The sequence below is a fragment of the Osmerus eperlanus genome, chromosome 10 (assembly GCF_963692335.1).
Source record: "Osmerus eperlanus chromosome 10, fOsmEpe2.1, whole genome shotgun sequence".
Classification (NCBI taxonomy): Eukaryota; Metazoa; Chordata; class Actinopteri; order Osmeriformes; family Osmeridae; genus Osmerus; species Osmerus eperlanus.
In genome coordinates, this window is record NC_085027.1 from 13963155 (window position 1) to 14024499 (window position 61345).

General features: G+C 46.5%; 5 protein-coding genes across 13 annotated transcripts; 2 read left to right on the top strand and 3 right to left on the bottom strand.

Annotated features, from left to right (window-relative positions):
• Positions 1-33165: 33165 nt before the first annotated feature.
• Positions 33166-35520, bottom strand: znf414 (zinc finger protein 414). Its single transcript, XM_062471281.1, has 5 exons — positions 35090-35520; positions 34789-34899; positions 34471-34576; positions 33802-34334; positions 33166-33647 (listed from the first exon to the last, which is right to left on the bottom strand). The coding sequence occupies exons 1-5, from the start codon at positions 35163-35165 to the stop codon at positions 33502-33504; spliced, it is 972 nt and encodes a 323-aa protein (XP_062327265.1). The 5' UTR covers positions 35166-35520; the 3' UTR covers positions 33166-33501.
• tssc4 (tumor suppressing subtransferable candidate 4) lies at positions 35468-37790 on the top strand. 8 transcript variants are annotated; one of them, XM_062471273.1, is made up of 4 exons: positions 35468-35607; positions 35943-36060; positions 36199-36298; positions 36431-37790. In XM_062471273.1, exon 4 carries the CDS (start codon positions 36445-36447, stop codon positions 37432-37434), a length of 990 nt encoding a protein of 329 aa, XP_062327257.1. In that variant the 5' UTR covers positions 35468-35607; positions 35943-36060; positions 36199-36298; positions 36431-36444; the 3' UTR covers positions 37435-37790. The 8 variants fall into 8 exon arrangements, with proteins under 8 accessions (XP_062327257.1, XP_062327260.1, XP_062327261.1 ...); XM_062471276.1 differs by having other exon boundaries at positions 36199-36272; positions 36407-37790; XM_062471277.1 differs by having other exon boundaries at positions 35943-36043.
• A 164-nt stretch (positions 37791-37954) lies between these two features.
• Positions 37955-44939, top strand: ano9b (anoctamin 9b). Of its 2 annotated transcripts, none has more exons than XM_062472157.1 (25): positions 37955-38015; positions 38124-38193; positions 38977-39048; positions 39435-39557; positions 39783-39922; positions 40017-40066; positions 40210-40268; positions 40398-40477; positions 40615-40749; positions 40845-40938; positions 41021-41081; positions 41203-41285; positions 41401-41505; positions 41608-41772; positions 41875-41911; positions 41992-42103; positions 42187-42244; positions 42335-42432; positions 42539-42735; positions 42845-42997; positions 43277-43424; positions 43586-43708; positions 43869-43962; positions 44051-44163; positions 44272-44939. In XM_062472157.1, the coding sequence occupies exons 2-25, from the start codon at positions 38191-38193 to the stop codon at positions 44303-44305; spliced, it is 2337 nt and encodes a 778-aa protein (XP_062328141.1). In that variant the 5' UTR covers positions 37955-38015; positions 38124-38190; the 3' UTR covers positions 44306-44939. The 2 variants fall into 2 exon arrangements, with proteins under 2 accessions (XP_062328141.1, XP_062328140.1); XM_062472156.1 differs by having other exon boundaries at positions 37997-38015; positions 38124-38174.
• pkp3b (plakophilin 3b) lies at positions 44458-55110 on the bottom strand. The gene is made up of 13 exons (XM_062472155.1): positions 54590-55110; positions 52772-52872; positions 51364-51947; positions 51128-51251; positions 50765-50969; positions 49779-49953; positions 49334-49451; positions 48683-48847; positions 48065-48247; positions 47104-47257; positions 46694-46889; positions 46453-46540; positions 44458-46043 (listed from the first exon to the last, which is right to left on the bottom strand). Exons 1-13 carry the CDS (start codon positions 54810-54812, stop codon positions 46002-46004), a joined length of 2358 nt encoding a protein of 785 aa, XP_062328139.1. The 5' UTR covers positions 54813-55110; the 3' UTR covers positions 44458-46001.
• Positions 55111-56743: 1633 nt separating this feature from the next.
• LOC134028543 (CD81 antigen-like) lies at positions 56744-59973 on the bottom strand. Its single transcript, XM_062472165.1, has 6 exons — positions 59876-59973; positions 59464-59538; positions 59180-59299; positions 58951-59058; positions 58755-58838; positions 56744-58485 (listed from the first exon to the last, which is right to left on the bottom strand). Exons 1-6 carry the CDS (start codon positions 59939-59941, stop codon positions 58423-58425), a joined length of 516 nt encoding a protein of 171 aa, XP_062328149.1. The 5' UTR covers positions 59942-59973; the 3' UTR covers positions 56744-58422.
• Between the last annotated feature and the right edge of the window lie 1372 nt (positions 59974-61345).

Sequence of the window (61345 nt, forward strand, 5' to 3'; positions counted from 1 at the left end):
GGCTTATCCTCATGCCACAGTCATTTGAAGCACTTTAGAAGCTCTCTGACTTCTAGTAAAGGTTAAAAAGATTATCAATGACACGGCTGTCTCGTAGACATCAGTCTTATGTCACATGGTATGTGTTTTAAATTACTCTACTGACAAACGTGTTCCCTCTGGCAACACAGTGCAATTTCATTCGGATTCCAAACACGTGTGCGCGCATACATACACGTAGGACACACACAAATGTTTTGTAGGCACACACACACACACAGGCCAGACCTTAAGGGGCCTTATCAGCCCCTTAGAACTAACTAGCTGGGAGATGGAACAGCACACTCCAGCTGTAGCCCAGTGATCAGACCACAGAACCCCAGGGAGAGGGGCCTTAAGCCGGGAACAGACTGACTGAGGGGCCCAGACTTACCAGGGTGAGAACGATGTGGCACACATAGCATAAGCATGTGCACTCAATCACACACACACACACACACACATCCTTATGACCTCTAAATCAAGCATCCCTTCCCTTCCAGCCCAGAATTCCCTTGTTCAATCACAAACTGCCATATAAGGGCATGTCTTCGGATATCCACTCCCCACTTAAGTGTTTCTGAGGTATATGATGTCACCATGCATGCTGAAAATAGGTTTATATCCGGCTTGTGTCTAGAGTGAACTATTTACTTTCTCAAATATAAACTTCCCATCTATGTGGTGAATATGTTTGTCCACAGGAAGTGTAAAGAAATGCTGTTTGGATTGGCTGATTGTGCCTGCAGCTAAGATCAAAGTCTACAGGCAGTTGGAAAGAGGATGGCCATTTTTCACTGTTCAGTCTAGGTCTGAAGTAAAAACTATCGAAGCATCTTCCACTTTTTTGACAAAAAAGTGTACTGTGGACAGCTTCTTTATCAAAACAAATGTGGGAAGCCAATCAACTGAGGAAGAGAGAAACGCATAGTGTGTGTGAGAGGGGGGGGGGGATTGATGGGAGGGGCTGTGTGAGTGTTTTAATGTGAAATTCCATCTATCCCTGATCCTTGTAGTGGCTCATCTATATCAATGAGTCTGTCTCCCATTCGCTCAGCCTGAGAGAATTCTCCATTTCCCCTAGCTCAGTCTGAGCATGCTGTGGGAATCTTGATTGGAGAGTGACCTTCCCCTGATTCATAGTCCTGGGAAATATATATTAAGAAGGCTAAGGACAACATCACTAGTTTTCCCACCCAAAACTTCAATGTGATGAAATAGGAGGGTTTCAAATTGTTGATCTTGGCCATAACCGGAGCAGATTTATAAAGAAAACAGATGAATTTATTCTTGATTTCTCTTGATCTACTAATAAATCCTATCACCTCCAGTCAAACACTTCTAAAAAAGTCCTTGGATTAGAACTAATAAAATGGCAGGATTTTCTGATAAAGTGTGTGCCCCCTGCCCTCTGACCATGTGACCCCAGAAAGCTTACGCCCTGACTGCCCTGGTATGATCGTGACATCACTCCCAGAGCTGAAATCCTTACTCCTTCCAGAGATATCCGTGACTGTCTTCAGTTTCCCCTGACCCCTCCTTCTCCACATTCTGAATCTTGAACAAGACTTTCTCCTCCCACGTCTACGGCACAGACAGAGAGGAGTGAGTCAGACCAGTGAAGTAGTCATAACTCAATCATCAGGAGGATTGCTGTTATCAGCTTCAACCTAACCTTAGCACATTATGAACTGCTCCATGATGATATGTCAAGGTCTCATAAGTAGCTTGGTCAGTATTGTAGGCTTGGGATCTTCCCGAGTCTTAACCTCAATCGTTAGAAGAAAATAGGAAGAACTGATCGGAGGGTTGTCTGGGACAAACGTTTTCCTCCTCCATGTTGTTGAAGACAGATAGAGTACCTCCGTTCCCAGGAATCCTCCGTTCCCAGGAATCCCTCTGCATGAAACAATTGTCAGAATTAGATAAGTGGTAGTAGTAGAACTTCAAAAAGAGAACCAGGTTTGAGTCTCACTACAAATCCACTGAAATGCAGAATAAAAAAACAAAGCTTCAAGTGGTATCAAAATATAGACAATAAATGTCCACAGAAAGAAAAATGGTGCCAAAATATTGGACAATATGATGATATGACGTGTGCTCCTCCTTCTCCAGACTGGGTCCTCATTTTAGCTACCTCTCATCAGTGTTGTCCAACCCCTCCACATCAATCTGAACAGGGTTGAATGGATGACCCTTCTAGCTGTAATGGTGTCTGCCAGCTGGTCTCTATGGAAATTTGAAGCTGCTATACGCCACTGCTGGATGTGTGGGGTCATTTTACCTAGGATGCAGTGTTGTTTCGTCAACAACTCAAATATGGAAATATTATGGTGCAGAACCTCTGTTACTCCGTTACTGACATCTAGCTTCCTCTGACTCTTTCTCTTTCACTGTCCTTCATTTGTGTGTGTCTCTCTCTCTCTGTCTCTCTTTCTCGCTCTCACTCTCCTTCACTTTTTTTCAATTTCTCACTCTCTATTCTATGCTCTGTCTCAATTCTTGGTGAATGTGGTTTAATATAAGCTGTAAAATATATTTTTTTATATAAATAAAAACATATTTTGGAAAATAGATACTTTATTGTGTAAAAATAATTTCATGGTTTGTCCTTTGTGTGGGTATACAATAGTTCAGTTTAATCGTGTGTTCCCTCAAAGTGTTTTAGTTGAAGGCTACAATTAAAGAAATAGGGAAGCCGAAGGATCAGACAGACACATTGTTAATCAGCCCTAACCCACCCCTTCACACCCACACACACACACACACACAGTATTGACACCCAAACACATACAGTTCCCACACAAACAGTCTCCCTCTCAGTCTCATTAGTCGGGGTCAGCTGTGTCTAGCCAGAACACTGGGGACACACCTCCAATCAATACATCTCCAGAGGAGGCCCCGGAACCTCTGGTCCTCCACAACCCCTTCACACACACACACACACACACACATGCAAAATCATGCAAAATTACACAAACACACACAAATATTGAAAATTGCTCAATAATACTGTAGCGTGGGGCAGGCAGCAGGTTTGGGCCTGCGATGGTTGAGTGGACTGCTGTCGAATTTCATCTACTTTGCATGCTGTGATCGTGACAGGGTCATCAACATAGACGTCATATCAATCAAAATTTCCTCCACTTAGCGTGCACTGTCATTCAATGCGGCCTGATGAATATTTAACAGTAATGTTACAATTTACATGTAATAGGAGGAGGAATCCAAGGCATGTCCTCTGTGTTTAAACCACCCCTCATCATCAAAGTCACAGAAAACGCCCTGTGATGCAGAAGCTGCAGAGGAAGGTGCCGAGGTTCCGCCCCCTACAACAGCTGCACACTGGCAGCAGTTTGATTGGGAAGATTTTCTTTTCACTTTTGTGTGAGTCAAAAAGACAACATGACTATGATGCAAATGTGCAGTTGCTTACTACACATTGAATGTCATTATCAGACTATTTACTGTAATAGGCAGGCAGAAATACAGAAATACAGACAGGCAAGTAGGCAGATAGACAGAAAGACAAGCAGATAGACAGCACCTGGCTGCTCAAACAGATGCCAGTGATAATGAGATCTTAGCGTGGGTATTAGTTGCTGGTAATTGCTGTTGACCCTTAATAATATTGAGCCTTGGCTGATCTCCCCCGATGCTGATGTTCAGGTAGTAATCGCTTTCTACAGATCACTGGATTATGATTAGAGAGAAGGGAGAGGGGGGGGGGGGAGAGAGAAGTATATAGAGAGAGGGGAGACAAAGAGGAGAGAGGAAAGATAGAGAACGTGAGAGTGAAGAAAAAGAGAGAGGAGAGAGAGAGTGGATGGAGGTGGAAAAAAGAAATAGAGGATAGGTAGAGAGTGGGGGAGAGAGTGAGAGACAGAGGGGGAGTTGACAAAGAAAGAGATAAAGAGATGTTGGAAATTGAGAAAGAGATAGAGAGTAGAGAGAAAGAGGAAAAGAATGGAGAGAGAGAGAGAGAGAGAGAGAGAGAGAGAGAGAGAGAGAGAGAGAGAGAGAGAGAGAGAGAGAGAGAGAGAGAGGAAGGGAGAGATAGGGAGAGGGAGGGAGAGGAAGGGAGAGATAGGGAGAGGGAGGGAGGTAGAGAGAGAAAACAAGTCTTTGAATTAGCTTACAATAGGTTTTTAATAAAATCAGCACCGAATGTGCAAGATATATTTATTCAGAGATCAAAATCTAACGGTGCCCTTGTAGACAGAGAGAGAGAGAGAGAGAGAGAGAGAGAGAGAGAGAGAGAGAGAGAGAGAGAGAGAGAGAGAGAGAGAGAGAGAGAGAGGGGAGAAAAAGTACAGAGAGAATGGACAGAGTGGACAGAGAGACAGATGATAGGTAGTGAGAGAAGGAGGGTGGAGACAGAGGGAGAAAATCACACAGAGATTGGTCTCCACACAATCGGGATGTGAAGAAGAAAATAACACCTTAGCAGGCAAGAACGTGAAAGAAGCCTGAGGGGACATGTGTTTCATTAGAGTAACACCTTTATGGGAGTTAATGATTGCAGCGTAGGGTATATTTGTCACAACTTTAATACGATTTCTTACAAAAGCATGATTCATTTTTGTCGTTTGATTAATAGTTTCATACATGTGTTGGACACCTACTTTATGAAATACATTTTTTATTTACAGTATTTTACAATCGTTATGACAATTTTTTCAATACTTTTAACAAGTTTCCTGAACTCTTGACACAGTTAGCACAACATCCGCCATCTGTGTTGGCTATACAATTACGTAGCACATTTTTTGTTGCTTTGACACAAAATGCATAGAGTAAACACACATTTAAAATGCTTAAACTTCTTTTACACACAAGCTCAACCAAGACCAAAACAATCGATTTTTGCTGCCTAATTTACCAAAGCTTTCACACTGTATGTCAGAACAGATAACATCATGTTCAAAACCTAACTTATTGGCTAAAGTCAAAGTGAACAGCTGTTCATATTGTGAATTGAAACACAAACATATCCCCTGTATTTTACAGTATTATATTGCTACTGAGAAACAGCTGGTTGAAGTTATGCAAATTCTGTAAATCACAGCTGATTCCCAACTAGGAAACACTAAGGTGTTGAGGTTCTTTCAATCGCATGACCATATGGTATCTATAAAGAGGACCTCTTTTGCCTGATTTTGTGTGGAAAAAGAACAATATAGAGCAACACGAAGAAAGTAAGAATATGTAATGCCTGCACAAGGGAGAGGAAGACAAGTACCAGAACAAGAGGAGTTAGAATGCGTGGTGGCGCTCAGAGAAGGGCCAGAGCTAGGGGTAACTGATGAAATACTGTAAATGGCAGCTATATTGCATATTTCTTGCAGTAATGTCCTGTTGCAAATGAAGCATTTACTGCAGCAATTATGTTACCTTTTTTCCAATACAGTAACCATACATTCTATAAAGCTACTCTGAGATTGGTCATTCATTTTTTGTTCTGAATTTCTGCAGCAAAAAAAAACAAATGCATGCATTTAGTAACCCAACAATACAAAAATGTAAAGAGGCTTCAAAAGAAACTGCATTGCAAAACACAATCTATGATCCATATACTGTGAGACCTTACCCATGTATAAAAGAATGCAGTTTCTGAAATTCCATCTGATGTTAGTGTTCTTTATGACATTGTGCTATGATTGACTTAATGTTCCTCTTGAAAGAGAACGTATGTTAGTGTTTTGGTAGACATGGTGTATTGTTTATTTATTTTTGTGTTATGAAAATTAGTGTTTGAGTTTAGTTTACAATGTGTGATTTTGAGCATGAAATTAACTGTTTCGCCAATTGTGTGTGGTAGGTGTGTTGGTGCGCTAAGAGTTTAGGAAGCTTGTTAGAAGTATTGAAAAAATTGTAATAGCGATTGTAAAAAACTGTATATTTCATATTTTTTACTTACATGCATTTCTTGAAACATTGGTGCCCCTCCTCTGCCATCATCAGCACCATTGGAAAAGTCAAACTGTAATGTGAGAAGGTGATCGACTGCAACCTGCCTACCCTCGAGGACCTGCACACCTCGAGGACCCTGAAGAGAGCGAGGAAGATTGTGGCCGACTCCTCCCACCATGGACACTGTTCCAGCCACTCCCCTCCGGCAGAAGGCTGCGGTCCATCAGGACCAAAACCTCACGCCATAAGAACAGTTTCTTCCCATCCGCTGCTGGCATCTTCAACAAGGCCAAGGATTCACTATGACTTTAACACTTTTATCTATTTATTTATTTATTTAAAAGTCTGTCCACCACCTATTTGCACATCGCACAAGAAACCTATTCATATTGCACTATGTTGCCCTCTTTTCATATTTATATCTATTTTAGATTTTATATCTTACATATCGTTTAGTTCTTTCGTACTAATTCGACTTTTATACATTCTACTTTTCTATTTTCTATTTTACATTCTACTATTTAAGATGCATATGTTTATTGTATGCACCTTCCTGCCACAGTAAATTCCTTGTTTGTGTGAACTTACATGGCGAATAAAACAAAATCTGATTCTGAAAGGTGAAAGGTGATGTAGCACACTGCATTGTCATAGGATCTAACATTGTTCCACCTCAACATTTAGTCATTTAGCAGACGCTCTTATCCAGAGCCAACACAGTTGGTTCAATTATGAAACAGTTCATGTGATGAACATGTGAGAAGTCTGAGAGAAAAACTGCTTAATCTAACCACTAACTAGTGTCTTAACCACTAACTAGTGTCCTAACCACTAACTAGTGTCATAACCGCTAAGTAGTGTCATAACCACTAAACTAGAGTCATAAAGCTCCATATAAATCCAGGTACAGAGTGAATCATGTCAATTAACATTTCTTCTACCTCAGTGAATTGGATTGTCCTCAGTCATTTTGTGCCCAGCACAGAAAGAAATAACTGAAAGGCAGCTGTTAACCTGTTTACGCTCCTGTTTCGCCCGCGAGACAAAAATGCTGCCTCCCCCTTCCTCAGTTACGACGCACTAAATTCTAAAAAATATATTTTTTAGACGCTACACATGTTATACATCGTTGGAAAGCTACGATTCTTGTGCTTCCATTGAAATAAACCAATTCAAGATCAAGTCGCAATAGCAAGCAAAGTCAACGTCTTTTTCCGGTGAACATTCCTTCAACAATGCCAAAGAAAAAAGTTGTACTCACCCTAAGTTGTTCAAATAGGTCCAGGTGTGCAAATCATGCCATCAAAACTTGATCTGCGTAAGTCCCAAGGGTTCAAAGTATCTAACCATGTAAAGTAATTCGTCCAAATACAATGTTTTACGTTCATGAATAGCCATTATCCTTTGTTTCATTATGCAAGTTAGCCGACGGAAGAAACAACTTGTTCACATAAAAGTGTTATTTTCTCCGATTTATCAACGGAGTATTTACAAAATGAAGGTCTCAAAATGTCCGTTGAACCCTCCCCTTTTGATTGACACCTTGTTCGACCCAATAGGAGCTTCCATGCCCCGTTGACAGCCCTCTAAAGCCAACTAGGTCTGTGCGTCCTGCCCCCCCCCGCCCCCCCCCCCCCCCACACTCGTTCTAAACAAATTTCTCGAACTGGCTTCGACTGGCTCTGAAATTAGCTCGTTAGCCTTGTAGCTGACAGCTAGCTGAAAATGCCAATACCTCATTTGTATGCGTCTGTGGAGCCTTCAAAATAACAGTCGATTGCGCAATATGGTTGACAGAATCAGTGTTCTTTGTGCGCCAATCCTTGGAATCAGATAAAGCACTCCAATGTGTTCATGCTTCAGTTTTTGTGTTTCAGTATTACTAATTAGGGATTTAGCTATTATATATGATATTTCTAAGTACCAGAGATGGGCCAGAGATAACAATTATGAAAAATAATACCTTTTTATTTGACCTTGACCTTGGTTACAAAGGGTCATTTTGGAGTCTCCAAAAGACCCTTTTAGAAAATTCCTGGATGTACTCTTATAAAAACATGTGTCAAATATGAATATATTGTGGTATTATGTTTGACTTTTGATTTGAATTGGGTAAGGCTTCAACCTGTGGTCCAATTTAGTCTTCCAGATAATACCTACCACCTCTAGGCCTCTTCAGGCCTCTGTTTTCAAAACAAAATCTAGGCGGAAATAGAAATTTTCACTTTCCTTGTGTTCAAGCTTCTATTACTCAACACTAGAAGGACTGACAGGGGTCCTGACAACAGGGGACATAACTTCAGAGTGTCAGCTTTCAAAAGAGATCATTTACATGCATGTACTCCAAATGGTTCAAGAACAGCTTCCAATTTACTTTGGGTATGCTGTTTAGGCGTTTTCAGGCAAATTTAACAGGAACATGAAAAGGTTAAACAAACCAACCCATGGCTCTCTCCCAGCATGTGTACGTTTGTGCATCGGGATGAGGGCTTAGGTTGGAACAAAATGAATGTCCTGCGTGTCCGCTATTGTTGTGGAAGAAAAGCTGCGTACAGCTTCCTCTGGAGTTAATCAAATGTTTCCCGTTGCGTGCCAGTGGGTTTTGTAGATGTCTTTTGTCTGTTTATGTGTGTGTGCGTGTGTGTGCGTGTGTGCGCGTGTGTGCGTGTGTGTGTGTGGTGTCCGTAAAGCGTTTTCAGTAAACACTTTACGTACAGAGAGCAGAAAAAATTGCATAACTTTTCTTGTTGTGTAATTTATTCTTTGAGCTCTTTTACATCAAGCACAATGGCCGACCAGAGATACTGTAAACACTGCGAACAAAACAATGAGTGAGTGAATGGTGGCCTCACTGGATACTGTACAATCCCATTCAATGCTCCATGCTGTTCTAATTACCATGCACGCAACCTGGAGCGTGTGTGTCACACGTGACAGAGAGCAATTTGTCTTCATTTGTCAGTTAAGATGCAAGTTTATGACATTCTTTTCATGTGTTTGTCCTTGCCAAGGAGGAAAATCTTTCTTCTGTTGGCTCTCAAAATCAGCAGTTAATATGATTACTGTCCAAGCTCCATTTTCTTATAAAAATGATGTCATGTAAACCCTTGTTCTGGAATGGAAATACCAAATAGAACAATACAGACCTCAGAAACAACCATCAACACTACGACACACAAGACCTCCAAAGAGCCCCATGAAGCAGCATCACTTGGTATCTCCAAAAAAGGGATGATAAATTTAGATGGGCTTCAAGTTGCATATCTGGGAAGTGCCGTCCTGTGAAAATGATTCATAATAGGTGTCTGTGCTTTCAGCTTCAATTACAGGCCAGGGACGCTATCTCTGGAGTTGCTAGCAGAAATGACAAATGAAAACACGGGGAATGTGTAAAAAGCTTAATCTCTGTGGACCGCAGCCAGGTCCACAGGCAGGGCAGCAGTGGGTGAATATGGGAGACACGCCATTGAGCCCAACTGTCCAGATAAAGAGTCAACTTTGCAGTGTTTCAGATGGATTAAGTCTTAATGTACTTCATTAATATTTTAACTCTGAACTGAGCCAAACAATTCGCTTTTTTTGTTCTCAGCCTCGGGTCCAACAATTTGCAAAAATAATATTTGAGTTGGTGGATAATGCTACACAGGACACAGAAGATGGCTGCAATGCAGATTTAGGTTTTTGAATGTGTGCAGACTTAAATATTAAAGAGTGGTTAACTGGTCGCTCTCTGTATTTTTAGACAAATTTACTTCCATTGGACAGTGAAGCCTTTCCTTTGCAGTGATCAATGACGTCCACACAACCCAATCTGAAACATGCACAGATATATTTCCTGAACCACCATTACGTCTTGAGTAAATCGCCCTGTTTCATATACTACCACTTACATTGCCACGGTAACAGCTCCTTTATACTCACTTGGAGGTGCTTATCCAGAGCCTTTATGTCAGTGGACTAACAATGACGGATAGCTTGTTTATCACTCTGCAGAAGCACATCTCAGAAGAATGCATTACTCTTGGTTGTGGTCTAGGTTCCAGGATTGGAGGAGGAACTAAGCGACCAAGGTTGTGGTTGCTGCTGGTTTAAGTCTACTCAAGTTGCAATTTTAGTTGACTCAGTGTGTGACATTCTGAACATTAAGGGCCAAAATGTGGCAGTATGACATGAAGTTATTTATTAGCGATCGTTTTGTGTACTTTCTTCAGGCTCACTGTGTTTCATAATGTCTTTCACGGAGGTGTGATATCTCAGCAGCTGCTTTGGGATTCATAATTAATCGGTTATAAAGGCTGAAAGTGTTGCCGGCTGTGCCAAATATTTCTCCCATGGTCAGCCTCGTGGCAGGGGAGAGATGCTGCTCTCCGCCAGCTGCCTCTAGACCCAAATCTCTGGTCGTCTCACTGTGAGAGACCTGGCCCAGGAAACTGCTACTGCCTCGCCCCGCCTCGCCAAGTAGTAGACGAGGGGGACCGTGTTTCTTGTAATCACTGCTCACCGTGTTTCCCTCCCTGCCTTGAGAGCAAACTGACAGCACTCTTGTTTATTTCTGTAGGACACTATTCCCACCTTCCTTCCCGCTCTTACTTTCTGTTACAGTTCGCAGCAGACCTCCACTTGTCATTCTAAATATAGCCGGCGTCTCCCAGGATATATTTGATATTTAATTGGGTCTTTTCGTTGCTGAGATGAAGGCACAAAGCAATTACAGTAAGGTCCCACACAGGAAGACAGGTAGCACAGCAGTCTCCTCTGCTGGAACACTTGTCTTCGCACCGCCACCGTTATGCCTGCCAACGCTCGCCAGCACACGGAAACTTGCCACGTTGCTTTGAAGGCTGCTACACTTTCACCAGACTTGAAGAACACCTTCAACACCTGCAACAACGTTTCAAAACAAAGGCGAGATCTTCTCCAAACCCTTTGGTTTGCTTGTACTTGCGTTCGTCTCATCCGTTTTAGAAGCACCCGCGAGGTGTTGCATCCAATCTGACTGCCTCAAAGTCTCTCTGTCAGTGTGTGCGTGCATGTGAGCGCGTGTGTGTGTCATTTTTGTACCCTTATTCATCCGTGCGTCTGTCTACTCAGAAAAGGTTCTACAGAGACAGGAGCTATTATAGAAGTCTTACTGGGTTTACCCATATTTGACTGACTTTCCTTCAGCTCCAAGCCCTTGTCTCTCTCCTTCGGTCTCTGTTTTGTTTCCTTCCCACCCTCCTCCTCCCCTGCTGTGAAGTTGAGGAGGAGGAGGGATTTTATTCTATTCAGACCGAGCAGTCTTCTCTAGGTGTCGCTCAATCAAGCACTATTGCACAGCAATCCTTTTCCAAATATAAATTGCTTGGCGCTAACAAATACACCCAGGTAAAGACTAGGTTCCTCAGCAGCCAATGAAATTACATACACTCTTTGATTTGCTGAGATCAAAGGCACGGTGTCGATGTTTGAGATGAGATGAGAGGGAGTATTTCAGGACATAGCGCTCTCCGACCTGCATGTATCTTGACATTTAGAGCAAATATTCACCATTAAAAGAAAAGGCACAGGCCGTCAGGGACATTTTCTATCCGTCATGACGGAAAATACGTATATATTTTACAGATCTGTAAAAGCTTGCTTTGTCCTTCTTTTCTTGGGTTTAAAACGGGGGGAAAAAGATGATTCCCATGACACCGTAGCTCCTCTCTTGTAAAACCAATACCATTCTGCTCACTAAACCAGAGAACTTTCACTTTCTTTCGGAAGTGAAGGGAGGGAGGGAGTTCTGACCTCGCTAAGTTAATCTCAGGTCATTACCCATCCATTTGTCACCTCGGTCATGTAGCGGTCTGGGAGCTGTGCTCCTCTGCTGGCCTTGCTGTTTCCTGCCATCTCGGTCTGTCTCTCTCCTTCGTCTGTAGGCCTCAAGGCCCCCAAACACGTTTCATCTCCTCCTTCCTCCCAGAAGTGCTGATGGGCGGCAAATCTACAGGCAGTGCCTGAGGGGCCGCTGAGAGCAGGAGGAAAGAAAGAGAAAAGATAGTGAAAGACAAAGAGAGAGAGGAAAGTAGAGAGATAGAAAGAAAGACAGATAAACAGATAAAAACAGAGACCAACAGAAAGAGAGAGATAGAGACAGAGAAGGAGAGAGAGAGAGAGAGAGAGAGAGAGAGAGAGAGAGAGAGAGAGAGAGAGAGAGAGAGAGAGAGAGAGAGAGAGAGATAAATAGATGAGAAACAGAGAGAGATGTTGCCATAGGGATGACATTGTGTTCTTTGTCAGGCAGGTGAGCATGGAATGTGACCCTGTCCCCTAAGGTAACCGCTAGACACACACACACACAGTCCCTTACACATGCCCATACCCTTCAACTGCAAAGGGTGGATGGGTGTAACAATAGAGAGGAGGGTCAGAAATTCAAATTTGATGACGGTTTGGTTGCAGACAGGATGCTCAATGTCCAGCATATGCTCCCAGATTCACTTAATAAATTATTCAATTAACCTTTTCATGTTCCTGTTAAATTTGCCTGAAAACGCGCTAAACAGCATACCCAAAGTAAATTGGAAGCTGTTCTTGAACCATTTGGAGTACATGCATGTAAATGATCTCTTTTGAAAGCTGACACTCTGAAGTTATGTCCCCTGTTGTCAGGACCCCTGTCAGTCCTTCTAGTGTTGAGTAATAGAAGCTTGAACACAAGGAAAGTGAAAATTTCTATTTCCGCCTAGATTTTGTTTTGAAAACAGAGGCCTGAATAGGCCTAGAGGTGGTAGGTATTATCTGGAAGACTAAATTGGACCACAGGTTGAAGCCTTACCCAATTAAAATCAAAAGTCAAACATAATACCACAATATATTCATATTTGACACATGTTTTTATAAGAGTACATCCAGGAATTTTCTAAAAGGGTCTTTTGGAGACTCCAAAATGACCCTTTGTAACCAAGGTCAAGGTCAAATAAAAAGGTATTATTTTTCATAATTGTTATCTCTAATGAAAGGTGGTACTTAGAACTATCATATATAATAGCTAAATCCCTAATTAGTAATACTGAAACACAAAAACTGAAGCATGAACACATTGGAGTGCTTTATCTGATTCCAAGGATTGGCGCACAAAGAACACTGATTCTGTCAACCATATTGCGCAATCGACTGTTATTTTGAAGGCTCCACAGACGCATACAAATGAGGTATTGGCATTTTCAGCTAGCTGTCAGCTACAAGGCTAACGAGCTAATTTCAGAGCCAGTCGAAGCCAGTTCGAGAAATTTGTTTAGAACGAGTGTGGGGGGGGGGGGCGGGGGGGGGGCAGGACGCACAGACCTAGTTGGCTTTAGAGGGCTGTCAACGGGGCATGGAAGCTCCTATTGGGTCGAACAAGGTGTCAATCAAAAGGGGGAGGGTTCAACGGACATTTTGAGACCTTCATTTTGTAAATACTCTGTTGATAAATCTGAGAAAATAACACTTTTATGTGAACAAGTTGTTTCTTCCGTCGGCTAACTTGCATAATGAAACAAAGGATAATGGCTATTCATGAACGTAAAACATTGTATTTGGACGAATTACTTTACATGGTTAGATACTTTGAACCCTTGGGACTTACGCAGATCAAGTTTTGATGGCATAATTTGCACACCTGGACCTATTTGAACAACTTAGGGTGAGTACAACTTTTTTCTTTGGCATTGTTGAAGGAATGTTCACCGGAAAAAGACGTTGACTTTGCTTGCTATTGCGACTTGATCTTGAATTGGTTTATTTCAATGGAAGCACAAGAATCGTAGCTTTCCAACGATGTATAACATGTGTAGCGTCTAAAAAATATATTTTTTAGAATTTAGTGCGTCGTAACTGAGGAAGGGGGAGGCAGCATTTTTGTCTCGCGAGCGAAACAGGAGCGTAAACAGGTTAAATGGGTCCCATCTGTTCCTGATGCAGGCAGAGCACAGAGGAGACTGAGGAAGAGGAGGGAGCCATCACAAAGCCTGGAGTACAGCTGGGTCTCTCCCCTGCACCATCAGGCTCACTTCCTGCTCACGCCCAACCCACACACACACACACACACACACACACACACACCTACACACGCACGATCAACTGGAACGGAAACCACATTACTACCTCCATGGTGGACCTCGGACCCAGAGACAGAGGACTGACAACTGAAAATTGTATGTCCTCATAACTTATTCATTCATAACCTTTAGGTGGCACAATGAGTTTCTATACGTAAGAGCCTTGTCCATTGATCCATTGCTCTAGATTTTTTTATTTGCTTGGGTCAATTTGCACACTGATGAACATTAATGAACTTGGCACAACAGGAGTTCATTCATATCATCCCTTCTGTTCTTTCCCCCAAAAAAATCAGTGCTACTTCTGACAGAACTAAACTTATCTGTAATTACTGGAACTTTATAGTCTTCCTGCATCACTGAAGGTTAGCAAGGTAGACAGCCAGGTAATTGTTAAAGAATAACGTCTCCAAACAGCCACAGTCTTTTCTACACCCTCATTATTTTGGGTCTGTGGAGAGATGTTGTGATAACTTGTCAGCAAGTAGAATTCAAACTTTTTCACTACTCTGAGATTGTGTTTTGTCTGACGTCTGCCGTGAATAATCAAAACAGCTACATGCCCAGTGAATAGGCTACTGTAGGTTAGATGTCAGTGAAGCGGTAGAATATCGAAAAGTGGGTTTACTCATCTGCTGGAAAGGTCACAACTTCATCTTCCCCGACTTTCCCTATCAACTCCATTGTTACAGGAGAACCATCACAAAGCACTGCGGCTAACACACTCCCAATATTCTACGTCTTCACAAGCCGTTGATTGACTCATCCTTCAAACGGGGTGAAGTCTATGGATGAAGTGCAAACGTCCCCAACCTCCAGTGATTGAATATGTTACTCTTACTGTCACCTTGGCTGCCAGGGAGGCTATGGAGTCTGACAGGCTCCGTGTGAAAACCCTCTCTGATCTATTGAGCTGGCTAGCCTGCCCTGATGTGGCGCGGGAGGGCCATTTTCAGGTGCCGCATTGTCTACCGCCCGCATCCAATCAGAGCCGTTGTTCCAGGTCTGCCGCTCCGCTACGAGGTGGTGTTAACAGATTGGGTCTCTCTGGAAGTGAAGGCTGTATATTAGAGTCCGGCGAGGCCGCCCAGGCTGGTCCGCGGATGGCTGACCTGGAGCTGCTGGGGTCCCCTGGCTGACAGCGGAAGGAGGGAAAACATTTCCCCGTGTGGGATGGTGTGAAATGAGTGGAGCTCACAGATCCCTCATTGGAGGCGTGAGGTGTTGGGATAGGGGCTTGTGTCATCTGATTCCATTCCGCACCTGACTACGGGAAACTCTTCCTGCATGGAGCCTTTCGACCTGGAAACGACACTAGAGACGAGGCACTCTGGATCTGCTCTGACCTACACGCCGCGCCATTACAACCGACAAATGGGACCAAGAAGTTTACCTGAAGACTGTAATGTTTGTTGTGGGCCTCGATTGTTTGTTGTTTGTGTGCAGCTTTTTTATCTGTGGGTCACAATTGAAAACGACTACCAGCTCAGACAGTTAACCAGGCCCAGATGGTAAGACGCGCACCAGATCAACACAAATGAGTCTTGGTGACCTTGGGGAATCACAGCCATGTGTGTGAATGAAGACGTCTCCCTTTACCTCCACCAAGCACATCCAATGGGAGGTGGATCACAAGCCTGCATGCAGCATTGCCATGGAAACTCAATAGACAGGGAAGACTGTTTTGAAATTGATGCTTGAGAAGATAAATCTTGAAAGATTCAAGATTTGTTTGACTTGCAGGTTTACGGTCGAGCCTAGCTGTACGAGAGCTGAGTTGACAATGTAAGAGTGAAGTGAAGAGTGTGCTGAGAACAAATATGTCATCAAGTCTTTATGAAGTCAGACTGATGCAATAACATGAACATCCTCGAACATGCTATCAAGATATTTGAGTGCTGACCCTCTGTTGTTCTCCTATTTCAGTGTGGTATTGCTGCAGAGTCCTATATATGTACTGAACTGTACTGTCTAAAGTACCCTCCTTGATCTGTCTATCTTTCGGCCCCCCTCCCTCCTCCTTTAGCTTTGCCATACCAACCCCCTGAGTCTCTTTCCAGCACATTCCCCTGTCCCTCCCTCTCTCTCCCTCTCTCTCTCTCTCTCTCTCGCTCTCTTTCTCTCTCTCTCTCTCTCTCTCTCTCTCTCTCTATCTCGCTCTCTTTCTCGCTATATTTTCCTTCTCTTACTTTCTCTTTCTTCCCTTCCCTCTCTTTTCTTCACACTGCACGTATTGATTTAAACAGAGGTGACTGACCAGCAGGGCTGCAGTGCCAGCTGAGCTAATGAGAAAAAAAACAAAAAACACGGATCCCATTTCCAGCAGACATCAAGCCCAGAAGGAAGACCACTACCTGTCTGTTCGCTTTCTCACACAAAATAGACCATTTCCATGGACATTCTCTCTATGTCTGTGTTTTGAGGATCCACCTCCTTTCTTGGCGATCCACCTCCTTCTGTTCTGGGCAGGACTTGCACATTGTGTGGGACTGCTAGTGATATGTGTCATGATGTGAAGTGAAGCTTTTGCTGTGTGAGCGGCCATGTGGTCTGGTTTGGTCGGGAGGAAGGAAGGAAGGAAGTCTTGCCCGGCAATGACACTCCAGAGGCCAGTAAAGTACAGTTGCATATTTCCAAGTGCAGGCAGGGAACAGAGGAGAGAGTAGGATACGAAAGCGGACCCTCCTACACCGTTCATCCCCTTTTCCAGTAGAACCCTTTGTTCCTACACCACTCCATCCCCTTTCTCTCCCCTCAATCCCACCTCCTACTCCAACCTTCTTTTATGCCTCATGTCTTCTCCTCCACTTTCTCTCCTCGAACCCCTCCCTCGCCCATTCTCTTCGTCTCCCGTTCTCCCTTCTTCCACCTCCCCCTTCCAGTTCTGTGAGGGACCAGTTGGCATTCTGGCAGACGCCGTCCAGCGCTGGAGGTGAGGAGTTAAAGAAGTCACGCCTGTTGGCATCAATATCGCCTGTGTCCTCTGATTCCTCTCATCATTAGAGTTATCCCAGCACCCCTCATGAATAGCAATCACTCCGGTGACGCCTGTTTGGCATCTTAAACACCCAGGGCAGTGTCGCCAACCCTGGCTAGACATCTGCTGTTACTCAGAGAACAGTGAGGTGAGACGGAAATCACCGAGCACTGTTACCCCTTAGAAGACGAAGTTCTTTTCATAATCAGTGCGAAGCGTCGGGATGCGTCATTTAATGAAAACAAGGAAACCAACCTGCCACTGTGGTGAAAGGTCTCATCAGTGCCATGCAAACCAGTCAGTTGGTGACACAAACTGCAAATGCTAGGTTGGCTGTGCATACATTTGCAAGGTCTGCTTCTCCCAAAGGTCATAAAAACATCAAGACCAAAACCATCGCCTTACGGAATAAGGCACAGAACACAGAACACGATTACCACACATGGTACGAAGTGTCGCCACGGTAACCATGTTGGCCGACGCTAATAAATTCATTTGAAATGTGTGCATTCCTAGTCTATAAGGCCTCTACCTAAGGGCTCTCCTGTCTCATTATATCCCCATGGCGGGCGGACGAGGGGGGGATGGAGGGATGGAGGGATGATAAGGCAGAGGAGATTGGTGCTGGCAGGAACGTAAATGGCTGTTTTCCCACCTGACAGAAGAGGGGAGCGCGACAAGGGGGATAGAGGGAGAAGAGGGCTGGGCTGTGAGAGGCCGGCTGTCAGGGTCTAATGACTGACACCTAAACCCTCCCACCTCCCACACCCCACACACACTCATCTTCGATGTGACAAAGATGGAAGGGCTGGAACACAGGGGGTTGTGACATCAGAGGAGGATCAATGTCAAATGATGGAACCTGTATTCTGACTATAGTTTACATACTGTAATTAATGATTGCTTTTAGAAAGCAAGCTGACAATGAATAACTGAAAATAAATATCTCAAAAGAAAATTTTGGGAGACAAGCATGCCTGTATAACCTTTACATTGTAAAGTGGGTCAGGGGTCAAGGAAGGTCAAGGAAGGTCAAGAGGCCTCAGTAGAAATGCTGAGGCAGTGTGTCATGTCGCAAGCCTTTCTGTCATTTTTACAATACACATTTAAGGCTGTGACCTTTTCTCTTTTCCGAAGTCACTACACGACAATTTCTGTAAATCGTGCAGCTGTGTGGTTGAACTGCACTCCACACCACATCACTCCACTTCTCCATTAAGCAAATGGCTCTTGTGTTTGCAATCATACACAGTGCTTTGTGGAAACATAGCTCAAATAATTTCACTGACAGAGAATCTATACATGGAAGGTGGAAACAGCAGAAAGAGCAATCCATAATACACACACACACACTAACATTTATAGAGTATGAAGCTGAAGTCAGTAGGATGCAGGTGAACTTTCCTCTACCTCGCTCTCCACTTCCGTTTGTTTTTTAGACTCTGACTAAGGAGCCTTCTCCCAGGGGGCTGTGTGGGAGGGCATCGACCCACCAGCCGACCAATCAACGCCTCCTCCCACTCTATGCACGATGGAAGGAGTTCTGCACCTCTCCTCTGTAAAGGGCCTCTCTCTCCCGTTCACTTTTTAGGTCTCTCTGTTTCCGTTTTTCTGTCTTTCACTCTCCGTCTCCCTCTCCTGTCTCTCCATCTCTGTCTCTTTGTAGCCCTCGAATGAAATGACAGCAGTTGCTGTAAACATCTTTTTCACGGCCCACCTAAGACCGCATCTTCCCCCCTCATCTCCTTCCCACCAGGAAGCCGCGGGTATCTTTTTTTTGTTGCTTATTTTCTCTCGACACAATGTTTGTGCAACAGTCTGGTTCTGTCTCATCGGCTCTGCCTCAACCCCCAGCCCTGCGACTCTGACCAAGGTGAATGTTGAAGGAACATTGACGTCTGTCTCCCCACGGGGCCTCCGACTCCCTGTGTCACGGCGCATTACCCATCAGGCCTTGCAAGCGCAGGTGGCAGAGAAGCCGGGGGCGGATGGGGACTAGGTGACCTTAGCCCTCTGACCCTTTCACTCAGAGCAGACATCTAAGTACAAAGTGTACTGCGGGTTGGACGGGGAGGGGGGAGGGGGGGGGGGGGAGATAGATAGTCACGATACAGCGGAAAGTTACAGAAACCGTGAGGGAAAGAGCTCCAGGGTCAAATTGGCGCCTACAGGTAAACACGGTGATGTGGTCTTCCTCCTCAGTGTCAAATACCATCTACAGGCACCAGTGAGTCTTCTCTGCATCTTAACTTGACAATCCTAATGTAACTCCCGCATTTGAACACAAGCACCCTAAAAAAAAAAACAGGACATCAGCCCCAGGCCCCCCACGTCCAAGACCCCAGGCCCTTGAGGTATCAGTCCTGCCCCTTGAGGTATCAGTCCTGCCCCAGGAACCAGGCCCCAGGCCCTTGGCCTATGCTGCAATTAGCTCTATTGAATTCTTACATCAAAGGTGGGTGGTGGCATTTCACTGTGTGGCTCATCAGAAGCAGCTCCATTGTTGTTCACAAGGAAACCTATTGAAGATCGATGGAGCAGCATCTGCTCGCTGTCTTAATGATGACCGCCATAACGGAACAATGTTCTGTGTTGTTCGGTTCTTTTTTATCAACTTCCGTGACCTCAATACACACAAACACGCAGACTCACACCTCAGTCACTGAGTGTGTGAAGGTTAGCTTAAACACCGGTTTGTTTTGTTCCATTTTGGGTATAAAATCCATTAAGCCTGAGTATAATCTGGAGTGTCATTGTGCAGCCTCCGGTTTGAGCTGTTCCGAGCAGGGTTTTGGTAAGGTGCTTTGTTGTGCCGGTGGGTTGTGTTGTGTGAGACACAGCTGATGAGTCAGGTGTCTGGATGATACCTTATGGAAGGGTTTGATTCTGTTAGCGACAATAATCTGATCCAGTGGACACTGGGCTTGGTAATGGATGCATACATGTCACGATAAGTTTCAGAACTGTACAGGGTGACCTTTCTATCTCATATCTCTTCATTTAAGGTCTCTCCCTGTCTCTCTCTCCCTGTCTCTCTCTCCCTCCCTGTCAGGGGGCAGTGGCACACAGCTGTCCCTGGGTCCCAGCTCTCTGTGGACGTGCCTGAACAGAGGGCTGAAAGTCACTCAGGGGGCACACAGACTCTGAGGGAGGGGTTGGAGCGGTGGGTGGTGGCGGGGGGCTGGAGGTCGCCGGCCCGTACGCTCCCGAGCGATGCGACCTTCCGGTGGTGAGGGGGAGCGGGGGGGGCTGGCAGCCGCGTGCTCCACCGCTGTCACTGAGGACAATCCAAAGACAGGATACCGGATCCACCTGAGTCACACTCTGGCTCTCTGTCTGGATGGGTGGGTGAGTGTGTGGGTGCGTGTGTGTGTGTACAGTGTGTGTGTGTGTGTGTGTGTGTGGGGGGGGGGGGGGGGGGGGGGGGGACGCGGGTGGCCCGGCTCACCTTGGAGAGTCTGCAGGTTGCTGAGGCTCACCGCCGCAGCTGTGGGCGCAGGTGGTCTGACCTCCTGCCCACACACATACACACATACATACACACACACACACACACACACAAACACAAGGAGAACAGAACACTATCAAATGGCTAGCATCAGCCACCGGCATGCACCTGCACATCTCCTCCCCCTCTTCTGCAGATACTGATACTGCTATGAGATGTGAGGGGCCTGTGAAAGCGTTTCACAGGCCCTAACTTTGTTCTTCTCTCTCACTTCCCTTCTTCTTGTTTCCTGTTTCCTGTTCCCGGTTGCCAACTAACAGTGATCTAAATGTAGCCTAACTTTAACCATTGGTACATCATTGATGACTCCGAAAAGGAATTAGAGCAAGTCACTTGAAGGTCACTGAAAGTAACAGCCAACAGTCTATTATAGCCTCCATTTCTCCCCTGAAATAAATGAAGAAATATCCAGATTGAGGTGGACGTAGCTAGGCATGACTGATAGATGTGTGTTTGTGCATCATCTGAAAAGTGGTCAAAAGAGCAGCTTTCATTTGATGAACAAAGGATCAGAAAAGACTGGGTAGGAAAGAAAGGGATGGATCCCAGTTGTTCGCCCCTCTTTCTATGGGTACCCTTCACACCTTAATGAGTTAGGAAAGAAGCTGGTTTATATTGGAGAGGGGAGAGAGAGAGAGAGAGAGAGAGAGAGAGAGAGAGAGAGAGAGAGAGAGAGAGAGAGAGAGAGAGAGAGAGAGAGAGAGAGAGAGAGAGAGAGAGAGAGAGAGAGAGAGAGAGAGAGAGATGCAGGACTAAGCATGATGAATGGCCGACAAACAAGGTTGGAAGTCCATGTTATAAAGCCCAAAGTCCATCGCCAAAACAGCGCAACCACACAGTCTTGTTGCCCTGTTCCCTCCCGCTCCCCCCATGAAACTGACACAAATTATCATTTCAACTGCATTACCCAGCAGCCACCACTGCAGGCCACATGGCCCCCCCACTGCCCTAAGTAGAAGGGAGGGCATTGCACCTGTCATGTTCTTATGGAGCATCTGTGATCAGAGCCTGTCAGTATGCTGCACATTATGTTCCAACAGAGCCTCTCATGGTGGGAGAGTTCATGGTGCGGTGCACTAGATCTAACAGTGTGTCCTGTGTACTAAACAAAGGCCTGTCACAGTGGTGGATCTGATGCTGTCTGTGCTGGTGGGAGGGATGAGCATGTCTGTATGTGTGTGTGTGTGTGTGTGTGTGTGTGTGTGTGTGTGTGTGTGTGTGTGTGTGTGTGTGTGTGTGTGTGTATGTATGTGTGTGTGTCTGTCTGTCTAGGGAAATCACATGTCTAGGGTGTGAAATCGAACAGATAACCACAAAGTCTCAACATCTTTTCAGCCCCCACCATCCACCCGCAGCCCCCCACGCTCACCTACCCCCAGCCCAAATATGTAATACATTTGGGCCATTCGATCCCCTCGCTGCCCCCCACCATTTTCATTCTAGAGCAGGGAGGTCTGTCTCAAGCCAGACACATTCATCTGTGAGGGAGCCGCAGGTACCTTCTTCCAGCGCAGCAAGAAATCCCAACATCAGGGACCAAAACTCAGGGCAAATAACACGATACTTCTTCTCCCTTCTCTCCTTTTCAGAGCAAAACTACCAAACAAAAGCAACACCTTTTACTCTTCACGGTTCGTAACAGGGGCCGTCAAAAAAACTTGTCGCACACTTAAGCTCTCGTTCTCACGTCTTTCCTCTTTCATGACTGACTTATGTGAAAGAAGACAAAATAAATTAAATCAATAAGAATCAGAGTTCAAGTCCTTCCTATTTAAACCAAAAAGAACCAGCTGGAGAACTTCAGCGACAACCATGGTATGCAATGTTATTTTGACTCTTTCCAGCATTTTGGTTTGCTGTAGGTAGCTATTTCCAAAGACAGCCAGATACTTACGGTGTGACACTTTCTTTTTCTTACCTAGTGCAATTAAACCAAGAACTCGTTCCCACAAGTGCCAACCGTGGGGCTAATCAAACACATCTCAATTACTTTCAAATATTTTCAAGTAATTGTTGTTGACCCATTTCACCTGCCCAGAAGGCTCAAAGGGAAACAGCCCCAGGTTGCATAAACATGGATGCGGAGAAACAGACGAGGCCATGAGAGGCTCAAGATGAGGTTTAAGTGGAGGCAGGGGGGTAAAGGTAAGGAGGCCTCCGGAGGTAGAGAGGGTGGTGGAGCCGGAGGACAGAGGCAGGGTAGATGGTGGAGGTAAAGATGGAGGCAGGAGGATATGGGCAGGGTGGTGGAGGGCAGAAGAGAGAGGGTGGGTGGTGGAGGCAGGGTGATAGAGGGACGGATGTCTCTCAGGAGGCAGGGTGGGGGGGGGGTTGGAGGTAGTGGTTTGGGTGACAGTAGCCCAGCAGGCTCCTGTGTTCGTTTTGTCCTTGGCCCGGTTGACATCTGCCTGCTGTCTGCCTCTGTCTGTCAACATGACACACTGATGTGAGAAAAGTGGATGGTGGAAGGGGGGGGTGAGGAGGCACAGGATGAGAGGAGAGGGAATGAGGAGGTGCAGGGAGGGGGTGGTGGAGAACATGGCAGAGAAAGAGGAGGGCTAATGGGGGAGTTGGGAGGCTGACAATGGGGGTGTAAAGCAGATTGGGAAACAGGGGGTCCCCAGGAATCTTGGTCTCCATGAAAAGATATTACACCGAGCCCCTTCAAATATATATTGATCACTGGGGGGTCATGTAAGCTTCATCCATCCAGGATTTTGTGGGCATTCAAGCAAGGGGCCCCAGAGCCATCACCCCTCTTCCCCGCGCATTACAAAGCTGGTGAAGGATGAGGGAGGGAGGGAGGGAGGGAGCACAAAGTCTGATGGAGGTCTCGATCGGATGGGATTATATTGACGCCTGGTGGGTTGAGGGAGAAGAGAGCCGAGACAGAAGGTGGAGGATTTAAGGAGCGTTGGGGGGGGGGGGGTAAGGATGAGCGAGCTGTTATGGGAGAGGGGTGAGAATAGGTGGGGGAGAGGGAATGGATATGGAGCGGAGGCTAGGGTTGAGTTTCTGAGCCGGAGCAGGAGGAGGTGGGAGGTCCGCAGCCAGAGAAAGAGGGAGGAGGAGATGCTTTGGAGGCAGAGGAGAGAGAGGCAGGGGGGGGTGAGGCAAAGTGAGGTTAGGAGGCAGCGACGTCTGTTCCCCAGCTGTGTTTCCACCTTCTGTGATCCCCAAGCCTCCAGGCAGCCTCGCCTACAGGCTAGTGTGGGTTTTTAATAAGCAGCCCAACGCTTTCACAGGCCCTCAGATAAACAACTAATGAAATCCCTCTCTGCCTCCTAATCTAAATACCAGCATGCACCTTGGGCTCTGGAGCAGAGTACTGGCAGAGACCCAGCCCTGTGCTGGAAAACCCTGGCTTCCGGCTATTGCTTCAATGAGAGCTGTAGCACTCGGCACAGCAAGGCCCAGCACAGCCCAATTAACACAGAACAGCCTGATGCAGCTGCATAGTCCACCTCAAAATATCACAAAGCAGGCGTTAACACATAGGACGTTTCTCAATCAACTTGCCACTGAAATAAAATCAACTGTGACACCCTGTGGTGAAAAGGTTAAGCAATGTGAGCACTGATAAAAGAAGAGAATCACTTACGCCCACATAACTTAACAGCAATAAAATCATTTTATGGCGACCTGGGAGAGGCGGTTTGGTTGCTAATAGTGACAGAGGTGACATGGGCATGTCAAAAGTAAAAGCCTGCTCTTGCACCCCAGACCATAAAAGAGCTGTAATTTTTGCATGAGTGACAGGTAGCATTGCCTTACATCACTCTTCCTCTGCCATGTCCCTCTCTGCCTCACTCTCTTTCCCTCACACTTTCACACACGTACACACAGACACAGAAACACACGTATCCACACAAACACAAACACAAAGAAATACACACCTTGAAGTCCCCGCTGCCTTCTCCTCACTCTCAGTTCCCCTCTCTCTGCTGGAATCACTATTGGCAAATCGAGCGGAGCAGGATTAATTGTAATTCAAGGTCTATTACTGGTGGTGCTGCTTGGTTTGGGTCCACACTGCAGGTGGGTGGTGGAATATAAGAGCCAGCACTGCAGGCTAGGTTGCTCTGGCCTCAGATTGTTAAATAGCTTTTTGATCGAATTGATAAATCACTGGACCCTGCCCGACTGTACCTTGCAAAAAAAAGGTTTGGAATAAAAAACAAAAAGGAAAATAGAAAAAAGGCATGGACGAAAACACCCTTTTATTCACGCCGTGCCCCACTCGCTCACTCTTTTTAACACACTTTTTATCTTTTCTATCATTAATATATGACCTATCATTCTCTCGTTTGCTGTCTCCCTCTCTGTCTCTCTGTCACACACAAACACAATTACTCAGTCAGTCAGTCAGTCAGTGACACACACAAAAGTAAGGAAATAAAATGAAGTAGAACTCAACTGTGGAGACATGGTGCCCCCTTGAGGACACCTAGGGGACAGCCCATGCAAACCCTACAATTAAACTGTGACTACCCACATGGCTTCCCAGCTGTCTCGCAGCCAAGCAAGCTGGAACAGCTCAGTCAACTGTCCCCACTCTTAAATGTCACTCTCCACACAAGCTACGTGATCCACTGTGATTCACATTCAGCGTGTAACAGACCAGTTCATATAATGAGAAGGATCAGCATTAGATACGCTAGACCGGGTTTGTGAAATCGACCCCTGCAGTGGAGAAAGGTCATGGCCGGACAGATGCTGGACTCAACGTGTGCAAGCGCTGAGAGAACTCAGCTCATGGACTCCAGTAGCCTGGAGGACTGGGGACGTGCCATGCGTGAACTGCAACAGTGTATCTCCATCATCGCCGCCTCCGGTCTCTCTGTTGGACTGTGAGGTGACGTGGAGGAGAGCCAAACAGCAGAGACACATCTCTCCATTTGTTATGACACCTTATCGCATGAATGAGTGGTTATATAGATTTGGAGCCACGCTTTAGTTAATGGTTGATCTTGACCCACAGTTACAGCTTTACTGCATCGTGCCAAGATATTGCCCTACAGTATTATGGTCATGAAATATAAATGGTATTTTCTCTGGTTCATTGTGTTGAAACATGAAGCCGTATAACACGGTATCCTGGGAGAGGTGGTGGATTTTCTTTTAATGGTGTCTGCTTTGTTGCTTTGAAGTACAGGGGCAAGAAAGTTTCAACATTTGTTGCGAAGTTTCGCTCTGAGTGATTGAGCTGTCGTGTTTTGTTGTTCAAAGCGCCAAATTGATTTAGGAAAACTTTGAAAGGCGAACTGGATTTTTGTTTTTACATTTGGTTCTCCTCGTGTGAATTTTCTTGTGATTTGTTCTGAAAGTTTGGAACAGTTTGGAATTAAAAGCTTGCGGTAGTGGAGTGGAACAGAGACGCTTGTTCTCCTGCAGTAATTTGTTACAACTGCCTTCCAGGGACACACAAAATGTAACCCCCAGATACAAAGACAAATACTGTTAGATAGTAATAGGCGGATCATGCATGATGTGTGCATCCAATCACACAACTTGACAGAACTTCTACCTTCTGTTTCGGTCCGTGTGTTATCTTTGGTTGGTGATAATTCCATCATCCAAGACAATCAAATGTAAAGAGAGACAGAGCCAAGTCAAGATGGGAGTCACCAACTCAGGATATCACACCGTGTGAGTGTGTCCATTTTTTTGGCTACATCTGTTTTCGGGTTGACGTCTTAATTGGTTTCCAAGCTAAGCTGTGCCCCCTTTGTCACATTGCTCAATTATCCCCCACCGATTTCCTGCAAAAGTCAAGCCCTCTTGCTGCTTTACCTCTGTTGCTGCTCTGACACCATGCCATTTAAGCTCGGAAATTAGTTCTCCTTTTTTTTTGCTCCTCGTGATTTGTATGCCCCAAAGTTGAGTCTGTTTCACGTCCCCATTAATGCCTGGTAAAGGTCACAGGGAGATTTTGAATCATTGTGGCCCATTAGCTTGCTGTACATTATTTAAGCCCTGTTGAGCCAGGCACTGTGCTTTCAATTACTGCTGGTGATAAATGAATTTAGGTAGAGCGAAGTAGTGCAGCTAGCTAGCATGGACAAGAGTCAGGAGAAATATACACGATTTACATGAGGGAGGAGAACACAATCACAACTCTTCTCAAACTACACAGCTGTCCATGCACAACCGAACTGATAAACAAGTTAGCCCCTCTATCTTCATAGCACATGAAGGTTACGTAAAGTTGGATTGAAAGGGAGAGGGCCGAGTGACCTGTTCCATCCTTTATCCGCCTCAGGGACCGTGTTGGAAGCCATTCGTCTGCGTAACATTTCCTGAAGGCTTTAAGTACCAGCCTGCCTCATTAGGCAGCAGTGTTTGAGCAGGATGACGGCTGATTGGCTATCTCCTAAGAACAGCAGTCCCACTGAAGATCCCCTTGAAATCTCACCGCTACCCATCCAGCTCCCTGGAGAGGAGAGGCTGTATCCTGGTGAGATAGGTCTACACACACACACACAGACACACACGAGAGTCTGATAGGTCAGGGTGTCGATCTACAGCCCCTCTGTGGCAGTCTCAAAGCTGTGAGGGAAAACCTGTCCCTGTCTAACCCGAATGCCTGAGGAGGCCTCTGTTCTGTGGACAAACCATGGAGCTTTATAAGAACAAGGTGATCCTGTGCAATGCTACAGGACTTTGCTAGCTAATTACCAAACCAAGTCCACAAGAGCTGAATATATCAAAGATACATACTCAGAGGAATGAAGGTATTTGATTGCTTCGATATTGGATGATCCTTTTTCAAAAATCCTGACACAGATCTTGAGTGTGAACTTTAATAAATCAGATAATAGCTTTGCCCTACTCGTTTCAGTACAAGTAGAGAGATCTTAAGCCAGCAATTGTGTGGAGAAGCACTGTTGATTGGGGAGAGATGACACATTCACTGACAATCACAGGGTCTCTGAACACAGAGTCAGGTGTTTAGGTATCCCCTCAGAATAGAAAACGAACCAATTGTAACAGAGATCAGAAATGACTGGATGACTCAGGGGTCGTCTGGTTGATGAGGGAGGATTAGAAGAAAGTCTCGATTTAAAAAAGTTTTTTAATCTTCTTATTGATCTCTCTCTTTCTTTTTTGTCTCTCTCGCTCTGCGTGACAAGATAATGCATTTCATCCATTTGCATCATCCCAAGCGTAGCTTTCATATTTTCCTGTTCAGTAAGTAATTTTAAATTATTCCCACTTTGTATTAAAATTGATCTGAGAGTAAGCAGCAATTAAAATCCAAGTAATGCTCATTAGATGTTTAAACACAATGCATTATTGATGACTGGGCACACAAAAAGAAATTAGTGTCAAAACTTCAAAATACACAATGAAAGAGGAAATGATGTGTTTGTCAGTCAATAGAAGTTAGATTAAATGTCAATCATAATACTTTACACCTTCATTGGGCAGGTTCATAACGAACCATCGTTGTGTTTACCCAATTTTACCCAATACAAAAACAAATAAAAATTATTTTATTTTAACCTTTGCAATATGGGGAGTCTGAGACAGCCCAACGGTTAAAAGAAAATGCTTCACTTTGTTTTTGTATGCGGTAAAGTTGTCGCAATACGACGGTGGGTCACAATGACTGATGGGTCAGAATGACCCGAAGAGAACACAAGGGTTAAGAGAAAATAGTTCTACAGGGAAATGTTTCCTTTGTGAAGTGTCCTGTCATGCTTTTTTCTGATATTGTTAATTGGGAGATTTTGTGGGCCCCCGAAACCTACAATTTTGTGCGTACGAGCTAGCTGACAATGAAAGACAACAGTCAATGTATATAGTTTCTTGTTATTACTGTTTGAACAATGTGTTTACATGCATGCATAGTGTAGAAATATCTTGAAATCTTTTGTTTTGATTACATACACAGGCAAGTGGAATAAACATTGTGCTCTGATTCTGACACACTAGGAGGAAAGCGGAAGAGATCAGAAAGAATTGCATACCAGACTGCTTAAAAATAGATGCTGGAAAAGTGGTGCGTTTGATCAAAGAAAAACTGAACAGATTTGCATGGAACAAAACATTAGATGGAATAGGTGTATAATCTCTGTGGAATGAGAGAGCAGAGAATTCCTCCGGTTTCTAAAGACCTGACCCTTCTTCTGAATGCACCATGCCACCTCAAGCTGAGCCCCCTATTTGCAGCAACACTGGCTTTAATTGTATTTTAATGGGGGTTCCCTCCAACAGGTCATCCTCCTGCTCATTTCATCTCTTCCAGCATAGTTAAACCATTAACCCTCATTAAAATCAATGTGTACTACAAAGGACAGGGGAGCAGGGGGCAGCTGAGTGTTCTGCCTCGGCCTCTTCTAAAAAACAGCCGAAGGATCTGGGAAGCGACTCACAGGGGAGAGGCTGGCCATCAGACAGAAGCAGTGGATCAGAAAGACATGCAGCATGCACGGACTGCCAACTCCTCTCCTCCCTACAAACCGACACGCCATCTTATTAATCTCCCACAGGTTGGTGAAGATGACCACAACACACAAGTCAATGGGATGAGTCAGAGGGATGGTGAGGTGGTGCACCGGAACCGGTTGTGGCCAAACTGAGCCACTTGGTGGCCCATTGGGCATACTTAGTTGGTGGTAATCTCCTGAGGAATGGTTCTGGCCTTGGTCTCATCACAGCATTGTTAGCTCTGTTGGTGGCAGATGTGGTCATCCCAGGAGATGATACGTCAATTCAAAGGATTCCAAATAAGGCTGTCACATGAAATGTGAAAAAAAAAAGCATTTACATTACATGTAGTCATTTAACAGACACAACATCATTCGGCACAGCCAGGAATTGAACCTGTAACCTTCAGATTACTAGCCCGACTCCCTAACCGCTCAGCCACATGACTTCCTGGGTGTTAAAGCTCCCAATGGAAGCCTTTAGAGTGTCTCCATAGTGATTTGAAGACAACTTTACGCCTGCTTTCCTTTCTTCAGATCCCCAATAGAAGATCTGTTGATCAGCAGGCATAGCGACGTGGTCAACCCCCAACTGAGCTCTGGAACTTCTTTGAAAAGTTCAAGTGAAGGAATTTTGGTACATTACCTGAGTTTCACATACAGAAGCCATGAATGCCCACTTCCCATAGAACCTACACGACACACACTGAAACACACACAAACATGCACATATTTTTCACTTGAACTTTCAGCTTTGAGTTGAGGACTAAACCATCTACACACAGACAGGTGGTTTGACACCACCTTCTGAATGAATGTGGAGGAGAATCTGTGACACCAGTACCAAGTTATAGGGTTTCCTGTGATGAACCATTCATCACAATTTGTGACAATTTGCCAGTGACCTTTTTGCAAAGACCCATCCTCTCCTCTCTTCCTCCCCTCTCTGTTACGTATTGTTGAGATATCAAGGAGTGCATGTTCAACTTGAAAGGGTAGCTAAATATTTAATATCCTGGTGTAATGTGTGTGCTGGGTATGATGTTGATAGCAAGTCTGGCTTTATGAAGAACACATTGTCCTCAGTCCAATGCCATTTAATTTTTCAGTGTGGCTTGGCAAGTGTCATCTCCCATCACAGACCTGATAACAAAAAGAAAACCAAACTACCTCTTCTTCCCAGAAGCCTTGGTGAATGCCAACAACCAGAAGAATTTTAAGCATGCAGTACCCACACAGACACAGACAACCACAAGCGTGGTTGTCTGTGTCTGTTACTAGACCCCTCCTCAGAACAATACCTTATTTTTTATTTGAATAAATATTCAATTTTAGTCATGACAGTGGATCCCATTAGTAACCCCATCAACAACAAAAAAATGTGGGCCTTCCAACCAACTGTGTTTGTGGAAAAGGTAGTTTGGTTCAGTTTACTGACTCGGTTCGCAGTGTGTTCACTGCAAAACAGATCTGCTAAAATACAAGAAATTTGCACTAAATTCGAAGAGAAAATTATTTAATATTAGTGAAATTATCTTGCTGCATGGACAGATAATTTTACTTGACAAGATATCTCAAAGTAAGTTGGTTCCAGTCTAGAAATAAGTAGGCTTAAGAATATACCATAAATTAAAAGATATAAACTAGTAAATAATTTTTGAAACAAGATACAAATATTATATTTCCAGAACTAAGATTTTAAACCTTGGCAAGCAGAACAATTTGCAGTGTTTTCAAGGTTTGTTTGTGACCACTTAAAGCGTCAAAGGCACAGTGCTTCAGGTCTGTTCTGATCTTCTTGTTTCTTGCGCCCATTCTCTGCTGCTTCGCTTCACAAACTCCAATTATGATTAGAGGATCAAATCAATGGATTGAGTGTCTGGGGCCCTGAGATCTGCTGCCTGTAGGTTTCATTTCTCTCTTCTTGATGGCAGCTTGGGGCTCAGGACCCCCCCCCCCCTCCCCTTAGTGGTCTGGTGCCTGCTTAGCCCCTCCACGGGGAGAGCTGCTGTCTCAACTGCTTTTTAGTGCCAATGATAACTTCAGGACTGCTGCTCTAGCATTGATTTTTATTTCCCAGTTTTTTTTTCTTCATCTTTGTACCAGCTAACCTGGGGACTGTCTGGGGGTGCCAAGTGCCACTTGTCCAAAATGAGTCTCTGGGTTGTGAGACGAACTTGTCACCTCTCTGCCCCCACTCCTCCGTTCCACCATTATTGCCTCTCACTGCGGAGTGAAATGAAAGGCTGGTGGCAATGACCAGCCATGCAAGCAAATGACGGTCTAAGCTTTCAGGGGAGTAGCAGAATAACCTCACAGCAGTTGCATAAATAGTGAAGAAGGCTAGCAGAGCTCTTTTAACAACAGTCTGCTTTCTAGTCTGTAATACAAAGCTGCATCTCAGAGATTAAAGAGTCATCAATGAATCATTTACCCATCTAATGTACAAGGAGTGTATTCTCTCCCACCCCCCACCACACACACACACACTCTCACATAACTGCAGCACACAATGGCAGGCCTATTAACAGTACTTTGAAACGTCAGGCTTAATGGTGCTTATTATTCACCCAAAATGTTTCCCACTGTAAAACACTGATGTTTCTTAACTCCTCGCCCCCCCCCCCGCCATGTTTTTAATTGAAATACAACTCCAATAATAAATAAATAAATACAAATTTGTTTTCGTTCTTAAATTAGGATCAGTGTAAGAAATGGCTTTCTTGAGGTTTGGAACTTTTTCTTGATGGGTTCTTTGTAGTTAATGCACCTCAAGCCCATACTAGCAAAGGCACTCAGGGTGTTGTAGGCCTGAGGAGAAGGACTTTCATTAGTCCTATTAGGAGGAGGCAGAAATGTAAATGGGATGTGATGAATTAACAGTCCCTCAGGGACGGGAGGCCTGAAATGGCTAATATGAAATTACACTATATTAGCTTGCACTGGTGTTCATGCACTGCTTATCTTGAGGCAGGCACCTGCGGATAGGGAGTGGGCCTGCAACAACACACACACACACACACACGCACACACACAAGGATAAGGAAAAGGTAGACGAGGATCCAGACATGGCAGTAGAATGTGTGTTCGGTGGTGCAGTCTTTACTAAGGAGGCATGGATGGTCCATTCAGTCTCCTTGTTGAATCCAGAGCTATAAGAGAGGCTGTCTCCTTCTGTTCAGTGCAAACCTAAAACTACTGCTATTTTACTGTCACAACCCTGGAAACCTGCACGGCACATTTCACACTACACAACACTATCAGCACAGATTTCAGGTAACATATGAGTCTCTGGGCATAAACACAGAAACACATAAAGATAAAGTTGGAGGTAATTAATGAGCAGTGTGTTGACTTATATGTGTCTATATAAACAAACCTTAGGCACAACCAACCCTGGCTCACAGCGGTGGAGAAACAGCTAGGCCTGACTCACGCATTTGTGACACACCGGAAGGAATTTGAATAGGTGAATTGTTCTAGTGCCAAATCACTTTGTGACAAGCCAGTCTGATTGCATCTGGCCCTTGAATGAAGACTTAATTAGAGGTTGAAGGTTGCACTTTACTCTGCCAACAGCAATCACAGCGTTGCTGTCTACTATAGACTGAAACTGTCTGACACCTTCCTATGATAAACATTTCATGGCGGAACCGAAATTGAATTGTCATGCTGTGTTGTCGACAACAATGGAGTTTATTTGTTCATCCTAAAGCAGACCTGACACAGGCAGAGATGAGAACTGATGGGGCGGATCCTGAGGTTCCTCCCCTAGCTACATGTCTCTGGTGTTAGTTGTTATCCCTGCATTTGTGTGTTTGAGCAGGAATAATAATTAAAAAAAAATACAATAACATATTAGTCCAGTTCTCCTCTCCAGATGACAAGCTCTCACTGGCTAGCGTCTTTTTGCTCGGAGGCAGGCCGATATCCATGTTGGTGTTTGAAAGATAAATAACTTCAGGAGTCAGGTGGCTGAGCGGTTAGGGAGTCGGGCTAGTAATCTGAAGGTTACCGGGTTGATTCCCGGCTGTGCCAAATGACGTTGTGTCCTTGGGTAAGGCACTTCACCCTACTTGCCTCGGCGGGAATGTCCCTGTACTTACTGTAAGTGGATAAGAGCATCTGCTAAATGACTAAATGTAACTTGGCAATATTGACGATCTGCCTGGTGGTCAATGATCACGTTATGTCAACCAAACAGTACTGAGGCAAAACATTTATTTAAAACAAACTTTATTTTTATTACAAGGTGTTACAAATTGTGAATTAGAAATTGTTTTTCCATTCTCAGTATTATGCATAAGGAATACCGCATAAGACACTCAAGCGCTTGAATAGTTGGAATATACCACCAGATGTCATCGTTGCTTCATGAAAGAAGAGAAAAACATCAGATTGCCAGAATACCATTCAGGATCTGTAGGGTTTTGTGAGGTGAAAACCCCAGTGAGAAGTCTGTGGAAGTGAGGGAAATAATTTGTCCCATTTTATCATCAATCTATCCCAGTAGAGTGCAGTTGGAGGGCAGGGACTACTCTGCCATCAAATGAACAAAACAACACAGACCAACGAGTACCCATTTTACTATTGAGTGTATAGGCTTGGACTCTTGTGATTGATTTCAATGTGAGCTGTCATCTCCTGGCGGCTTTCAGAGGATTGGCCACACTGCACGCACGTGTAGCGCCCCCTACTGTGTTCCCAGACAATGCGGCTGTTGAAGGACGTGCCTGTGAGAAGAGCGTATGATAGTTAGAAGAATACCCAAATACCAGAAAAGTACATTCCTATTGGTGGTAGAGGGGAGCTCCATAGCAGATGTGCAAACACCTGATGACAAGAGAATTGTATTGTGATACTGACAGACTGATTCGACAAGATCACCTTGGTTCTTTCTCCACACAGCGTTGGACCCAGGAGATGTCTGAGAGGAGCTTGTCAGAGCAGGGAGGTCCTGCACGCTCGGCTCTGCTTGCTGCTGCATCTGAGGAGGAGCCTGGTCCTCTGGCTGCTCTGGGTTGTCTGTGTTGGGTGTCTGGTCCTGGACTTGGCTCTGGGTCTGAGGTTGAGACTGGGACTGAGCCTGCAACTGGGAATCAGCACGCGGGAAACATGTGGAAGATGGTGCCAGAAGAGAGCACTTTTTGGGGAGTTGCAGTTGGGAGGGTAGCAGATGTGGAGCTGTACCTGACTCCCGTTGTTGGTGAGCATTAGAGGAGTCCGTGTCCATGGGAGATGTACTAGGATTTGGGTTAGGGCTGGGGAGAATGTCAGAGGGAGTGTTCGGGCCAAGTAACTGGTCATGGCTGGACTGTTCAGCAGTCTTCCCTATCTTTCCTTTGGCCACCTTAGAACAGGTGTGGAGGTGTTTCAAGAGAGCTGGGTAGGTGCGTAGCTTGGAACGACAACTCTCACACCTATAGAAGCAGAAAGATAAACCGGTTAGATACTGTACCAGCAATAACAACACTATAAAGCAGACTAAGTGAGTACGATGTATAGAACCATCAAACCCCACTCACTATGTGCAGGAGACTGTACAAGCAGACTTACTGAAAGTAAATGTTTGGTTTGTGGTGGTTCCTCGTGTGCTTCATTAGGTCTTGCATGCTGGAAAAGGAGCCATTGCAACCAGGGGAAGAACAATGAAAAGTTTTGCCTGTTGGACGAAAAGGACAGAAGAGTGTTGAATTATATTTAGTGTCAAGTGATCAGCACAACTCATCCTCGCTTGCAGTGTTTCATCAAATGCCATCAAATGTATGCTGTCAAATTTACTGTAGGGCTTTACATGGATGTACTTTAATTGAGCGATGAAACTATATTCTGAAAGCCTCTTATTTCTTTAAAACCTGAGATGATAGAGCTCACCAGGGAGGGACTGGCTGTGGATGTGGTGATCCTGGACATGGTTGCTCAGCGAGTCTGTATCCGTGTACACTCGCCTGCAGCCATAGATGGAACAGTGCAACCTCTTCGGCTCTTATGATGAAATAAGAACACTTCGTGAACATTGAAAACTAAATTACTGTCAAGCTACCTTCCTGTAAAACCAGTCTGGGCTTTTTGATAAAAAGTAATGCAATGTCAAACTGGAAAGATTATCGGCCTACTAGTAGTCACTTTTCATTCGATAAAAATGCTTTCGCTAGCAACAACAACAACAACATACCTGGACCTTTTTCATTTTCGTGACTGGGTGACTGGTGGGCTTGGGTCGGTTCATTTCTTGCGTTTGCATAAGACATTTTGGAAAAGATACCAGATGAGTGTGACCTGATTGTTTTAGTTAGATTTTAAGACCTGCCTAGCTAGCTAGCTACCCTGACGCTTCTGCTTTGTACTGTAGCTGACTAGTCAGACGCTACAACTGCTCAGCTCTACGTTGTCTGACAAGTGTTACCGTACGGTTTGGCACAAAGGGCCAGTCAGCAATATATAGGGCTACAGTCTGCAATGTCGTTTTTGTACCCTTCCAAAATATAGTATATTTATCAAAACAGGCATGCCAAAAAAAGATAGGAATATACTATGCTTGCTAGTTAGCTAGATAGGTGTCTGCACCTACACTCCTGCACTGCAGGCGGCGGCATAGAAACGAATTGGTGTTATCTGACCATGCGCAGAGTAGACAGAGTTAGCTCCACACAGTAGCTACCGAAGCAGATTTGTCAGCTCAGAGCGCCAACGGTAAGGTAAACGTAGACAGTGTGTGTAAGTGAGTAGGTTATCAAGCCAACTATATTAATTTAACAGCAATGCAAATGTCGCAGTTTGTAATGTTAATCGCTTCGCTAACTATCTTTAATTAAATTGTCTCCCTGTGAACACTTACTGTACCACGCTAGTACCAGCTAGGCTAGTTCGGTTAGCGTGCTATATCAGTAAGATTATTATGAGAAGTGGTATGTTAGAAAGAGCCAAACGTAGAAAATGTCCATCTGACCTAGAAAGAGCGTGGCATAATTGTGTTATTGTCTAATAATACGGACAAAGGTGTGACTATTCGTCATGTATGTTGCCAGGTAGAGGCTTCACCTATTCACTTTGGGGTTGGCCATCACACAATGGCAGACGCTGCCCTCCTATCTGAACTCAGCAGCAAATTGTCCACCTTACACAACCTGTGAGTCTCCAAGCCCAGTAAGATACCCCCACAAACATTGCCACATGTGGTAACAGTTTGCCCTACCCAACCGTATATAAGATACCTACATTAAAACACTTACTGTGAACAAACACCCCTGTCTGCAGCCTCCTAATGTGTCTGTGTGTTTACAGGTTGGAAGGACAGCGACTAGTGACCCATACTGAGAGAGAGTCCTGTAGGGGAGCTGCATCTAACTCTTATCAAGGTCAAGGATCTTTGGACATTTTTGTAGTTTACACATGCTTTTAACGTGTGTTAAAAGTTTGAACTGTCTCAAAACAGGTGCAGACATTACAATTACATTTCCCATTAAATGTTTTATCTTTCTTACATTTCTAGGTTCTCGACCCTGACGGATTTCAGAAGCTCCAGAGAGCATGTGTGAACGAGAGGACCAAGGAGAAGCCCCCTCCAATACGCTGGCAAACAGTGACGTCATCAAAATCCCAGATGACCTCTCCCTGAGCGACTCGGACCCAGATGAGCCTACCCTGCCCTTTGACCCGGAGGTAGAAGACCTCTCCTCCTCGTCCGCTGATGAAGAGCCCGGGGATCTGGGACCGAGGCAGCCCTCCGTCAGACCCACAGAACCAGCCTTCAGTTTAAGAGGTGGCAGTTCCAGCTTCTCTAGCCGTACCAAGAGCATTTTTGACTGCCTGGAGAAAGCTGCTGGGCTGGGCCAGGAGAAAACAACAGGGCTGAGTCAGGAAAGACCCACTGGGCCACTAGGAAAGGACAGGGTCTCCGGGCTGGGCCTGGAGGATCACCTCAGGGATGGGGTATTTGCTCGTCCCTCCCCACCCCCACCACCAGTCCCTCGAGGGGGAAAGAGCGGTAGAGGAGTGCCTGACTACCTGTTGCACCCGGAGCGCTGGACACGCTATAGCCTGGAGGACATACCTGAGACCAGCGACCGCCAAAATAGTACTGTGGCCCAGCAGTACATACACAGCCTTCAGCAAAGAAAGAACAGCTCAAAGGTCTGTGGTCCCGAAGAGACTTTCGTACCCACGTTCAACCAGGGCCAAAACAGCAGTTCCCAGCATAAGATAGTGTTCTCCAGGCCTAGCCACGCTCAGAAAGAGGACGCAGGGGACATGTCTAAAGATGGAGCCAGAGAAAGGAGCACGGGTTTCAAACACCCCGATCTGGATGAAGAGGAGGAAGGGGAAGATGAGGATGTGGAGGAGGGGGCAGCTTTCTCCCATTGTCTGAAAGAAACAGAGAGGAAGAGGAAGAGGCCACAGCAGGAAGAAGACCCAGGGACGCTGAAGGAGGAGATGGAGAAGCCCAGCCTTGGTTTTGCCAGCTTCAAGAAGATCAACCGCAAGAACTTCCGCAAAAGCTCAAAGGCGGATGAGGACTGAGAAAGTACAGAATGCCCCCCAATCTTGGCTTCCCTAACAACATTTCCCACTTCTGACCCTTCAACATGTGCAGTGTTGTGCTTCCATCACCTTACTTCTGCTAGAGGCTTATGCCAGCAGTTTTTTTCATGTTAAAAGACTATTAGGGCCACCTGACTGTATCCACTTTGATGTAAAATGTGTACTGTAGTCCTTAGTGAAGACTGGTAACATGTATCAGTCCTGCTAGTGGTATTGTTGACAGTGATAGTCAAATGCTCCTTCCGATTTAACGTTGTTGCTTAACTATTTCAATGTAGTCAGTGTGCTTGCACAGACAGGACACACGGGGTTAAATAAATATCTGATCCATTGTTTTTCCTTTTGTCTTTCAAGAGTATTTTATTTTGGCCACCGTGCGTCGCCAATTCGAAACCTTTTTAGACTGTGGAAGTAGTGGGTGTGGTTAATTAGCATTTTTCAGAGATGCGGATGACGAAAATGGCATACCTGTACTAGCCACCTGAACGTGGGTCATGATACCCGTATAAACGCGGAAGTGGAATTACTGGATGTGAACAGGTTTCGTGATCCTGACAACAGTGGGTTCACTGTACTCTGAGCCATGAAAGAGAACGCGTTGGATGTTTGTAGACAAGTGAGAACTTAACCTCTCCGTTTGCTGGTGTCTTTTTTTAAACCCCCATTAGCTTCTGAAGTTAATTTACCTTCAACGCGGCATGTTCTTCAAGGACCCTGAGGTAGGACCCTGAGATCATGGTAAATTGTTGAACATTTTTCGTCGTTTTAGATACTGCTAGTTTGCCTGGCTGTAGCTTACTTCGCATTTCCACGTTCTTTTACTGTAACTGTTCAGATTTAGTGGATTATCTCAGTTGAGGGGGGGGGGGGGGGGGGGACGCACGCACGCACGCACGCATGATGAACTATACTTGCCACCTGAACACTAGAAGCCAAAATGCTGTTGGCGGTTTTCACACTTTGTTTATTGGCGCGGCAAGTATGCACCGCGACAGTAAGTTTATCCACTGTTGCGAAGCAGGTTCTCTTCCCAGTAGAGCAAGTGTTATTCAATTCTTGGAAGCATTTAATAGTATAGTTTGAAAGTCTGTTGTGACACACCCTAACTAAGATATTTGTACACAAGAACCGAAACGTAACTTTCAGAATATAAATGTGGACGTTGCTCACATTTTGCTCACGGCATATTAAGTATATCTAGATAGGCCTACTGGTACGTAGGCTACGAATTAAGATAAGGTGCTGAACTCCTAATTTCTTAAGGCTCCTAAATCTTTAGGATAGTTTTCCTCAACGGGGCAAGTCAAGACCTGCAGTCACTGTTGGAGGACAACATAAACTTGAAATGAGGACCTGTTTAGTGGCCCTCTATCAAATTTAGCTTCTCCATTGTGTGTGGGTTTGCCGTTGTCTGGTTGGGTGCTATAACACGGAGTACGTGTGTTTCAGGTTTGGGGCAGGAGACCACGAAAGTTATGGTCTGCAGTTGTGGATAAGCATGCCTGTGTTTGTGAATTGCAGGATGGCTTTGAGATGCAGGAGAAGCACCAGTATGACTCTGTCAACTGCACCGATCCACTGTTACCATGTTTGGTAAGAGATGACGCCAAGCAGTAAAAACTCTTATCTGTAAACCAAGCATTTACATCGTTTGAAAGTATACAGACGTGGCCATTTATGTGTCACCTTATCAGACTGTGATATTTATTGACCCAGTTTCCCCAGACATGGATTAAGTCTAGTCCAAAAGTTAAAGAAAAATTCCATTGAAAACGTTCAAAGTCTGGGACTATAGATTTAAACCATGTCTGGAAAACTGGGCCATAGTCTACCAAGTCAGGGTTGGGTAAAGTTCTGGTCAGGAAAGTGTGTTGGTAAAGTCTTCTTCAGTCAGTAATGTATGGGTGGGATCATGGATATAACTCGCTGGCTGTATTGTACCCCAGTACCTTATAGACAACCTCCCTCGTATCTCTAAGCCCACCCAGAAGTCCTTTGACTATGTCCTGGTTGCTGACCTGGTGGAGGACCCCCTGGACCAGCGGCTCCTGAAACAGACTGCTTTCTTAGAATGCCTGAAGAAGAAAAGCATAATGGTCACAGTGAGTCTGTTTGTCATCACAAACTCTAACAACCCGGATTCGAACCCTGCGTTTGTCCTCAACTTCACCACAAACCCAGAGTAACCATGATGCCTTACCCTAGCTGAACACCAGGGGGCGTTCTTTGATCTATACACAGTATTCATTGAAATACTGTTAATTAACCTAAATGCCAGACTTTCTTCTCCTCAAATCTCACATCTGTCTGGGTCTTATGTGTCCTAGAAAATTATTCACGCTGACAAAGTGTTCTACGGGCTGCGCGCCTCCAAGGAGGTGTTTGATAAGTACAAGTACCTCCTGAAGGTGTCCGACGCCTGTAACTGGAGTGGAGACCAGACAGGGACCACCCCTCAGGCCACAAGGTGCAGTACTAGTGAAACTAATCTCGCTCCTCTACTCTGTAACCCCAATTTCGGTGACAATTAACACTGTACTTCCTGTCTCTGAGTGCGTCAGGATCCGAGTGGTGCACTACACCCTGTATCATACCTACATCAACACAGGAGGTGAGTGATGTGGACCTGGCAGTCCTTTGTCTTGCAGGTGTATGTCCTCTGCTTTATCTTATGACATGGTGTTCTGTTTCTCTCTGACCTCAATTTGAACCCATCATAACCCTGCACTAATGAACACCGTGGACTGTGTCCAGAGGACCTGGAAGAACTGATGAAGAAGGATGTGTTTGCTACCATGTTCTGCCTCCACGAGGTTCGGATCCCCATTTGTCTTTTCGAATGTATTTGCCATTTGGTGAGGTGGTATTCCGAATCTCTCATAAGTGCGAGCGACAGGGAGAACGAGGCATCCACGCTGATCTCAAGCTCTTCCTGTGTCTAGAGGAAGAAGCAAAAAGAGCTGAAGAAAAGGTGGGCCAGGTTCTCAGGGGTGTTTGTCGGCCAGCCCGTCACTCTAATACGGTGAGTTACAGCCACCTTCATTACTTACTCCTGGCCTAAACCTAAACCTCCATCCCCACTCTTAACACAGTAGCCTTTGTCAACAACCTCTCTGACTGTGTGTGTGTGTGTGTGTGTGTGTGTATGTGTCTCTGCAGGGATTACTTTGGGGAGAAGGTAGGCCTGTACTACCTGTGGTTGGGGTGGTACACCTGGATGCTTGTGCCAGCGGCTGTGTTGGGCGTAGTGGTGTTCCTTTACGGCCTGGCCTTCTTCAACACCAGCCCTCTCATGTGAGCCCTGTTTCCAGTCGGCCTCCTGCTGGCAGACCTGTGTACCAACTGTTCCCGCCACTGTTATTTTACGACCGTTATCCTCTGCATTGCAGAAAGGAAGTCTGTGAGTCGAACACCCTCATGTGCCCAAGCTGTGACAATAGGTGTAAGGTTTGGCAGCTCAAAGACACGTGCACCTACGCCAAGGTGAGTTGTGCTGCTCCTGCTCTGCTGCGCTCTTCTCTCTTCTCCAGTGTCCCCGCCCCCAAAAAATGTATTCTATTTGCAGGTGAGCCACCTGTTCGATAACGAAGGCACCGTGGCGTTTGCCATGTTCATGGCGGTCTGGGGTAAGGTTTCTGTTAGTCTCGTCTGTCTGCCCGGGTACACGCGCATGTCCGTGGAGTTCTCTGTGTGTTTAGCAGTGTCGCCCATCCAGCTGTGTGTTGACTGTGTCGGCTGTTTTCTCAGCTACCCTCTTCCTGGAGCTTTGGAAGAGACACCGGGCCAAGTATGTGTCCAAATGGAAAGTCTTTGATTGGTGTGAGGAGGAGGTACTTTGTTCCAAATGGACCCACTACTCTTTTTGTGATGGAACTCTTCGGTTGAACGAAGGGCATTCTAAGGTCATGTCAATCAACCGTTAACCGTTCCAGCTCTTCTTTGTAGGAGGAGCTGATTCTGGAGATCGTGAACGATCCGAGAAACCGCCCTAGACAGTACGGGCACTCGTACCTGCGCAGTGCTGTGGTTATGCTGCTCGTGACAGCAACGGTGAGCCTGTGCCTGTTTGCATTGGTGTGTTATGTTTGTTAATGTGCGTTTGTGCTCATGCATGAGTGGCCTTGTGTGTGTGTGTGTGTGCCTTGTCTGCAGTTGGTGTTGATAATCGGCCTGACCCATGCCCTGGTGGTGTTCAGAGTGGTGGCAGCGGTAAACATGGCGGAGGCCAACTGGGGATTTCTGAGAGACCACTCCAGCACTGTGGCTGTGATGCTGGGAGCAGTGCTGCATTACATCACCATCCAAGTCATGACACGGGTAAAATGAGTCCCATCCGCCGACCCTGTGGGTCAGTCTCGAGCGTATCTGGTCAGCTGATCATTTGAGTTGCTCCTGAACTCCCTCTCTTTATCCATACAGGTCAACAAGTATGTGGCGTTCAAGCTATGTGAGATAGGTAAGTGGGAGGGGACATTGCCCCAGCATCCCTCGGCCTCGACACCATGTACTCAGACTGTGCGTTTTGGACCCCTGCAGAGAAGACTCGCTCCTTTGCTGCCTTGGAGAGAAGCTTCACCGTCAAGATGTTTACCTTCCAGTTCTTCACTCTCTTCTCCTCGCTCATCTATGTGGCGTTCTTCCTGGGAAGGTACTGTGCAATGTGTGTGTGGTTAACGGCCATTTTTTTTTTACATTCCAAGTAAGCCTCACCAGATAGTTGAATCCCAACAGGATGAATGGTTATCCCGGCCACTATGTACGCATCGCTGGGAAGTGGAGACTGGAGGAGGTGAGAGGGACTAGCGAGACTAGCATGTCCAGATCCTGTTTAGTCAGAACAAGAACCCTCTCAACTGCTTCTTCTCTGGTCTCCTCACAGTGTCACCCGAGTGGCTGTCTGACCGACCTCTTCATTCAGATGGCCATCATCATGGTTCTCAAACAGACACTCAACAACATCTTTGAGTTCACCGGGCCGTAAGTGCACGGGCCCTCTCAACGGACGCAGGCTTCCGAGTAGACTTCCAACCATCATGGCGGGGTGCTGTTAGCGACTTGCTAACCAGTCCCTCTTGTCGTCTAGCTGGCTGAAGAGGTTCTTCAGGAGGACCACCGGCAAGAAGCTGCAGAGGAAGTGCGGCCACTGCTACAGGAAGACATGTCGCGACGAGGAGGGCAGTGTCGAACCGTGCGACAACTGCAAGCTGCGGGATTGGCTGCGGAACTATCAACTGAACGACGTGAACGCTTTCAGCCTCTTCAACGAGTTCTTGGAGATGGGTATGTTCTGTCGGTCACACATGACGAGGAGGATGATGATGATGGAGCTGCTGAGTTGTGTGTACAGGGTGAGTTCTTGTGTCCATCCCGTGGTGCTCCTCTCCTGTAGTAATCCAGTTCAGCTTCACGACCCTCTTCGTGGCGGCGTTCCCCCTGGCACCTCTGTTGGCTCTCATAAACAACATCTTCGAGATCCGTCTGGATGCCATCAAGATGGTCAGCCTGGAACGGCGGCTCATTCCCAAGAAGACAAACGACATCGGTGAGTTGGCGTCGAGAAATCGACGTTCCCAGATTGTTGGAACATCCTCGCTGCCATTCTTACCTGCCTTCGTTGACTGAATCGCAGAGATGGATTCAGTTCATTTGCCTTTCGCCCTTGTGGGGAATTTTCTATCCTCTCACAAGATAATGTTTTTTTTCCGTTCTGGTGTGTTAAGCGAGGTTCTGGGAAGTATTGGGTGCCCGGCTGTCGTTGGAGTTGTGGTTAGACACTTTCTACCCTGGGCTAGTGTTGACCTCAGGTGTGCGGTCTCCCCAGGTGTTTGGACTTTGATTCTGCAGGCCATTGGAGTTCTGGCTGTCATCGCCAACGGTGTGGTGATTGGCATCTCCTCTGACTTCATCCCTCGCCTGGTCTACCGCTACCACTACGGCCCGTGTGCCAACGGCACAGACACGACCCAACAGTGAGTTCTCCTTCACCCGTCTACAAAGTTTCTACGAATGATTCTGTCTAGCGCGTGCCCGTCTCCCTGTTGTCGTGGAGGAAGGACGGGCCACCCCAAACCTCAGGGCGCCTCGATGTCCTCAAACGCTGACGCCTCCATGTTTTTGCACCTCCCCGTAGCTGCCTGGCGGGCTACATCAACGACACGCTGTCCACAGCGTACATGAGCGACCCCCTCGTGCGCCAGGCCTTCCGGCCCAGTCAGCTCATCACACACAGTGGCTTCAATGTCACACAGTGCAGGTGGGGTGTCTGGTAGACTAGGGGAAGCTGTACTGGTGTTAAGGACACACAATTAGTGTGTGTGTGTGTGGGGGGGGGGGGGGTGTATTATCATACTAAGGGTGGTGATGATGATGATGATGATGATGATGATGAAAGCGGATGTTCTGCATGTTCCCAGTTATAAAGACTACCGCAACGACGGAGACTACAGCCTGACCCCTCAGTTCTGGCTCATCATGGCCATCCGCTTCATGTTCATCGTCCTGTTCGAGGTATGTCACTGACTCGCTGTCTAACCGTCCAGCGGGCAAGTCTCTCCCCCCAGCCCCGACATGAGCAGTGTGTTCTGTCTGTGTCCAGCATGTGGTGGTGATGTGCAAGTTCATCGCAGCCTGGTTCGTGCCAGACGTGCCCATGGCCGTCAATAACAGCCGTCTGGAGGACAAACTGGACCGGCTCAAGGCGGAGTTACGGTAACCGCAACGATAACGCTGTGTCCTTGCTGGCATGGGAACAGCGTCTGTACGATTGGTGTCAACCTGTGACTCGTCTTAATGTTTGTACATGTGTTTGGTTTACAGAAATATGCATCGCCGGCAATCAACAGAAGTGTAACTACTGCTGTTAAGGCCTGCTTGGTCACCAATAAGAATGTGAACACCTGATACACAATACCTAAATTTGAATTGTAATGACAGATATCCAAATAGCACTGCGAGATATGGTACTCCTTCCACTGGGAGCATTTTTAAACTGGTGGATAAACATTTGGTATCCCTTGGTTGGTATGATTCAGTATATATGTACACATTAACACAACGGAATACGGGTTAAAAGGATCTTTATTAACTCACTGTCTTACAGTCTTCTTCTCAAGTTCCTGTTTACATGTTCTAAGACATCTCTTAGTAGATCCCTACTGCCAATGGAAAGTAAAGTGTGAAGTATATTAATATTTTATTAACTGTACAGTACATTCAATTCAGGACAGTCATTTAACTTAGCAAATGCTAAAATGTTGTGCCTTTTGCGGTTTGCGCATATTGTATTACTTTGTTATTTAATTTGGATGTTTGCTGTATGTTAAACATCAGGGACATTATTGTAATGCGTTGTGCTCCATTGCTATGTTCGTCTACAGAGCCAGTGTGTTGTGCTTCTGATCTTTGTTTTCCTCCCGAGGAGTATGAAATGTCATCTTCCATATCACTCCTCATTTGGCTAAATAAAGGTTCATTGAAAACCTCAATCCATGTGTGTCCCTGTGCTCTGTGGACTTTTGGTCAAGTGTCACGACAGAAAGCGAGGCGGAGAGATCAAACAAGATTGTTCAGGACTTTCAAATTAGCTCTCAAATAACTGTCCAACCTTTTGCACGAGATGGCCCTGTTATGTGTCACTGTTTTGCCACAAGAGGGCAGCATGCTCTATGTATAGCATTCAGTCAGTATTTTTGAGTTTGTTCAACTAATACTTTTTAAACATGCCTACTAAGATATGGTGGGTGTCCTTTGTAAAACCACAATTCCTACAATTTGTGTGTGTGTGTGTGTTTTTGTTCTGATACCTCTTGAGAGGTCTGGTGAACCTCTCACCCCCCAGCAGTGCTGATCCCTGGCTGACCTCTGGCTGATCCCAGAGGAGATAAAGCCAAGCCAACTCCCGTGTCTGCATTCCTTCACTCACTCCCTCCTTTGCGAGGTTGGCCGTTCCCATGGAGACGCCCCCTCTTCCTCTGCTGACCTCCATAATGGTTCAGTGCACTCTGGGATGTGCGGCAGATTCCTACATAAATGTTGTCTGATGAGAAACAGATGTTTTTCAAAAAAGTGTATTTTCCGGAAACTACAGACCACTTCCCCTCCTCAAAGAAATCCTTCTTTTGGAGTGTGTTAGACCAGCTTAGATTAATTAATTTTTTAATTAAAAGATTTGAGCAAGTTTGTCTACAGTTATAGTGCAGTTTATATGAGCCGTTTAAGCTAGTACATTTCCATTGATTGTAGTCACACACTGGCAACAGTTAGTTGATATTTTTTTTAACTGACTAATTTGTCTCCCTTACACACTCACACACATCTTGAAACAAGTTTCATCAAATAAAACTTCAACAAATAATCATGAGTCAGAAAAAGACAAATAAAGTCCAACACTGTTCTGAATTAAAAAGGCATCCCAGCTGTCCTCTGCAGCCCATCTGTCACCATGGCTGCATCAGAAATAGCTCCTCCTCCTCATGGCTGCAACACTGCAGTCCTTCCAGACTGACCACACCCCCGCGGACTGACCACACCCCTGCACCGTGGCTGCTCTAGAGCAATGTGTCCATGAAGTCACTCCTCGTAAAGCCCTTCTGTAAAACACAGGACGGAAAAACGAGAGATACAAAAAAAAAAACATTAGAAAGACTAACAGAAGCAGGGAGGATGTACTAGCTGAGTAACTGTACTTCCCCTCCCAGTAGAATGTAATCATGAACCGCTTAAGAGTGGGACCAGACCCAGAGAGGGATATCAAAGGCATGCAGGGAGTGGTGGAGGGAAGGGGAACAATGGGGGGTTGGCACACACATGCAGAGAGAGCAGGGGGGGTGGAGAGAGGAAGGCGAAAGAAAACTAACAGTCATGTGATAACAAAGAGAGCCTGCTGTCCTACTCTGCATCATCTGTGCTGATTTTGACGGGCAAGCAGACTATTAGCAATTGTAGAACGACTAATCTGCGTCCTGGTGTGTGGTGTTTGTTTCTCCTCCCCAGCCTCACCTGTTTGTAGTCTCTGTGCAGCTTGTTGTACTGAAACATGTTGCTGAGGACTGTGGAGGCAGCGCCTGCTGCTTTCAACCTCCCAGGGCTGTCATTGGATAGTTAAAAGTCACATGATATGGTCACTAACGAGGGAAAATAGGAGAGGACCAATCCAGAGCACATTATGTCATTACATCTCAGACGGCTACCCAATCATGTCATTACATCGGAGACAGCCATCCAGTGTGATCAGAGCTACCTGTTGTCGTGGGACTTCTTAATGGCCACCAGTTTGGGCAGACCGTCAAAGTAGCAGATGTCCCTGGCCGCCAGCGAGGTTCCAGCCACCAAGCTGTTGAGCGTGCCACAGATGTTGACAACCACATCGCTGGAGGGCTCTTTCTGGTGGCCATCGCTGGGCAAACAGCCCACCAGCACCCGCACTGCCTTGGTAGCTACAGGGAGAGGGCAAACACTTGGTATCGATAACAACAACAGGCAGGTTCGTACATGAGGTGGTTTTACTATGGTAAGTGCCGCACAGTCATATGGTTCTTACTGTGGCAGCGGCCACAGTGTGCCACTTATGGAGGCATCGGATAATACTTCAGTAGTGGTACTAGAGTGGTGGTATGGATTGGAGTGCGTTAGCGTAGCGTGCAGCCCCACCCATGTTGTCCTTGCTGCGACAGTGACGCGCCAGGTTCCTCAGCAGGCCGGTGAGTGGGCGGAGCTCCAGTTCACTCTTGGTCTGCAGGAGATCCAACAGCAGAGGCAGCATCCTCTCCTGGTCCAGCACCACGCCCGCTAACACACTCGCCCACTAGCACAGACGGAGGAGATGTTCTCATCACTGTGTCCACTGGTCCTCAACACTCTCTATATGTATTGGTGACTGTTCTCTTTGTCATCCATGTAAGGTCTGTGCACTTGTTTACTTCTATCCTGCCGGTGTGTGTTGAGGGGTGACACAGTACCAATAAATATTGAGGGACACGACCATTTAAATCCATGTATCTTCCTAGAGCTGTGTGGCTTGTCTTTCTCCTTTTAAGTCTAGCACAGTGTGTCTGGTCTGCTTGCAGTGAAAACAAAGGGAAAACAGATCATATCATCAGATCTTATTCATGAAGTCCCTCAGTAAGAATGGGTTGGACGAATGTGTCTAACGTCTACGAAATAGAGTAGTCGTTAGTCCTTTAATGCATTGGTAAATGATTCCTCGATAAAACCCTGTCAAACACAGAATGAATCCTGTTACATCTGCACCATCTCCAAACCACAGTATCGAATTACAGTCGTGGCCAGGCACAGTGGGAACATAAATAATCAACGATCATCATGAACTGAATAGATCTACCTACTCTGAACCCGTCCACTCTATCATATCACCCGAAGCCCCCCCCCCTCCCCCCGGTGACCTTTAACCCCTGCAGGACCAAGTCGAGGTGTTGGAGAGAGGGTGTGATGCACCCGGAACATCCACGAACTAATCGACGATCCTCTTGAGCTGAATTCTACCCCCTTCCAACCCCCTTCCACTCTATCACACCACCCCGAAGCCCTCCCCTGATAACCTTTAACCCCCGGCGGGCCCTAGCGGAGGTGTAGGAGAGGACGAGCGGTGTACCCTGGTGTCTCCTGTCGTGATGTTCTGCAGCGCTCCGGTTGCTGCCTCGCGCGTGTTGGAGTTGCTCTCGCACCTCTGCAGCACGCTGTGGTACAGCCTCACCACCTGGGGGTGCCACAGCCACTCCGACCCCCGCGGAGCTTTCACCACCTCGGCCAGGGCAGACAGCTCCTGGTTGCGACGCTACGGGACGGAGGGGAGCGAGAGAGAGAGAGAGAGAGAGAGAGAGAGAGAGAGAGAGAGAGAGAGAGAGAGAGAGAGAGAGAGAGAGAGAGAGAGAGAGGGAGGGAGGGAGGGAGGGAGGGAGGGAGGGAGGGAGGGAGGGAGGGAGGGAGGGATAGAAGGATGGGGAAGAGAGAAGAATGGAGGGAGGAAGGAGAAAGAAGAGGGATAAGCAGGCAGGAGGTGGAAAGAACATGAGAGGGAAGTGAGAGAGCGTTGCGTTTAGATCAAGGTATGGTTCCATACAAGGACAGGATATACCATTAGAGCCTTCCCTCCATTTTCCATTGTCTGCCTGTGGTTTCAGTGTGGCCCTATTGTAATGTGACTCTCCCTCGGGTTTATCAGGGTAACATGATAGCCCCTTGTGGTTAGCTCTGTGGAAACCATACCCACCTCTTTGGCCTTCTTGCTCTGGGGGGTGAAACAGCCAATGGGGAGGCTGTCCTTGGTGTTCCCGCCCCTGGTCGGCCCCTCCAGTCGCAGCAGAGTGGATGGAGACATCTCTCTGTAGAGCTGATAGGACAGGTTCCTGAGAACACACACCACGTTCTCCACCCCCTGTTGACATCATGGGAGAGGTGGGAGAGAGAGAGAGAGAGAGATAGGGAGGGAAAGGGAAGAGAGAAGATTCTGTACGTTTATTCTCTGTTTATTCCACAACCGATTCCCATGCAAAGCAGTAATAACACTTGAACACGGACATGCAAAACATGCAAATGACCAGACTTAGAAAACGTTTATGGTCCTCCGTGACACAACTTGTGTACAGCGCTGAACATATATACACACATTAAAAGCACATCAGGAAGCAAAACAGCAGTAACAGCAACAGGCTTCCGCATTTTATTTATTGTAGTTTTTGCCATGGGAACACATGAGTTGATTTGAGTGTTTTCTATCAGTGGAATCATCCTTCAACCACAAGAACTCGTGTCAATGTTTCAAAGAGTCCCAGTTTTAGAGCCGGAACATGGACGGTGCTGGGCCAGACTGGGGTGAGAGGAACTAGGAGCTGGGTTAGGGACAGTGAGAAGGTGTTGGTACCTTGTCATCCACCTTTTCCTCTTGGACGGCATACTGGACATGAGCCACCAGAGAGTCCAGCAGGCCTCTGGTCTCCCTCATCTGCTGCCGGCTACGTTGGCTCACCGAGCTCAGGTTCCTGCTCACATGTTATAGACACACACACACAAACACGTAAACACACGCTGTGTTGGTAATAGCTAAGATTACATTGTACTGGACCTGCTGACATTCTTAAGTTATTCCTGCAATGCCTTCAGTTGTATTTTTTTATTCTTGCATTTATTGTCTCGCTGTGCTTTTTAATAATTGTGTTATGTCCACTGTGCTGTCCTGTCTGCAGTGTTGAATGTATCCTCTGTTTTTAAGCTCTTGGTGCAGAACAAATTCCTGGGGGCAATAAGGTTTTTTTTATTTTATTTTTGATATGTGTAAATATGTCTTGTGTGGTGTCCTAGTGCCTGACCTGAGGCAGCCAGTGGTGTTGTAGAAGATGTCTGCCTCGGAGGGACTGTGACTGAGGTGTCCAGAGTCTCCAGGGTGACACAGAGGCACTAAGACACTCTCTGTCAACTCAGACAGCGTCTCTCTGGTCAGCTTCTCCTTCAGGCTGTCTTTAGAAGACAGGTTCCACAGAATACCTTGGGTCAATTTGGGGAAAGTACAGAGGGAGATTTGGAAGGGAGACCGTGGGACAGAGGGGGGGACGAAGAGGGAGGGAGAGAGGGGGAGACAAAGAAGGAGAGAGAGAGAGAGAGAGAGAGAGAGAGAGAGAGACAAAGAAGGAGAGGGGAAGAGAGAGAGAGAGAGAGAGAGAGAGAGAGAGAGACAGACAAAGAGAGAGAGAGAGAGAGAGAGAGAGAGAGAGAGAGAAATAAAGAAGGAGAGGGAGAGAGAGAGAGAGAGAGACAGACAAAGAAGGAGAGAGAGAGAGAGAGAGAGAGAGAGAGACAGACAGACAAAGAAGGAGAGAGAGAGAGAGAGAGAGAGAGAGACAGACAAAGAAGGAGAGAGAGAGAGAGAGAGAGAGAGAGAGAGAGAGAGAGAGAGAGAGAGAGAGAGAGAGAGAGAGAGAGAGAGTGGGAAGAAATAGAGAGGGGCGAAAGAGAGAGAGAGAGATAGATAGAGAGAGAGAAACAAAGAGAGAGAGTGAGAGTGAGTGACAAAACCAGAGAACAGGAGTGCGGTGCGGGGGGGTGGAGCAGTGTGAGTGTCAGAGCAGCGGGGCTGGGAGAGGGGCTGTGTGCTCTGTGGTCAGGAATTCCAAGGCTAGTTTGCTCAGTGAAGCAGACAGTCGAAAACAGTCCCAAGTGCTTCAGGCCAAAATGCCAGCTCTGCCAGCTCTATTGGCAGAGATTTCTATAGCTCTAACTCTGTCCTCATGTTGCTCCCTGTCTGTAGTTAAACACTTTAGCACCTGTCCTTTACCACAACCACTAATGGTCCTTTTACCAGTGATGTTCTTGCGAAGTTCCTCGTCCGGTTCTCTCAAAGCACTGACCAGGGCGGAGATTCCGCCAGCTTCCATCAGAGCTGTCTTGTTGTCCATGTTCTCATAAATGAGGTTCCTTGTGGCACCGGTGGCAAAACGTTGGACTTCCTGGCTTTCGCTGGTGAAGAGCTGCACTAAAGCTGGCACTGCTCCCAGGACACGCACCTGGAGACAGAGCAGTCAAGGACAGCAATGGGGAGACACTTATTTCAGCCATGGTGAGAAAATGGCTATTTGCCATATACTGCTGTAATACATTCAATTATACTGAATTTGCCGAAGGATGTTTTATGATTTGTCATTTGATATGAGTTGGTACCAACCTGGTTCTTGGCATCGTTGCTATGGTAACACTGGTGCTGTATGTAGGCAGCTCCCAGGGCCTGGAGCGCCGTGTCTGACGAAGAGATGTAGCTGACCGCAGTGGCCATGTCCAGACCTTGGACCCTACACACACACACACACACATATTTAGACACACAAACCAAATTCCAGTCCGTAACGCCACCAGCGTCTGCTGTGTGAGTGGTCGATGTGTGTACAGATCTGCGTCTTTCACCCTCCCATCTTGTCGTTGCTGTGGCAGGAGCCGGCGTCCTGCAGGTCGACGCCCTTCCCCACACTCCTCATGCTGTGGAGGGAAGGCGCCCGCCTCATCGACGACCCCGACACGCTCCCCACGCCCAGCGACACCTGCTGCGCCGCCGCGCCCAACACACCGCCCCCCGCCTGCCTGTTGGTGATGCGGCTGATGGTGCGATGGGAGGGGCCTTTGAAGGAGTGCTGGTAGGACAGCTCCTCCTCCCTCCACCCAGCGGCAGCCGCGCCCCCACGCGCCAGAGTTCCGTTGAGAGAGCGTTGCATGGTGGGAGGGGCCGCAGCCACTTCCTGGTGTACCAGCCAATCAGGGGGTGCCATTTCCTGGTGGGCCTGGCACAGAGATCTGGATCTGGCTCTGGTCTGGTTGGTATGGTAACCGTCATGGTAACCGCCCGGGTACCCACCGTGGTAACCCCCCCTGGTGACATCAGAGAGGTGGGGGTAGGTGGTGCTGGCTGCTGACTGGCTGGTTCTGTACCTGGTGCTGCTCTCCACTGCTGAGCGCGATGAGAAGCCACCAGAATAGTGAGACATCACCGGAACCTGCAGAACATGACAGGGTCAGGTTCAGAACAACAGACAGACAGACAGGCAGGCAGGTATACAGGCAGACAAACAGACAGACACAGACAGATAGGAAGGCTGGCGGGCAAATAGACAGGCAGGCATGCAGGCAGGCTGGCAAGCAGGATGGCAGGCAGGATGGCAGGCAGGCAAGCAGGATGGCAGGCAGGCAGGCAGGCAGGCAGGCAGGCAGGCAGGAGGGCAGGCAGGCAGGAGGGCAGGCAGGCAGGCAGGAGGGCAGGCAGGAGGGCAGGCTGGCAGGAGGGCAGGCAGGCAGGCAGGCAGGAGGGCAGGCAGGCAGGCAGGCAGGCAGGCAGGCAGGAGGAGCAGGCAGGCAGGGCAGGCAGGCAGGCAGGCAGGCAGGCAGGGCAGGCAGGCAGGCAGGCAGGCAGGCAGGCAGGCAGGAGGGCAGGCAGGCAGGCAGGCAGGAGGGCAGGCAGGCAGGCAGGTTTGGCTGGCAGACAATATAGCCTTGTGGTCTGAAGATTTATGGACACAATACAGAAGGCCAGATTCCTCTGGTGGGGCCTCGCAGCAGAGTGTCTCACTGTGAAATACTGCATGGATGTGCTTCCTAGGGAGGGGGCTGTGAAGTGTGTCACTTTGGAACAACTAGCTTCTCACCCTCGCTCAATGTTCAGACAACATAAATCTGGTTTCAGGTTTCATTTGGGGGATGTTTAAATGTTCAACAAACATGAATGTATCGAGTTGGTGGCTAACAAAAACATATTTCTATTTCGGGAGGGCATAGAACGAGGGATGAGATAAGGTATCTGGACAGGATATGAGGTCATACTCACCGCCATGGTGCGGCTCCCTGAGTATCCCAGAGAGGCGGAGCTGAAGCCGGCGCTGCGAGCAGGAGGGCTGGGCTTCCAGCTGGCAGACGAGATGCTGGGGCCTACGTGAGGAAACAAGGACAAAACAACACTCACAACCAACAGGACAAAGTGAGTCAGGCCACACCAGACCAGAGTAGACCACCCCAGACCTGACCTGACCTGACCTGACCAGACCTGACCAGACCTGACCAGACACAGGTTGAGTTGGAGATGAGACCAATGGGGACATTCAGGCCGTTGCAGACATGGATTCAGCCTATTCTTGAACTAAAATCTTCATTTCATCTTCAGAATTTTTCTCTTACTTAAGATTCAGCTTAATCCATGTGAAACTGGGCCTCAAAGGGTTGCTCAAAATAGGGAGGATTCCTAGAAATGTGATGTAACATTTAATGTGTTTCAGGATGATGGAGTGTGAGAGTATACCGCAGAAAGAAAGATACGGGGGAGTGTGTATTACGTAGTGTGTGAAAGGATAGAGTGTTTGAGTGAGTTAAGGGAGGATGTGCAAGTGTGTGTGACTCTTGGGGGAGGGGGGGGGGGCGGGGGTAAGGAGTGTAGGTGTGTGTGGTCTGTGTGTGTGCACGCAAGTGGAAGTTGCATGCCTGAGCACTGACACTAAACAGAGCGAATGTGCCAGGTCATAGGTTCAGAGGGGAGGCCAGTCCCTATAACAGACACACAGGGAACATGAGGCTACCAATACTGCTCAGCTGGCTGGATCTTGCATACTCTGCTCATACTGTGTCAGCGGTCTAATGTGACAGTCGTCGGTCAATGAATGCCAGCTGTCTATCTTCTGTCGATCAGTCTGACAAGCCTATGACTGGTCAGCCTGTTCATGGTAACAGTTTAATCCTTCTCATTTCCTGTTGGCCAACGGCACTCTGGCCCAATTTCAGGAACAGCACTTTTGTAGTCCTCTCAAAGTGTGTTGGCCCTTTCACCATGACAACAGTCTGCTGGTATCGCAAGGTGATGTCAGTTATTTGAGACGATGTTTTCATTATCCAGACTCGGTTTCTAACTTTTCAGGTACACTCATAGATAAACCTTTCCAAAATAAAGGATACAAAGTCCAGAAAATGTTGACTAGGTCTAAATACTGTGTATTTAGGCTCCTCAGAAGCAAAGAGATACATGTGTTTTCAATCATGAGCTCTCCTTAATTAAAGTTTATGACCATAATCAACAGTTTCACTTTCCAAACCAACATTTTTGCTGGCTTCTTGTTGTAAAACAAGAGGGAGTCAAGTGATTTATGTGTTGGAGAACATTGTATTCATCCAGAGACATCATCTGGCTACAATATCTCACGCTAGTGACACACAGCCAAACTAATCCTATAGCTCCAGCTCTTGCTCTAGTCCCAGTCTAACCTAGGCCATAATGTTCACCTAACCCCGTCGAGTTTAGTTCAGACTGTCACACAGCCTAGCTGCTTGCCAGTTCCAGCCCCAGCACAGAACCCAGTTCAGAATAAACCATGGCCTACTGATAAACACTTCCAAAGACCTGAACAACTGGAATGTTACAATGTTCAGGTTCGATTGTCTTAAATTCAAGTTCGATTGTCTATTAATACTTTTGTGACAGTTTTGTGTACCCTATTGTTCGCTTACAAATTAACCGAGGAAAGTTTTAGGTTTCCTTGATAACAAATAAGTAAGAGTAGACATCGAACAATCATAGTAGCCTATTTTATTTATTTATTTTTACTTTGTGGGAGAGGTGTTTAACTTTGCAAAAGTTAGTGAACAGACATAAACCACTCACCTGCAGAGGCGCAGTGCAATCCATTCAGCCGCGACAGTGAGGAGGACCTCTGGGCAAGACGCATCTGGACTTGCTGTTGGACTCTCTTGGCCTTCGCGACTCCGTCAATTAATTTCCCATCGGATCTGAGCTGTGCGTCGCTGGGGACTGCATAAGCGGTTACCTGGGTGTTGGGCAGTAAAGCGGACATAAAGCAGCCCTCGGAGGCCATGACTGCACTCATTGTGAAATAAACAACTAAAGAATAACAAACAAAAGCGGAGGCGAAAATATTCACAAGAATTCCTTCTCTGTTATGTTTTGTAATTCCTTCTCAATTACGCCCAGGGCCTGGATGACGCCAGGGGCATTATAGCTGAGGTCTGATCAGTGGCCGTCTCTATCTCATCTCGTTCCGCTAGGTCTGAGAAACCCTTTCCATCGAATGGGAGTGTCTGGCCAGCGTTTGTAGGCGGAGTTCCCCTCCCGTTGTAGTGTTGTTTAATTCGGTGAATGCAAGACTCATACCCGGGTCGCCAACGCTTACTTGGAAACACCAACTACTACTCCTCAGTTTGTCTGAATTAGTGTCCGCCTTCATTTCCTAAACACCCAATCAAAAGTTTCTATTCATTGAGTTGCACAAGTCTGTGCTGAAGTGTAGCTAGTGGACGGTAAATGTATCTCATATGAGCTCACAGGGCGTTTACACATCATCCCGCCTTGACTGAGATATGTCAACCAGAACTCATGTGTGAAGCAGACCAGTCCCTACCAATCCGAATTCTGGAAACACGGAGCAGTGTTTAGTCCAGAATCCAAAGCATTTGACACGTGGTTGCTGGCACCATTGTATGAAAGTTTGCACCCTGTTCATCCAAGAGAATGTGCATTTTGGCTTGGGGGCATCTTGTTTGGTAGACCCATCTTACGGTGCTTTAACCCTCGTGCTGCCTTCGGGTCACATGACCCAAAGGTTCATAACGAACCATCGTTGTGTTTACCCAATTTTACCCAATACAAAAACAAATTATTTTCTTTTAACCATTCCAATGTGGGGGGTCTGAGACAGCCCGACAGTTAAAAGAAAATGCTTCACTTTGTTTTTGTATGAGGTAAATTTGTCACAATACGACGGTGGGTCACAATGACTGATGGGTCAGAATGACCCGAAGATAACACAAGGGTTAATGCTGACGACTGTCAACAACATCCCTGGATGCTGACTGTTGAGATCCACTCGAAGAAAACGTCTGACAGTGCTCTAGTTGATTTCACTGTTTGCTGTTCAGATGGCGACGATACCAACCCACACCTGCGTTCACACACATGTGCACACACACATACACCCACGCACCCAAGTCAGTTGTCACAGAGACTGTAAATCAGTCATTGTCAATTGCCTGCCACACCCCAGAAGGCAAATAACATCCAGAAGTATCTCCAAAATGAAAACATGTGGCACAGATATAACCACAAACATGTAACACATGTCCACCTTCTCTATACACACACACACATGCAACAGAGACACACAAACACACACGAGATACAGAGCTTCAAAAGCATTCCCAACAACATTTTAAAGGCTCATCTGGATTATATTGTCTATGGTCAATGAAGTGAGAGTGGGAGCTCTGGAGTCCGGAGCTCTGGGGCTGGAGAGGGTCCGGGGCTGGAAAGGGTTAGGGGTTGGAGAGGGTCTGGGGATGGAAAGGATCCGGGGCAGGGGAGGGTCCGGAGCTGTAGAGGGTCCGGGGCAGGGGAGGGTCCGGGGCTGGAGAGGGTCATGAGAGGCGTGAGGAGACAGCCTCATGCCAAGTGGTTATATGAAGCTGTGAGCAGTCCGGCCAGATTCCTGATGGAAGGGATCGTAGAGACGACCACAGTGTAGGGGCTTAGTGAGCACCCAGCAGGACAACACACGTCTATACTGTGAGCGCAGGCAGTAGTACCGTGTTGAGAGAGATGAGTATGACCCCATCTGTGAGGACCGACATCATTTAAACTGCCTACTCCCTCCACCGATTTAAACTGTAGATAGAGGGAGATCAGCAAGTGTTGCTGTGTAGTGCTGGGATTTCTTTACAAGCCAACATCAAAGATTTTGTCAAATAAGATAAGATCCCACCCCTGATTGGAAGAATACAAAGGTCTGAGACATTCTGTTATTTGTAAAATACATTTAATCCCTTAATATTTGGGCAACAAACCAAACCGAAGTCTAAAACAGGAGAGAAAAGGCCCAGATTTGAGTGGCGGTGAGCTAGTGAGTCTCGGTAAGGCAGTGACATAGACTACAGCACCAGACCAGAGCTCTGCTGGTTTAGCTGGCCCTCGTCTTTCTTATCAATCCACCCTCAGCCCCGCTCAGCACACACTCTGCCGCTGGTATGCTCTCCAGCACACATGGTTCTCGTTTTCAAACTCAACTGACTTCAGAACACTGCCACTGAAATCCCCAGCTGTTTCCCTTGACAACGTACCAAACAACAGATAAAGGCTTACACTGTCTTTACATAAGTCATTAGTAGAAGAGTATAGCTGTACATGTTACAAGACACTTGACCGCTTAACAGCATAGAAATAACAGGATACCAAGGCGTGGTAATCTGTTGGTGAAGAAAGACTGACAGTATTTAGGATTACACTTCATGATACAGTAAATATGTATGTGCATAAGTGGGAATCTCTCTCTCTGTGTGTGTTTGTGTGTGTATGTGTGTGTATGTATGTGTGTGAGTGCGTGCGTATCACGCGTGACCCACTGAGCATGGCCTCTTTCTGAAGGCCAGTGAACAGATAGGAAAAGAGGTCTGGAATGAAGTTGCCCCTGGCCACAGACTAAAGGTCGGTTTGTCAAAGCATCAGTTGAGAAACATAAGACTGATCCAGGATCAGCTTGTTGATTGGCTCTACCCACTGTCCCCCTACGAGGAGCCATGGCCGTAGCCAAGAGCGCCCTCTGGTGGTGGAGACAGAAAACGTCGGGTTCAGCAGAAGGCATCGCGCCCAGGTCTCATTACATCATGCTAGCAGCCAAAGCCAACAGAGCATCTCATCAGAGGTTAAATAGACCTGGAGGAAATCAAAGAAACTGCTATGCAAAGTGGCCGGTATGAGACATGGGGTCCGTATAAAGGAGGGAGAATTATAAAATAGCCTATTAGTAAACTGTATAGTGGAATCAAACCCCATACTGATAGTTAGTGTACAGTCACGAAGAGTTAAGACAGGATAACACACAACGAACGATGGACACACTATAAGGCAGGGAGTCTAGGAGAGACCTCTCTATGGCTTCGGTTAGTTCAGATCCTCTGGCATGGTGCTACATCACCATCATCCTTTCACTGGTCCTTAGTGGTTGTTGGCAGACAAGCAGAGAGTACAGGATTCAGCACAACACTCATGCTAGACAGTCCTACTGCACAGCTAATAATATATACAGTTTATACAGATACATTTGAATAAGCCAGCAGAATACAATTGTATGGAAAGAAGCAATTTCTCATATTTTGATCATCTATTCATTCGAGATGGACCGTACTGGTCAGGATGTGTGTGTAGATGTGCGCATGCATGTAAGTGCAAGGTTTGTGTGTGTGTGTGTGTGTTTATGTGTGCGTGTGTGTTGGTGTGTAGACTAGCGTTAGTCAAATATAAACAGCATCTGTGACTGATGACAGTAACAATAAAAAATCAGATTTCGCTTTTATCTTCGTAGGACTGACTGATTTGGCAAGCAAGTACATGTGAATGTGACAGGCTGTAAAAAAGAAAGGACAGAAGAGGTTCTCCTTCAGTCGTGGGCTTGTGGTGTCCCCCCGTCCCGTCCCCCCTCCCTCCTGCTCTTAGTAGACCGGGCTGTTGCGGATGCCACAGCAGAGGACCATGCTGAAGATCATCTCAAAGATCTGAGAGAGAGAGAGAGAGAGAGAGAGAGAGAGAGAGACGGTGGAGGAGAGGGAGAGGGAAACAACACGAAAGCCATGATTCAGGGGTGGGTATTCTCTAGTCTCTGTGTGCACGAAACACATAATCGGGCTGATCTGAAATCCTAAGTTTCTCCCGCATCTCCTTATCCCATCTCTTGATCTATCTATCCCTCCAACTGTCAATGCATACGTCTGTCTATCTGTTGATACTGACATCCATCCATCTGTCTATCTATCCCAATACGCACCATGATAACAGCCACCACCAGGGCTGCGATGCCGATGAGATAGATCTTGTCAGAGAACAGGTCGTTGATCTTGGTGTGACAGTTCTGCAAGATTGAGACCCAAGGTTAAGTTTCCACTATAGTGTTCACTATCAACAGTTACGGACTTAGACTCTAAAGGCTTGTTTCTCCAGTGGGTTAGGGCGTCAGTTGTTACCTCCATTCTTGCAGCTGACTTAGGGCAGAGATCAGTGAGTCCCAACGTAGACAATCCCTTGGTCAGGATACTTGACAGGGAAGTACCTCCCTTTCCACAGCAATCCAGCTACAACAAAAAGACCCATATTATTCAATTCCAGACATGTCTGTGTATGTGTGTGTGTGTCCTTCTGTGAGTGTGTGTGTGTGTGTGTGTGTGTGTGCGTGCGCGCGTGTGGGACCCATACCGTCTCGTGAAAGACTTTCAGCACGGACGCAGCAGCCTGCTTCCTGTCGGGCTCAAAATTGGACTCCGACACCGCTTTCTCAAACACCGAGTCGTAGAAGTTGACCATCTCTTTGGAAATCTGACACAGAAGTGCTAGGGTTAGGTGAGAGCTTAACTGATCCGGTTAGGCCGATACAACTCACACTTGGACGTTTATGTGGGTATGCCCGTTTGAGAGGTTGATGTGAGGGGCTGGGAACTTATGTGCATGTTGTTTTCCAAGAAGAAGTATCTTCTTCTTACCGTATCTCTATGCATGAAGCCCCAGATTCCAGCAGCTACCTCACAGGCGAAAAGGATGACCAGGCAAGCAAAGAACTAAGAGTAATAAAAATCTATTAGAAGTGGAGTTGACCACACAACCATTCGAAGTGAAGAAGACCACACAACCATTAGAAGTGAAGAAGACCACACAACCAATAGAAGTATAGTTGACCACACGATCATTAGAAGTGGAGTTGACCACACGATCATTAGAAGTGGAGTTGACCACACAACATTAAAAGTGGAGTTGACCACACGATCATTAAAAGTGGAGTTGACCACACGATCATTAGAAGTGGAGTTGACCACACGAACATTAAAAGTGGAGTTGACCACACGATCATTAGAAGTGCAACTCTCAGTACACCCCAGTGACACAACAGAGACTCACCGTTCCTAGAAGACACTGGGACTCCTGGATGGCACCATAGCAACCAAGGAACCCAACAACCATCATCACTGAGCCAACAGCAATCAGAATGTGAACGCCTGAAAAATAATAGAGAATTAGAGAGAGAGATTATGAATAAATAGTGAAACAATTCAAATGGAGATTGTTTTTATAACATGATAATCCTTCTAAACCTGATCATTTCAGTGAAGACTGACATTACCACATATCACCACCAGGGGGCAGACCTGTTTGTGAGATTTATTAGTGTTTTTGGCATTGTACAATGGAAGTTTACCACTGTATTTAGGCGAAGGAGCACAGAAAGAGAAAGAGAGAGACAGCAACATAAAACGGTTGAGGAGAATGAAATGTAGACGAGGAAAGAAGAATGAGAATGGTGCAATGGGACAAGGAAAAGTAAAACAGGCTTGTGAAGATTATATCCATAGGTTAATTACAGATGAAAGTCAGAATTTCAGGCCGGCGGTTTGTTTCAGTTGTTTCTCTCTCTCTCCTGTCTCGCTCGATTGCCCACTTCCCTCCCCTCTTTCCTGGCACAGACTCGCCTCTCTCTCACTTACCCAATCCTCTCTCTTTGTTTTACCGCAACAGCCCAGCCCCTCCCCTAACCCCACGTCTTGTTCCCATGTCATGTGGAAGCTAATTGTATTATAGTCCACACGCATACACACATACAATCCCAATCACACCATCGCTCTCCCCCGCATCTCACGGAAGAGATGGGGGGGAGATAAGACGGCCCCTCCCCCCCACACTCCCCCCTACCCCTTCATAAATCGATGGCTTAGTGGCTGTCCGAGAGCTCCTTCAATCTCTGTAATGGCTAAGGGTTGGGGTTAACCTAACTAATGGCTGCTGATTCGATCACGGCTGGAGGAGACCGTCCCCTGGCATGACATCATCCGACGGGCCGGGGGGCGTGACTCCCCTGCTGAGCAGCAGGGCGCTGGCATGTTGCCTCCCCCCTCTCCACACTGTCCCGCACCTCTATCTCTGTATTCCTCTCCCAGCTCAATCCTTCCTATCTTTTTACGCATCCACTAACTGCTCGTTTACCATGACTCTAACCTCTTTCTACCTACCTAATACGCATATCTTTTAACAAAAGAAAAACTCAACCCTGGAGACCGATTGCCTCAGTAGCAGACATGTAACTTGTCAAACCTAAGACGTTTCATCTGTCCAAAACATGGACAAATGCCCCAAAACGTCAGAATTAAACATGAAGTGAATGGAAATGTCCTTCTGTGGAATCAGTGGCTTGTGAGTGAGTGCGTTGGCGTGGAGAAGAGAGAGAGTGAGAGAGAGAGAGGTGTAATGCCCAATGCAGCTGTTAAGTTCATTACAGCTAGCTGTCTGGGGGCCGCAGAGGAAAAAGCTGCAGTCAAACCAACCTATCCATGATGTCAGGCTTTCCAGTGTGAGGAACCCTCCACACTAACCAGC

What these genes read in the sequence shown, in the direction of transcription:
- znf414 (XM_062471281.1), bottom strand. Translation starts at nt 35,165, where the DNA reads ATGTCTTATGCAAACGCAAGAAATGAACCGACCCAAGCCCACCAGTCA. An exon ending in CCACAGCCAGTCCCTCCCTG is followed by an intron (nt 34,577 to 34,788) that starts GTGAGCTCTATC and finishes TTCGTCCAACAG; the next exon opens with GCAAAACTTTTCATTGTTCT. An exon ending in AAACCAAACATTTACTTTCA is followed by an intron (nt 34,335 to 34,470) that starts GTAAGTCTGCTT and finishes CTGCTTCTATAG; the next exon opens with GTGTGAGAGTTGTCGTTCCA.
- tssc4 (XM_062471273.1), top strand. Translation starts at nt 36,445, where the DNA reads ATGTGTGAACGAGAGGACCAAGGAGAAGCCCCCTCCAATACGCTGGCA.
- ano9b (XM_062472156.1), top strand. Translation starts at nt 38,154, where the DNA reads ATGTTCTTCAAGGACCCTGAG. An exon ending in TTCAACACCAGCCCTCTCAT is followed by an intron (nt 40,750 to 40,844) that starts GTGAGCCCTGTT and finishes TCTGCATTGCAG; the next exon opens with AAAGGAAGTCTGTGAGTCGA. An exon ending in ATCTTTGAGTTCACCGGGCC is followed by an intron (nt 42,433 to 42,538) that starts GTAAGTGCACGG and finishes CTTGTCGTCTAG; the next exon opens with CTGGCTGAAGAGGTTCTTCA.
- pkp3b (XM_062472155.1), bottom strand. Translation starts at nt 54,812, where the DNA reads ATGAGTGCAGTCATGGCCTCCGAGGGCTGCTTTATGTCCGCTTTACTG. An exon ending in AGCAACGACAAGATGGGAGG is followed by an intron (nt 51,252 to 51,363) that starts GTGAAAGACGCA and finishes GTGTGTGTGTAG; the next exon opens with GGTCCAAGGTCTGGACATGG. An exon ending in AGAGCAAGAAGGCCAAAGAG is followed by an intron (nt 48,248 to 48,682) that starts GTGGGTATGGTT and finishes TCCGTCCCGTAG; the next exon opens with CGTCGCAACCAGGAGCTGTC.
- LOC134028543 (XM_062472165.1), bottom strand. Translation starts at nt 59,941, where the DNA reads ATGATGGTTGTTGGGTTCCTTGGTTGCTATGGTGCCATCCAGGAGTCC. An exon ending in CCCAGTGTCTTCTAGGAACG is followed by an intron (nt 59,539 to 59,875) that starts GTGAGTCTCTGT and finishes TATTACTCTTAG; the next exon opens with TTCTTTGCTTGCCTGGTCAT. An exon ending in TGAAAGTCTTTCACGAGACG is followed by an intron (nt 59,059 to 59,179) that starts GTATGGGTCCCA and finishes TTTTTGTTGTAG; the next exon opens with CTGGATTGCTGTGGAAAGGG.